Raw genomic sequence first — 72,089 nt, forward strand, 5'->3', positions numbered from 1 at the left:
TAGTCCCTTCTTTAAAAACCAGGTGCTTTCTTCTTTTAACTGGCGGCTCCCCAGCTTCTCCCATCTGGACCCTGCAACAGGGGAGTCACCCTACCTGCAGATACAGCTGAATTTCCTTCTGGTCTGGTAGTCTTCCGATCTCTGGCTCTGTATGGCTAATCCCTCGGACCAAGACTCGGGTGCCCCAGCGACCAGGGTGCTCACGTTGGGGCTTCAACCTCCCAAGCCTCCACAACTCACACTGCCTTTCGCGGAGAGTCGTCCGCAATCCTGGTCACTCCTGCTACTCTGAAAAACTCAGCAGGAGTGACCCAATCCATCCTCCCCCGAGTGCCAGTCAAACATCCTGCTAGGGCTCACTTCCCAGCTACCTGCAACCAGCACCGAGCCTGCTCTTCTTACTTGCTAGCTCACTCACACCTGCACCAGCTCTCACTGTCCAGCTTCCTCTTCTTCTTCCTCTAACTTCCACTCTCTTTTCCATTCTCTCTTTTTTTCCTCTCTGCACTTGCGCTCCTATGATTTATAATGAGGTGGCACAGGTGCGGCGATTAGCAGCTCCCGACATCAGTTAGGGATATGGGTGATCCCACACCAATGCACTTTAGCACGGAAACGCCCAAGCTCGTATTGTGCCCAGGAACCGCTCCAGCCACTCTGCCACACCCCCTTTTTAAAGCGGCGATTATTTATTTAAAAACTGGCCAGTCTTTTCAAGCTGCGGACCTGCTATATCACGGCACCTATCAAAGGAACTGGCCGACAGGTCAGGAATATCTCAGTCAAGTTTCTTCTCCATTATGTCTGCTATGCTGTAAGCTACAAATAACAGACAAGGCACTGCAACAATAAGTTTTTGTTTGGTTAGGTTGTACATACCAAAATAAAAAGGAAATTTGCAGCAGTGTTCTATTCTTCTAACATTACTGGATCGCTTTACTGCTGTCTTATTGCAAAAAGGGCACCTAGCGAGAATGGTGCTGCTTTTGTTAACTGTAAGTAGATACATTCCATTAACAAACAAGTTATCTGTGATGCCAAGAAGACAAACATTGGGGCTCAGTGGCCTGTGTAAACCTATGATTCATTTATGTTAAGGCAAAGTAGTTTGTCAGACAACTTACTCATGGTGCTGTATGTGATGGCTGGTTTGCTGGTTAAGCAATTGGTAGAACCCTCAGTGTTTCATATGGCTTATTCATTATAACAGCAATCATGTCATTACATGTATATCCCAGGTAATAGTGTACACCTGCTCAGAAACTGGCACCTTAAATCATTGTTTGACCAAAGAGCACAGAGGACAGGTACTACTACAATGCCGTGAGGAGCTTGCCATAGAAATCCTCAAATACAATTGCCTTTGTCTGGATGCGTCAGGTGGGAGGCTGCACTCACCATCCAATTAAGGTGTGCTGCATACAAGGTTCATTAGCATAGTCCATATATGGCTGTGTCAGGGTGGAACCAGGCAGGGTTTGAGGTGCATTCACCCATGCATGTTTACAAGATGATTATGGTTTATAAAGGGTAAATTGCTTAGAAATTTTGGGTATGGCAGATTTTGTAAATCACATGTTTTGCACAAACACATTTTCCTGTTTTTTTTGTCATAAGCATATACACACAAAGTTTTATAAGTGAGTTTTATTCTGTGATATATACACAGTGGTTTTATCAGTCATTCATTTTAAATTTTAATTCATTCTTGTAATATAGAGCCAAGGTGATGCAGCTTCCATTCTTTCTTTACTAATTTATGTACTTAACAGCCATCTTTGAGATGAGATGTTTTAAGGAGTAGAAATCTGTTGGCCACTCACTGATTGAACTGCCAACATATCATACTGGGTTAAAAGCCAGAGAGTAAAATTGTGTTTTTAAATAAGATTTAAAGACAGCTAGTGAAGGAGCCTGCCTAACATACAATGGCAAATTGTTTCAGAGTTTTGGCTGCAACTGAAAAAGCCTGATCATGTCGGAGTTTGTATTGTGCCTTGGGAACACATAAAAGAATCTGGTCTGCTGATCTGAGAGAGCAAGACGGTACATATGGGTGCAGCAGTTCTGACAAATACAATGGGGTACAACCATTAAAGGATTTAAAAACAAATACAAGGATCTTAAAATGGATTCGAAAACGAACTAGAAGCCAGTGAAGGGAAGCCAAAATTGGGGTAACATGCTCATGCTGGCTAATTCTAAAAAGAAGTAATCTTGATGAGATGTTATAAAAGCATGGATCACTGTTTCAAAGTTGCATTTAGGCAAAACAGGCTTGATTTTTGACAGCCGCCTAAACTGGAAAAAGCTGTTCACATGGCTATCAAGTTTTAAAGTGGAATCCATTTTCACACCTAAATTTGTGATCATGGATTTCTCAAATTGAGCCACAGTTGAAAGGTTGATGCAGGGGGCCCCGCTGGTGCCACTGGGTCAAAATAACATGACTTCTGTCTTGTTCTCATTAAAATTTAAAAAATTTAATGCCATCCAACTCCTTATGTCAATAAGGTAATCAAGCAGGGGCTGAACAGAACATGGATCATGGCGCTTCAGAGGGAAATAAACCTGACAGTCGTCTGCATAAAAATGAAAGGAGATACTGTGTTTCCAAAAAATAGCACCGAGTGGCAGCAGGTAGAAGAGGTACCAGGATAGAGCCCTGTGGTACCCCCCAGGGGAGGGCAACAGAGCTGGAAGTAAAATCATCAATGCTGACACAAAAACTTCTATCTGAGGGATAGGACCTAAACCCTTGGAGAGCTGAACCCATGATGCCCTCCCACTGCTCTAGCCTGGAGATGAGGATCTCATGGTCTGTCATGTCAAAGGCAGCTGTTAAATCCAGAAGCATAAGTAGTACACAGTCACCAGAGTCCACTGTTAAAAGAATATCATTAAAACCCTTAACAGAGAGGTCTCAGTGCTGTGGTGAGTTTTAGACCCAGACTGGAACACTTCCAGAATTGCATGTTCGTCCAGAAAGGACTTCAGTTGGGTATAGATGACTTTTTCCAAGAATTTGGACAAAAAAGGTAGCTTCGAAATAGGCCTAAAGTTAGACATAACAGAGTGGACCGGACCTGTTTTTTTCAGCAGAGGTTGCACAACAGAATTTTTTAAATTTTTAAGCACCACACTAGAAGTTAAACTACTATTAATAATTTTAAGAACAGAAGGACCCAATTTAGAAAAGACCTCCTTAAGAAGTCGAGAAGGGACAATATCAAGAGGGGAGCCAGATAGCTTCATACTGCTTTAAAAAGGGGAGAGTGACAGGCTCGAAGTGATCAAATACAACCAAAAAGGGTATTAAAATGGATGGATCATGAGAAGGTGATGAAATGAGGGCCCTAGTGCTTACAACTTTGTTAAAAAAAAGTAAAGAAATTTATCGCAAGTTTCCCTAGAAGCTTCCACATAGACTGGTTCATGAACATTAAGAACAGAACTTAATCTGTTAAAAATACACAGGGCTTGTGAGAGTTAGACCCAATAACTTCAGAAACAAATTTTGATCTAACAGCTTTCAAAACTTTCTGATAACACAACCAACTTTCTTTCAAAATTTCAAAAGAAACCTGCAACCTGTCCTTTTTCCACCTCCACTCAGCTCTCCTGCACTCCCGTCTATTGGCACGGGTATTAGCATTTAACCACGGCTCGGATTAAGGCTATAAGACTTTGAGGCTGTTAAGTTAGACATTAAAACCAAATCAAATACTGTTAATTATTAATTTTGAGACCTCTTGTGTCTTGCATCACAATTTATTTGAATTTACAAAACTTATCTCAGTTGATAGCCATCTATGATAGAAAATTTTATATTGACAATGGTATTGAAACTTGGCAAAAGGTGTCTATATGTATTTGATTGTATGTAGTTTATCAAGATTGTTAATTGCTCATATGTGATCATCATCATAGTTTAAATTGTGGTCATGGTTCTGAAATTCAAAATCAATTTCACTTTTCTGTTAATTAGTTGATTTCAGATTATTATTTCATTACTTTAGAATCTATTGCTCTATAAAATAAATAGACAAATCTTGACATAGTAAATTCGTCACTAGATACTGGGGTCTTCCCAGACTGTCTTAAGACTGCTGTAGTTAAACCCCTACTTAAGAAACATAATCTTGACCCCTCGGCTCTTGAAAATTTTAGACCCATCTCTAACTTGCCCTTCTTAAGTAAAGTTCTAGAGAAGGCAGTCATTATGCAGTTAAATGACCACCTAAATAAACATGCTATTCTTGATAAATTTCAGTCAGGTTTTAGAACAAATCACAGCACAGAAACTGCACTCGTTAAAGTAGTAAATGACTTGCGGGTAAATGCAGACAGAGGCCATTTATCTGTTCTCATCCTCTTAGATCTGAGTGCTGCATTTGACACCATTGATCACAACATTCTTAGAAATCGCCTTAGTCAATGGGTGGGCCTCTCTGGCAGTGTCTTAAATTGGTTTGAATCCTAACTGGCAGGTAGAAAATATTTTGTTAGTTGTGGGAATTACAACTCAAAGACACATGATATCTGATATGGTGTTCCACAAGGCTCTATCCTGGGTCCGCTGTTATTCTCAATCTACATGCTTCCGTTAGGTCAGATTATCTCAGGGCACAACGTGAGCTACCACAGCTATGCTGATGACACACAGCTGTACTTATCAATAGCACCTGATGACCCCGATTCTCTTGATTCACTAACAGAATGTCTGACTGGTATCTCAGAATGGATGAATAGTAATTTTCTCAAGTTAAATAAAGAGAAAACTGAAATCTTAGTGATCAGCAATAATGGATACAATGAGGCTATTAGAAATAAACTGGATACATTAGGATTAAAAGTCAAGACGGAGGTAAAAAGCTTAGGGGTGATTGTTGACTGTAATCTGAATTTTAAATCACATATTAATCAGATCATTAGGACAGCATTTTTTCACTTAAGAAACATAAGTAAAGTTAGACCTCTTTTATCACTGAAAGATGCTGAGAAATTAGTTCACGCGTTTGTTTTCAGTCGACTAGATTATTGTAACGCACTCCTCTCAGGACTACCCAAAAAAGATATAAATCGTTTGCAACTAGTGCAGAATGCAGCTGCTAGAATCCTAACTAGGAAAAGAAAATCAGAACACATTACTCCAGTTTTGATGTCACTACACTGGTTACCTGTGTCATTCAGAATTGACTTTAAAATTCTGCTTATGGTTTATAAAGCCTTAAATAATCTCGCCCCATCTTATATATCGGAATGTCTGACACCTTATATTCCAAATCGTAACCTCAGATCCTCAAATGAGTGTCTCCTTAGAATTCCAAGAACAAAACTTAAAAGAAGTGGTGAGGCGGCCTTCTGCTGTTATGCACCTCAAATCTGGAATAGCCTGCCAATAGGAATTCGCCAGGCTGATACAGTAGAGCACTTTAAAACACTGCTGAAAACACATTACTTTAACATGGCCTTTTATAACTTCATTTTAATCGTAATTTAACTTAATCCTGATACTCTGTATGTTCAATTCATCATAACAACTATTCATGGTTGCTCTAAAATCGGTACTGACCCCTACTCTCTTTTCTGTTTCTTTTTCCGGTTTCTATGTGGTGGTGGCCTGCGCCACCTCCACCTACTCAAAGCTTCATGATGCTCCAACAATGATGGACGGATTAAAAGGAAGAAGTCTACGTGACCATCATCATCATCAAGCCCTTCCGTGAGAACCCTAAATCCAAAGAGGACTGTTTCATTTATGTTAGGTAGAATGCCCAGAGGGGACTGGGCGGTATCATGGTCTGGAATCCCTACAGATTTTATTTTTTCTCCAGCCGTCTGGAGTTTTTGTTTTTCTGTCCCCTGGCCATTGAACCTTACTCTTATTCGATGTTAATGTTGATTTATTTTTTATAATTATGTCTTTCATTTTTCTATTCTTTAATATGTAAAGCACTTTGAGCTACTGTTTGTATGAAAATGTGCTATATAAATAAATGTTGTTGTTGTTGTTGTTGTAAATGAATTGATATTATGAAAATTTCAATGTTAAGGTTGGATACTAATAAAAATGTAGCATATCTGATATCTGTGAAAAGCCTTTGAGATAAAACAGCTATTTGTCAAACAAAAGTAATTAAATAAAGAATAAATATCCACTGTCACTTAATGATAATGATAATACACATTTTCTTAGGTTAGAAAGCTAAAAATGCTAACCTGACTGTATCATACAAATTTCATTTGTTAGTATTATTAGATCGAGCTGCCAGATTCCCATTTTAATAGTGCTGTATCAAAGCATTTTTCCTTTGTACTTACCATATTTATAAATGTATTGAATAATAGGAAATTGTATATTTAACTTCTTAGTTGAAACTTACTATATCTTTACTCAGTTTTTACATTTTTTAGCTTTTTTTTTTTTAGCGCAGACCAGACTGACTACAGTAAACTCATATTTCTTGTTCTTCTTTTGGCTGCTCCCGTTAGGGTCGCAACAGGGGATCATCTTGTTCCATATCTTCGTGTCCTCTAAATCTTACTCTGTCACACCCACCACCTGCATGTCCCCGCTCACTACATCCATAAACCTTCTCTTAGGCTTTCCTCTTTTACTCTTTCCTAGCAGCTCTATTTAACATCCTTTTCCCAATATACTCAGCATTTCTCCTTGGCACATAATCTCACCTCTCTGACTTTGTCTCCCAACCATCCAACTTGAGCTGATCCTCTAATGTACTCATTTCTAATCCTGTCCATCCTCTTCACACCCAATGCAAATCTTAGCATCTTTAACTCTGCAACCTCCAGCTCTGTCTCCTGCTTTCTGGTCAGTGCCCCCGTCTCCAACCCATATAACATAGCTGGTCTTACTACCGTCCTGTAGACCTTCCCTTTCACTCTTGCTTATACCCATCAAATTACTCCTGACACTCTTCTCCACCCATTTCACCCTGCCTGCACTCTTTTTCACCTCTCTTCCACAATCCACATTACTCTGTACTGTTGATCCCAAGTATTTAAACTCACCCACCTTCACCAACTCTACTCCCTGCATCCTCACTATTCCACTGACCTCCCTCTCATTTACACACATATGTTCTGTCTTGTTCCTACTGACCTTCATTCCTCTCCTCTCTAGAGCATTTCTCCACCTCTCCAGGGTCTCCTCAACCTGCTCCCTACTTTTGCTAATGATCACAATGTCATCAGCCAGCATCATAGTCCACGGGACTCCTGTCTAATCTCGTCTGTCAACCTGTCCATCACCACTGCAAATAAGAAAGAGCTCAGAGTCGATCCCTGATGTAATCCCACCTCCACTTTGAATGCATCCGTCACTCCTACCGCAGACCTCACCGCAGTCACACTTCTATTGTACATATCCTGTACAACTCTTACAAACTTCTCTGCCACTCCCGACTTCCTCATATAATACCACAGCTCCTCTCGAGGCACCCTGCCATATGCTTTCTCCAGGTCCACAAAGACACAATGCAACTCCTTCTGGCCTTCTCTGTACTTCTCCATCAACACCCTCAGAGCAGACATCACATCTGTGGTGCTCTTTCGTGGCATGAAACCAGTAAACTCATATGTCATTGATTCCACCTCTGTTACTGATAGCCTGTTCGTAAAAAAAAAAAAACATACTTATGCTTAAGCATCCTTAGGAATTTTAAACCAATTTCAAGTCTTACAGAAAATTATGATCAGTAACTCAAATACAGTATTCTCTATCAAAACACAAACTTTAGATGTCATGAGTTTTGAGATCACCAGTTTGACTCCTGGCAAAAGTTTTCATTTCCCTGCAACTTTGGACAATAGGGCATCAAAGTCAGAAACTAATAAAAACATAGTCTTTTAATAATATGTTCTTCAAATTCAGTTAAAATAATTGATTAGCCTAATTCTATACATTTTTCAATTTTTTTTCTGTGTAATTCAACTAATGAAATGTCATGAATAGTCATTGTATCTCTTAGTCTGAGTCAACTTCAAAAAACAGCATGATCATTTCAGAGAGAAGTTTGAAAGTAATTATAATGCATAATTATCTACAGTCCTATTTTTCTGCTTTAATTTTAATAAGCACACATCTTGTAAGTTCATTGCAGCACTTGTGATAACTATCTGATTAGGTTGTAGCCTTTTCGCAAATGCTTCCCCATCAGTAAAGAAATAGCAGAAACAGTTTTAGCTTTGTCTATTAAAAAAGGATTAACCAAGTAGCAGTGAGATTATGGGACTAATCTACCTGCTGTTGCTGTTCTTCTATATTAGCCTTCCTGTTTTTAAACTCTTTAGCAATGTTATTTTGTATGTGATTTAGGTTTTTGTTTTGGTTTGATGAAATTTTGGTTCTGTTTCCTAGATTAAAAAATACTTTGTTTCTTGATTTATGTTTTATCTTCTGGTCCTTGATTCAAATTATGTCTACTAATTTTAGCAGAACACCTGCTGCTGGAGCTCTTTGATATCTTCTGCAGTTATCCCAGGTCTGGTAACAATTGCTGCAATGAGGTAGTAACTTCAAGAAGCTGAATTAGTGAATTGTTTATTTTAGAATGTAGCACTGAAGCCTGAGTAGTTAAGTGTCTTTATCTATAGGCCATTCAAACTACACTGTCTGAACTTGATACCTGACTGAACTCATCTGCCCAGAAATAACAGCCTGAAGTCATCAGGAACACAAAAAAGAAATGCAAATTACTGCAGACTTCTCTTTTTCTGCAAAGATTAGTGTTCTTCACAACACTGAAAAACACAAAATGGGCTCCATTGCAGAGTAGCAAAGAGAAAACTACTGCTACCCAATAAGAATGTAAATGCTTACCTGCCATCTGCCAGGGAGCACCTATATGATCCCCAAGACCACTGGAAGTATGTTCTATGAACAGATGGAACAAAAATTGAAATTTTGGAGGGCTTGGATCTCATTATGTCTGACATGACAGCAAAAGGCAGCATGGGGTGGCTATGCTGCCTCAGGACCTGGAAGACCTGCCATTATTAAAGGAATGACAGTTTCTCCTCTTTATCCGAAAATCCTTAATCAGAATGTCTGGTCATGCATCAGTGAGCTGAAGCTGAAGCTGAAGCATAGTCAATATAAATACTGAATTATCAGAAGCATATGTTTGCAGTAACTGCATCTAAAAAGTACATATGAGGGCAAATATATTTCACACAGTGTCTGTTGGTATTGGGTATTTTTTATCATTCAATAAATGACACAAGTAAAAAAAATATATAAAAACAAAAATAACATTCTATTTAATACATTTTCAATAACAGAGTAAATCATAAGAGGGCCAAATTCTTTTTCACAGCAGAGTAAGTTACTATCTTTGTCAATTTACTCATCTGAATAAAATAATTGCATGTTCAGGATCAGTTTTCATGTGGGGCAGTGTGATTTTTATTAGTATTTTTTGACAGGGAAGGCAAGGAAACAAATATGACCTTAATTTAATTAAATAAAGATTGATGAGCAGAAAAACAAAATACACTTTAAAATTACTAATGTACGTAAACAAAGGAAATTTCATTTATTCATTTCTAAATAGCATCAGTAACCTTTAGCATCCATTTTGTCCTTCAGTAGTGTAAACTGAGATGGAAATGTAGATTTGCTTTTATCCCGTATTGCTGCTCATCTTAATATTTCATGAGATGCCACTAGGATTTTTTTAGAGTGTCAGCAAGGTTAGAGAAACCTCTTGGGAGTTAAATCTCACATGAAGGGCTCACATACACATCCGTCTGACTCATTCACTGCAGTATCAGGCAGGAATACTGCAGAGAAAAATGCTTCCTACAAGAATCCCTTCATTTGTAATTGCCGCTTTGCTGGCGACACATTCAGCATCTCATTTCACAACAGGTAAATGTTAGTGCTTTTTATTATTTTCATTTTATACTCTATAATACAGCAGTGTGATGCTGTAAAGCTGATTTTGAAGTGACCTTGATAGGATCTGCCACGCTGATATAACACTCTCTGCATTAAACTGCCTTCTGAGTAACTTCTTTGAAATACTGTATTGAGTTCAACATTTTCTGGCATGCATGTTTAATGTTAAAGTCATAATTATTTTTAGTAAGTCCAGGTTGCATTTGTATTATCATTTTTAATCTGCTTTATAATTTCATCCTTAATTTTATCATTGTCACATGACTGCTTACCATGCTATTTGCTCTTTAATTATTTAAAAAGACAAACCCCTTTTTACAATTATTAAAAATAAAAGATACTTTTTTATCATTTGTAAATGGCAATTGCAAAGTCATGAAACAATTTTAAAAATCGTGGATTTATAAATAAGTGCTACATGAAACTACAGTTAAATAAGCACTGTTACCGTTTTTTTCATTTAAATTATTATTTATTTCGAAGAATCAAACAGCTTTTGTTAATGATACTGCAGAAAAGGGACATTGCTTATCCTTACCGTTCATCTCAAGGGAACAGGGAATGATATATGGTTCTGTCGTTTATATCATTAGGGTAAACCCAGATGGCTGACCACTTAGCCCATATAAGTAAAGTGCGTTCTGGTAGCACCCCCTCTGTTCATTCCTTCATTGTAATGTAAAAAAATCACATTTTATACCGTCAACATTCGTTTTACTAAACACCAATCTATGTTATTTCAAAATATTCAGTTTAATTCATAAACGGATGTACTTATTGACAAAATTCCATTGAAAAAATTTGAATTACTAAAAGGACTCGCTATGTTGTTTCTGCACTGAACAATATAGAAAAGTATTCAATTTTCATCCACCTTTATTTAATCTGATAAATAAATATTCGTAATTCGCTTCAGGGCACTTTATAAGGGATGTATAGTAGTTTTATAATGTGTACTCTTATTGTCTGTAATTTTTCCACATTTTATCACATAAGGTATTCAGACTTAATTAAACAGAATTTTTGTTCCCTTATTATCCAACCCTGCCTATACAAGCCCATTTGAAGTCACATAAAGTGCCAACCAGTCTCAGAGGGGGCACCAGTCCACCGCAGAATGTTTTATGGGGAGAAGGTACAAACTCCCTACAAAGGGAATCTGGACTGGCATGTGAACCCAATACTGTCAGACACAAACTCCAAAACTCCACAAACTTCAGCTTTCATCTATTAACAATAATCAAAAACAGCATGGTAGCACAGTGGGTAGCTATACTGCGTTACAAATCCAGCTGCCTGGGATCAAATCTTGTTCCCAGTTGTTGTCGGTGTAGAGCTTGTGAGTTCTCCTTGTGCATTAATAGATTTTCTCCAAAGTGCTCTAGTTTTAATGTTCTAATGGAATAAATTATTTGGTATTTTTTGATGGGGTGAATGGCCAGGGGCCTCATGTATAAACGGTGCGTACGCACAGAAATGTTGCGTAAGAACTTTTCCACGTTCAAATCGCGATGTATAAAACCTACACTTGGCGTAAAGCCACGCACTTTTCCACGGTACCTCATGCCTTGTCGTACGCAAGTTCTCCGCTCGGTTTTGCAAACTGGCGGCACCCAGCGTCAAAGCAATGGTACTGTTCTTGTGTGATTACTCATTATTTTCATGACACGGCTCTATAAATACACAGAAACTAACCGCATATTGTTTATTAGTGTAATGCATCTGATTGTAATTAACTCGTAACAATATAATGGTCCAGGGAACAGCCATAGTATTCCAAATACCATAACTGCTTTAGCGTTCTTCTTCTTCTTCTTCTTCTTCTTTCAGCTCCTCCCGTTAGGAGTTGCCACAGCGGATCATCTTTTTCCATATTACTCTCACTGCACGACTCGGAGTATTTATATCACTGTATCTGAGTGTGAATCACAGCAGCAGCTGATCGGAAAGAGAATTATCGGTATACAGCTTTAAGGACACGCTGTCTCAGCCACTGCAAAACGTTTTAAAGCCTTTCCTGTACAGACCTCGCGGTTCAGAAACAGTTTAATCCCAAGAACTTTAAATGCACTCAATCAATTGCTCCTTGTAGAACGGTTTGTACTTATAAGTACAATCACCCCACTGTAAACTTGCACTACAGTTATAATATCTCACAACCTGGGCCACTTTATAAAGCGCGTATTTACATATGATGACGATATCATTTTTAAGGTGAAATGCAGCAAAATATGTTTGTTAAATTATACACATAAAACTTTAACTTCATTTAAATAATCTATATTCTTCACTGGGAGTGTCGTGAAGGATAGAATAATTAAACATGTACTACGAAGATATTTCAATGTTCTTTAAAATCGGCGCTAAGCTTACAGATGGCTTAACTTCTATTACAGAGCTGATTGTGTGGCGATCGGTTACTTGGGGAAAGAAAAGCAAGGACTCTTGGGGCGGCCATGCCAATATATATTGAATATAAAACAGAAAGAGAAAATAACAACACAGCTAAAAACGCAGCGACAAATTTCGACAAAAGATAAATGCTTGTCATGAGCACGAGGCTCATGAAACACATGTTTAATAATGTGCTTTAGCTCCTATCATCATGACATCACGTATCATGACATCACGTATACATCTCAGTATTTTAGTTATTCAGAGAGCTGTAATATCACAAATGTAATGGACTCTGTGTCCAGTTGGAGGAAGAGAGCCAGTTTAAGAAGCAAGTAGTGATTCACACACATAGATCACATACGAGTAGAAGATCAAATACAAAACAAAGCATTTAACGTGCTACTTTAATTACTATGTAATTTTGAGAAACTGGTTAATTAAACAATTTTAAGATGAAGTTTATAATGTTCTACTAAATGACAAAATAAACTACGTGATTAAAGTGGAAATGTCGAGATTGAAGTTGACATTTCGTGCTTTTTCCTCACTGTGTGCCTTTTTTCTCTGTACCCTAATAAGCTTTCACATGACACTTCTTCTTTTCACGGCAACTTTGATATGTGACTTCTTTTTTATTTCCGGCACTGTGCGATTTTGTGAATGTGAGCTTTCAAGTTTCTCCAACACGCTATGTCACTCGATCAACTTCATTTTGTTGATTATACCACGGTTTATTTGAACAAATTGTATGTTTTTCCTTTGCCTCCACTTGGTATTCGCTGAAATTCTTATATTTTCCCCGTGCTTTTCCCATTGTCTTTTCACAGAAGGCTGCACTTAAGAGCGATTTATATTGATTTGCATATTCAAATAGGCGTAATTCTGGGAGGATTTGGGGCGTTACAAAATGCGCGTGCACGAGCGTTAGTTTTCACGCTGATCGGGATTTATGTAACGAAAGAACGTGGAAGTTGGAGTACGCACAGATTCCTGCATCTGGATTTTTCTGTGCATAAGCACATTTCGGCTTTTGTGCTTACGCCATGTTATAGTGCGAGTTCTACGCACGGCATTATACATGAGGCCCCAGGTCTTGTCAAGATTTTACTAATATTCTAATGTTTTTCTGCCACAAGCCAAAAACATAAATGTAATATTCAAAAGTAAAGGCAATTCTAATTTGGCCCCACATGAGTCTGAGGGGTATGTATGTAAGAGTGGGTCCTGCAAATAGCATGGGGTCTCATCCTGAGTTAAATCCTGCTTCACATTGAATTCTGACACACAATCCCCCTGCCAAACCAGAATGGAATTAAGTGGGTTTGAAAATTTTAAAAGGATTAAGTCTAGGGATAACATGTGTAATATGAATTGATAAATACTGTAATTCCCTAACTTAATTGATGAAGATATTCTATGGGTTATTCCAAATATGAAGGAAATGTTTATTTTGTTTGGATGACCAGAGTTTAAATGTGCGGTTCTCTGCTAAAAATGTTGTATTCATGCTCACTAATTTTATACACACGAGTATGTCAGAAATTACTCTAAATATTGTATAAGTCGGGTCTTGAAACCCGAAAAATCGATCATAAAATTGGACCCTGACTTATACGCCCGTTAAAAAATGCGACACTTAACATTTCTTTTTTTTACACCTCCAATCTCGCACCAGTTTCTCAGACGCATCAAATTTTGTTGCAGCAGCGCAGTTACCAATTTCTGTTGCCACTTCAACAACTCTTAATTTAAAACCAGCTTCATATTTTCAACTGATCAAACTCTCCATCGTAGTTAAGGGATGACCAAAGGTGTATGAGGGTGTGAAATACAAAAAACACAAATCAGTGCAAACGTTGCTTCGGAATAGTTCGAGTATTACCATGTGGTTACATAGGCACAATACACTGGAAAAAAAAAAGCAGTGTGCTATGTGTTTACTCTCTCAGGTGGGCGTTAGCGTATCAAAAAAAATAGCGTGTTTTCTGCATTCGACTAAGGGCTCATTTATACTTCACGCAACGCGACGCATGCTGCAGCGGACGCTCCTGCTACGCAAACGTTGAAGTGTTTATACTTACGCGCGTACTTTACGTAAATCTGGAGGAGTCCACCAGGTGGCAGTGTGAGATATTATCACGGTGAGAACATGTTTGGCTTCTCTGTTGTGAATTGCTAAAACGGCTATTAAATTCCGATAACACCTTACCGCAATATCTGTGAAAAGGATGTTTATTGATTAAATCCATCAATCCAGGGATGTGTCCATTCCAACAAGCATTGGGCACGACTGAGAAACAATCCCTGGACGAGGTCTCCGCTCATCGCAAGGTGAATACAAGCACACATACACTAGCGTCATTTTAGTGGCACCAAATCCCCAAATCTGCTTATCTTTGGAAGGAAACCGGAGCACAGTGTGGAATACAAGCAGGAAATACCAGCTACGTAACTCCCTGCGAGACAGCAGTGCTATTGCTCCGCCACCGTGTCACCCCCATGTGTGTAATTATTAACAGTATTCATTATTTAAATGAAATTATATGTAAAATGTAACATACACAATTTAATGCATTTCATCATGAAAGTGATATCTAAAGATTCTAAATGTGCAGAGAGTTGGAATATCATACATTTAATTTGTTCTGTGTGGTGATCTTTTGCTGCTTGCCGCAGCTGTCAGGTCCAAGAAGCTCGTAGCGATTAAAAACTGGGATGAGCGTTCTGACGGTCTGCTTTAATGATAAAGTAAACTACGAGGTTAAAGTGGACAATTCGAGATTAAAGCCGAAATTTCCACTTTAATCACAAAATACACGTTTTCACCGTGTCCTTTATTTTTTTCTCAGTGGTTCAAATATAACGCTATACATTATGTTGCTGTTGTTAAGTTGCGTAAACGTCATCCCAGTTTTTAATCGCTACGAGCTTCTTGGACCTGACAGCAGGTAAAGTAAAAAAATAAAAAATAGACGGCACAAAAGATGGTATGTGAGACTTTTAAAATGTATCATGTCATTACGATCGGGAATATGCGACGCTTGAATATAAAAGCACCACGAATGCAACTGTATGTCAGCATTTTGCTTCAACACTTTGAACCATTCATCAAACAGCAAAGCGCGCACATCGAGCCCCGAAGGATCTCCATAGAGGCTTGCTGTCACATGTAGATAGTAAACAGAGACTCCGACTTTTAGCACACTGCGCCCCCCGACTTTTTGCTGGTACTGCAACTCGCACACGCGTTGCGTAAATTTCTGAGGACCTGCTCAGAGGACACGTAAAAATGAACGCTGGGAACGCGTGGCAGCCATGATGCGGACGCGTACGCGTTCTGAGCGTGAAGTATAAATGAGCCCTTATACGACCGCATTATAAAATACCGGAAATCTATACGGTAAAATCAAGCACTGACTTATCCGCAGGAGAACTTAAATGTGAGTATATACGGTAGTTTTAAATTTGTGTTTACATGCTTTTTCCCTATCTGTAGTCATTTTGTTCATGATTTAGTTTTTTTCTGTAAAAATGTTATTAATTTCAGTATTTTGGAAAAAAATCTTCAACAATGCTTCACTTCCTCATACACATTACATGGATTTATTGTGCTGAATACATTTCTGAGTTAAAACAAACACAATAGCCAGAATATAAAGTAATAAGATAATGTGAAGTGATAGTGTGGTAAGTTTAATGGGATTCTGACAGATTTTGATTGTATTAATGTAAACAAATGTCTTTCAAAGATAACTTTTTTGGTGCTTGAATAAAATATATTCTTCATGTTTAAACAATATAAAACTCATGTACATACAGCCATTAAAATAAAACAGTACATTTTACTGCAATGCATTCGTTTAATCTTATAGCAAAGATTATCAGCCTATAGCAGTTATATCTGGAATCCAAAAATGTGTTTATTTTCCAAAATTGAAACACTTTAACTTGTAGTTTGAGGGTGTGTGTCAAAGTGATATGTATTTCTGTGACAAACTATTGTGGCAGCTGACTTGTAGGCCCATACAACTCATAATGCCAAAAATGAAGTTAGTGTATAGAGGGATATTAGCTGCATAAAATCAATACCTTCACAATGTGAAACAGGAACAAGATTAGCATGCATTTAGAATTGTAAATTGTTTCTAGGCAACACTTGGCTACATTATATGTGATTGGTTACTAGGATGTAATTGGGGGAATGGCCCTTGTTTTCAACCTGCATGGATTCTACCAAGGACTGTGAAGAGTAAGAGAGTCTCCACGTCCTCTTTATGAGGAGCCCTAATCTTAAATGCTGTAACAATGTTGACATGGGACTGTGCATAGAACAGTGCTCTTTAGGAGAGAATGTCCAGGGAGGTGGTATCTCAAGAATGTATTTGAAATTTTTAGCTAAAAGATTATCTTATTAGTTAATCACAGACTGGGGCCAACATAAGACATCGCTCCTTGGAAGTCACCTGCCATTGTAGTTCAAGAACTTTAAAAGTGTTAAATGTCTCATGATGTTTATCCCAGCAGCATTGAGTGCAATCCAGGAAACATTTGTGGATGGGTCACCAGCCCAGCCTTGCACAAACCCGTACTCACAGAAGACAATTTGGAATCTCCATTTAACCTAATCTTCATGTGTTTAGAAATGAGGGAGTAAGTGTAAGACCATGGTACCTAGAGGATAATTTACACAAACATGAGTAGAGCATGCAAACTTCACAAAGACCAGACATAGATTCAAAGCCAGAACACTGCATCCATTAGACTACACTGACCTATTTAAATCTGTGTCAGTATGCTGTGATTTTAGTTTCAGTAAACATAGCTTTTATCGGTTGCTCCTCTACATGATAATCATCTTTTTCAGCCCTCTCAAACCGACACAATATTTAATCTTTGGAAAATGTCCAGGCTTAAAAAACTTAGAGAACCATATACAGATAATGTTTTTGCATCTTATGTACAGTTGCACTTAAAATGTAGCTTCCCAGTAACACAATTGTTCCACTACTTTTAAATCAGAAAGTTTGCTAAAAGAAACCTACCTACATCTCCACACCTCCCACTCCACTTCTATTCCAGAAAAAATACTGATGAGTCTTGAAGACTCAGACAGCATCTCAACTATATATAAAACCATCTCAAAGTCTTTTCTTTTCAAAGATCCTAGGGTATGATGGGGAAAGGGTCTTTCAATTGATATCTCAGAAAAGGAGTGGAAGGCAGCCATGCACAGAATACAATCGAGTGCCATATGCGTAAAGCACTCAATCAATCAATTTAAAATCTTCTATCGAGTGCATTTATCTCATTTAAAACTATCCAAAATGTAGCCTGGGCAAGATTCAACCTGTCAATGTTGCAATCGGGATCCAGTCTCACTCGTCATATGTTTTGGGCATGCACCAAATTAACATAATTTTGGTCAAAAATCTTCGACTGCTTATCTGACAGCCTTGGTGTCACAATCACTCCTAACCCATTAAACAGCTGTGTTTGGTGGAACCCCAGATGGGCTTAAAGTGGAGAAGGACAAATGCCTATGCCACACTAATAGCACATAGACTTATCTTGCTTAAATGCAAGAATTCTGACCCATCTTTTATAAGTTAGTAGATAACTGATATTCTATACTATTCAATATTTTTGAAAAAAAATCTAATTCTCACCTAGAGGATCTATTCATAAGGTTTTAAAAATATGGAAAGATGTAAATAATACAATTTTAAAATAAGCATTAATATTGGAGGGGTGGACAGTTTCTCAGGCAGCTAGAGGGCAGTACATAGTCCCTGTACAAAACGTCTACCTAGCTGACCCGGCTTTTTTAGAAAGGAACATCATTCAGGAGTACAGTAGTTCCGAGGCTGCCAGGGAACTCTCTGTGCTCACATTGGATCTACCTTTCCTAACACTGGTAGAATGATCCCTATTCCCATGGAGACAGCTGACAAAATCTGGATTTTGGATTAGAATTTTGGGTGAAGGCTCACTAGGAAGAAATGGATGACAGGTGAGAGAGAGAATTATTATATGGGGCATGAGAAGTGGCTGGTTGAAGCAGCCAACCCACCTAATAGGCAAGAATAAACAGTATTTAAACAGAAAGGGCAGAAAAAAATTCTCTTCCTTTTGGCTTTGCTCGGATAAATAAATGTATAACTATTACGGCCCAAGTGAAAAAAGGACAGGGAGGATGAGAGAGTTGGGCTGAGCCAAAACAATAATAAAAAAAACCTCAGGAATTGCAACCAAAAGTCAAAGCATCACAGCAACAAAGCCAAAGTGCAAGACACAAATCAGAGTCAAAAAGTACTTAATTTTTCCAAAAATATCTATTCCAAATCACAAAGAAAAATTGCCATAAGTTATATTGTTCCAACACTGTGATGTCAGGCACTGCGTGACGCGAGTCATGTGACCAACAACCATTTCTAGCGATGGTAGTCATAATTGTGGCAGCCATGTAGGAAAGAACCAAAACAGTAGTAATGAAATGAAATTTACAAGAAAAATAATAATTTATAAAAAAAAATTCTTATAAAATGAATGCAAAAATGTCTCAACACATCACATTGCTTTTTATATATCTGCGCTTCGTTACAGTTATTTATGGGTGATGAGAGGCACTCTTCCATTGCAATAGCTACTATCATTAACTTCTTTAACTCTTTAAGTATAATTTTAACATTACCTGTTATAGAAATGCCATGATTTATGTGAGCTCTCATTGACACACCACATTCTCCAGAACAGTCTAGTGAAGGGAACTCACAGTCATATTATATGCATTAATAGATGCAAAGTGAATCTCTGAAGTTTACAAAGGGTATTGTTGGATGCACACTGGTTAGCTGTGCCTTTCAGGAGTACTGTGCACTCGGTATGGTGCTTGGTTTTGGAGGAACAAACGTCAAGTTCCAAGAGGGGACAGTGCAGCAATGCCATCTTATGATTAGTTGGTGGCACAAGATTTCTTGAAAAGGCAGATTTTCATGGATTCTTGCCATTAGCACTGAGTGAGAAGCCATGAGACAGTAGATGCTGAAAAGCAGAAGTTTGGCAAATTAAAAAAATTACCCATAATATTCTCTTTTTGCAAAAGAATTAAATATTCAAATACAGTGTAGAATGAAAAACAAAAATTAGAAGTAGTTTGCTATAAGTAGTTACTTGTGTAGTGTACTATACACAAAATAAGAACTTACAGAGAGGACTATAAATGACAAACTCCACTCTGGCACCTGCAACTTTAATGTTTTTTACTTTAAACTGTGAAAGTATAGTATTTAGCTCCCTGTATTTACATCTGTGTACTTATACCTATTTGGAACTGTGAAACACTGTCATGTCTGAGCACCTGTGTTAATTGTGAAGAGTAAAGATGCAATGAGAAGTCAAGCAAAATGACACCTTTTATTGGCTAACTAAAAATATTACAATATGCAAGCTTTCAAGGCAGTTCAGGTCCCTTCTTCAGGCAAGATCATGAAAGCTTGCATATCTTTTTAGTTAGCCAATAAAATGTGTCATTTTGCTTTTGCCTGATAATGGCTAACATGGTTCAACACTGTACTACTACAGGAATAAAGATGGAAATCCTTATTATGAAGTACCTACTTTTTTTTTATTAGTTTCAGGCAATATAACAACTGATTCTCCAATTGAAAGTGAGGAAATAAGGAATAATACAAGCGAAAGTATCATGAATACAACTATCAAAAATATAGTCATAAAAGGTAAGTACATAATTGACAATTTAATTTATAACTCTAAGGCTGCTGTACAGTAAGCCAAATGGTAACCATAAATGACATCATTTTAATTATGCTTTAAAAGACAATGCTATAGATTATAACAGAAAGAGAGGACAATGATAAGAAGTTGGGTGCCAAGATTGCCATCCAGTACAATTGTATGTTGCGAGATTCAAAAAAGCATGTGATTATAGTGAAGTCATCTCTACAGATGTGAGTTCAAAACAGAACTGCCCCAAGATGGTGGAGCTTCTGGTTTTGGCCCTTCTGACAGGAAGAGGCGGATCCAGGTGGATGCACACCGGAAGTGACATCAGAGGTGTTCTAGCCGTCAGTCAACCGGTCTGCAGAGAAAGAAAGGCAGAGGCATTAGGACACAGCGCCAGCCACTGGAGTGGTGGTGGAATTGCAGTCACTAGGGCCCTTCAGCTATCCACTACATGCACACATGTAACACAATTTAAATTATATTAGATACATCTACTAGGATATTGCTGAGTAAGCTTTATAAAGGAACTCGTATGCTGTTTTTGAGTGGGCAAGTATATATGTATAACAATGGCTACTTAAAAAAAAGAGTCTTAATCTTTTGCCAACCCTGATGTTTCACTATCATAAAGGCTATCCTTATGTGATATCATTAGTTTGTCACTTTCTATTTTTTTAGTAGGTCCTCTATGGCCACACTAACTTACACAGATGACTTCTCTCCTCTGTGCATGCCTCTATGCAACCTTCATTACATCTTTCTATTTTTGCTAGCTGGTAGTTTCCAACCTCCCTCTTCTTGTTTGCTACACTGCAAACAATGTATAGCAAATGTTTTATTCATTTACTTTTTGATGTGGTTGTGTATTTTTTATGGCTGCTGGTACTCCTGTCACTGGAGATTGAGCTTACAATAAAAAAATGGAGCTTATGATAAAAAAATGTGTCCTTGATTTTCTTTTTCTAAGACTGTGTTTTTCATTAAAGAAGAAACAAAACTTGCTAGGCAGGATGTGGTAGTGTAGTAAAGTGTACATATTGAAATTAGAAGATGAATGACTATATTGGTTTGTAAGAAATGCTAACGTGCTTAGATTTTTACTGGATGATAATACCGTCTCACACAAATGCAACCTAGAAGTCTTAGGGTTAGTTTACGGGTTGACACAAGATTTTGTTCTATGCTAGAACCCAAACCAATTGCCTAAAAATGAAGTATGGGAAATACCAATTCTTATATGAATAAGAATTAGTTTCATCTAAATGATTTTTCACATTTCACATAAACTATGTACTGTAGAAAAAAATGTTGCTTTTTGTTCAGCCCTCTATCCATTTGTTTATTGCTAAATATTTTACTGTGTTTATACTATTCATTACAATGAGTAAATAAAAAAAAAATCAGTGAAGATGTACTTTTTGGTTTTCTTTCCACACCCCAAAAGATGTTAATGTTAGGCAATTATATAAAGAATTAATTAATATTTCAGTGGCTTGTATATAATCTAGATTTGGTTTCTGTCTTGTACCTATTAGTGCCAATATAGGCCAATATTTTTGTGAAATATCAAAATGTAGAATCTCTTTAAACATAGATAAGGACTGAGTCATTATATGCAAATAAGCAGACAATCTCAATAGTGATACTTTAAAATGGCTTATTTTGTGTTAGTCCGCCATTAACTTTTGCAGGAAAACTGAAAAAGGTTACATTTGTTGTTATTTTAGTGGGACACAAATTGATATCATTTTAGTGGATCTTAGCAGCTGCACTGGAACTCAGAATTGCTGGATGTCTTATACTTTCAAAGATACAAGGCAATTTTGTTTCCATTTGCCTCGTTTAATCCAAGCTATTTTAGTGGAAGCCTGAACGTTTAAAATTTCCTTCTTGGTTGTGTCACCATCCTCTGACATCTTGGCATATCTTGTTTTCATCCAACATCGATGAAGCATAACCACCTGCTGTGAAGATCTTTCATTGAGTGTCAAAGTCACATTTTTTCAGCATATCTGCATATTGTGCTTTTCACTTATCCTCATATGAAATACATTTTTTGGATGCAGAGTTGTTGTGCTACCTTTTCCATTACATTGATCTAGAAGCCTGTCTTTCAGAGTTTGTCAATATAATTGAGTCCTCTGTACCTTTGTGAATATACCTCATTTCACTGACTTAAAAAATCAGCTCTTGGGAATGTTGAAGATAAAAACTTGTTTTTTTTTACATTTTAATCCAAACACAAATTTGCCAGTATTTTAAGAACTGATATTTCAAAAATCTTTTTTAAAATGCTGATATATAAACACATGATATTGTGAGTAGGCTTTAATTCTATAGTCCAAAAGTAATCATGAGTGATCTAATAAAGGATGATTCAGTCAGGAGGTAGAAAGTCACATTTTTATTATTGCAACAATAATGAAGATCACTATGCATACAGTCAGTTATTTACTAACCTGCTTTGTCCTGAACAGGGTCGTGGGGGTCTGTTTGATCCTATCCCAGCTAGCATAGGGCACAAGGCAGGAAAAAACCCTGGGCAGGGTGCCAGTCCATTGCAGGGTGAACACACACAAACATACAATGCAGCCACACACTAGAGCCAATTTAGGGTCACCAATTCACAAGACCTGCATGTCTTTGGACTGTGGGAGGAAACTGAAGCACCGTGTCGCCCACTATGCATACATTCAAAGGTTAATGCAAAGGAATAATCTTCTCTATATTTAAAACAACAACACATCCAGCGTCCAGAATCTATACCCCAGTGTAATGTCACCTGGCATTCCACAAGAAGCCCAAAGGCAACAAGAAACATGAAGAAAGAGGGATGTATGGTATGTCATATCAGGTAAACAGAGGTTCCCAAATTTATGGCGTGATCAAAACAAACTGACCACATTATACAATTTTTAATGCAAATGTACAAATTTTAATAAATGGCTGTTTCGCTATACTAATATAAATAATAAAACACACAAGAACAATGGGCCTCATAATTTTGACCTTTTTATCTAGACTAGATGGTGGATCAGTTTCACAGTTTTGAAAACACTAGGATACTTTCCTTTCTTTCATTCAGACTACAGACGGAATAGTGGCTCTGTGGCTAAATGAGCTGGGCTGGTAACTTGAAAGTTCCTCATTCGATTCCTGGCATTGAGAGAAGGAATGCTACTCTGCTGGGACCTTGAGCAAAGGCCCTTAACCTGCAATTGCTCCAGAGGCACTGTACAAAGAGCTGACCCTGTGCTCTGACCACAAAAAAACTCTCTAGAGAGTGAGTTGGCAGTAAATGAAAACAGACAAATTCCTAATACCAAGTTTCAGTTGGCCTAAGACAATGAACATTTCCTTGAACTTACTACCCTAAAATAGGATATATAGGTTTGTTATATGTATATCATGATAATAAGACGCCAAAGACATCATAAAGGTTTGGGCTAGCCACCCATATATTGTTTTTTCCCAGCTGCAAAAGGGTTTGTTGTATAAGAAATACAATGTGCATCTCACAGAGTCCAAACTAGAACTGGCCATAGTAGCCCAAGATGGAGGCTTTAAAGGCCTGGAGGGGAAATGATGTCATCAAAATGGCTGTAACCAGAAGTGATGTCAGCAAAGGGGCAGGCTTCGGAAGTGACGTCTTCTGAGGCACCGGAACCTTGCAAGATTTCCCAGGAAAGGTCTGTAGGGAACTGAGAAAGACAGTCAGCACACTCCGCCCCCTGGCCAGATGTTTCATTACACTAATTTAGGCCCTTTAGCTGCCTCCTACTCGCACGTGTGTGACTATATATATATATAATATATATATATATATAAATATATACATATATATATAAATATATATATATATATAGTATATATAAATATATATATAGATATACATCAGGAGGAACCCAAAAATAAAGAGAATTATTTTTTAAAACTCGTATATTTCTCAGAACAATTCCAAAATTTTATCACCCTCTAAATATTCTCCCTGAGATACAATATACTTGTCCCACCACTTTTTCCATTGTTCGAAACTGTTCTGAAACTCTTGCAAAGTGATAGCCTTGGAGTGATGGAGTGCCTCTACATCTACATCCTGAAAATGCTTTCCTTTAAGGTCCCTCTTCATTGTTGGAAATAAGAAAAAATCACAGGGTGCAAGGTCCAGGGAGTAATGGGGGGGATTGGGTTGTAGTGTTATCCCGTTTTTCATGAGAAACTGCCACACACTCAATCCTGCATGGGCGGGAGCATTGTCGTGATGCAGAAGCCACTCACCTGATCTCTGCAATTCTGCTCGTTTTCTCCGTACTGCATCACGCAAATGCTTGGGCACTTCAAGGTAAAAATTCTTGCCTGGCTCAAAACATCTTCTTTGAAAGCCTCTCGAAGCATTGTGACAACTTCTGCTGCTGTTTTTCCCAAAAGGAAACAGAACACATTATTCTTTCAAGTATGCTAAGTTATTTTTGGGTCCCTCCTTATATATATATTGTGACAGACAACTGGGGAAGCTCCCTGACCAGGGCGCCCCAAAAACAGAAGGACTGGGGAAGATGATATATTAGGGAAAAAACTTCCCCCCGAACACAAGAGGACAAACCCCCTGCAATATGTTGGGATGCCTGGTCACTTCAGGAGTCCTGAACAGAAAAAGGCCCAAAGGCGCCTGGAGTTCTTCTGCATGTCCATGCAGCACTTCTGCCACAATCAGGAATGCTGCCGGAAATTAATTGTAAAGAACCTGGAATACTTCCGGGTGGGATATAAAAGAGGCCGCCTCACTCCATTCGGGAAGCTGGAGTCGGGAGGTGGAGGACAAAGCTTATGGGAGAAGAGTGGCGGCAGAAGAAAGGAAAGACAGAAAAAGAGAAAGAGAGAAAAGGAAAAGAAGGGACTGAACAATATTATACTGATCTGTGCACTGGGTGCTGTAAAAGAAAGAGAAGAAAATGAAAGTGTGTGTGCTTGGACTTATGTCACTGCGCTTGTCTGTGTCAGGGCTCATTTTCCACAATATATAAAACATATATGTATATATCTTCAGTCCTCTATATGCACACATACACATACAGTTCCATGCCACCAACACATTTTCTTTAATTATCTGTGCACTGAAATTACACTTCTAGGATGTTTTGGTCAGTGAAAAAATGATATGCTAATGTTATCCAAATGCTTACAATTATTAAGAAAATTTTACAATTGTAAAATATTTTAAAGAAATTATTATTACAATACATGTCTTGTTCATTTAATGAAAACCATCTTATATTGTTAATGGTTCCTGCTACACACCAATCATTCTTAGAAATATGGGCACTTGCTCGTATGTAATGAATATATAGTGATGCAGTCTATAGGAAGGGCTATTGGGAAGAGAGTTTAAGCAAAGCATGACTTGTATGAATTTATCTTTCCTTGTCTATAGCTATAAATATAAACACTATAAAGTAAATTTGGGTATAGTTAATGTTTATATAAGTAATTTGTTTTTTTATCATTTAACTGCAAACAATTATTTTCACTTTTTTACATGGCAGTTACTTAAAAACCTCTTTTAGTTTGTTTGTAATTTGGGTGTTCTGGGATTATTTTTAAATGGCTTGAAATGATACCTGCAGATTTTGCTAACATGAAATGTTTTCTGTTTGAAGCATCAAGAGACCTGTATTTAAAATTAACAAACAATTGGATATGTGTTTCAGGATACACCAACCCTTGGATAAAAGAAAACCTAGAGTTAACACATCAGACCATTTTAGATTTATCATGTACCTTGACCAGCCTCCCAGACTTGCCGGCGTCAGTCACGGGCTACTGGAAGAAAGATGGTAAAGAAATTCCTGGATCTCAAACTGTCATAGAGAAGAAAGACGATCAGTTTCATTTTCAGAACAAGCAAGTATCAGTATAATAAACTGCTGATCTTTACAGTAGCATTCTGTTCATATTGCACTGCATGACAATTGGTACTGTATAGGAATACGGACTCAATATATTCGTCTTTTATGCTGAATGTGTGTTTAGTTTTCATAAATAAGAATAATGTTGATATCAATTAGAAATTAAGAGATGTGAACTTTAAGTGGACTTAATATTTAATTAAAGTGACAGAGTAAGAGTGTTTCATATGAGAGCTTGTTGTGATGCAGTGATGGCAATCAGCACATGCTAGTACAGGACTTCTTCTTTAACTCATCATGTTAGGTTGATTATGTTTCACTCCAGTGTTCACTCCAGAGTGGGGAGCAAGATATAGCAAACACTAAGGATGACCTTGATCTCAAATATGACAATTTCACACAATGCAATATTTACTATCAACAAGTTATAGGTGAAATACTAAAGACAGTTTTGTAAAGCCACCATTTTAAATTTTTACCCATTTAAGGCCAAGAAACAAATATGGCAAAGTGTCTCAATATATTATAAATAGATTTTTGGTAAATATCCATCCATCCATTATCCAACCCGCTATATTCTAACTACAGGGTCACGTGAGCAGGGCACCAGCCCACCGAAGGGCACACACACACACACTCCAAGCACACACTAGGGACAATTTAGAATCACCAATGCACCCAACCTGCATCTTTGGACTGTGGGATTTTGGTAAATATATTAAAGTGAAATATACTGTAGTATTTGAGAAAGTTAAAGAAAAAACTTTTATTTTTAATTCGATTAACTACTATTTATTTCACGTAATGTGAAATGCTAAGAACAACAAAATAATCAGCCTAGACTTTCATAATTTAGTAAGACTACACTTTATTGTGCAGAAAAATAATATTTGATGTTCCTTCAGGTGCTTTTTTGCATCCTTCTGTAAAATTAAAACAATATTAAGACTTTTAGATTGTTAAAAATATATGACCTGGCACAGTCAATGCAAGTCACTTTATTCCCTTCCCATGTTTGTCTTCTGCCCGATATAATCGTTAAACTTTATTTCATTTTTCTGTCATATTAACTTCAAACTTTAATGTCAATTCAAGCTAGTAAAATATTCTTAGACATTTTTTTTGTGAATCTTCTAGTTTAGTGGTAATTCCAGTATAAATGATGTATAAGGTGTATTGTAAATTTGTAAGGTGTGGATTAAACTCTTTGATTGTATTTGTTTGGCCTGTTCATCTTTTCTGACTTCTATGGGGGTCAATGTGCCCGATCAACCTTCTCTATGCAGCTCAGTCCTGCACCTCCTTCCTAGTCAGACCCTTTCCTTTCAGATCTTCTTTTACTTTAACATCAACCTCTGCTTCTGTCTCCCTCACTTTCTCTTCCCCTGTACTTCCATTTCCATCACTCTTTATCCACATATTTATTGTCTCTCTTCATCACGTCCATACCACTTCAACCTACATTCCTGTACTTTCTTAGACATCTCTCCCACTTTTGTTGTACCTCTGTTTGTCTCATTTATTATTCTGTCCTTTTTTTGTAACTTCACAAATCCATTTCAATGTTATTATTTCTGCCACATAAACTTCTCCTGCACTTCCTTTACTCCCCATGACTCAGTTCAACATATCAATGCTGATCTTCCCACTGTCGTAAAAACCTTACCTTTAGCCTTCACCTTAATTCTTCAATGACACAATACTCCTAATATCTTCTTCCAATTGTTCCATCCACACTACACTTTATGGGTTATCTCTGCATTTAATTTTCTATCTTGGGCTACCACTGATTCTAGATATTTCATTTTATCCACTCTTTTCAATAGCTCTCCTTCAGGCTAACTTCTGAATTCTGATCACCATTAAACATAGAATATTTGCCTTCAATCATCTGTCTTCTAAAGGCCTTCTCCATTTTTCCAACTACCTCTCCACTTTTGGTGCTATACAACACAAAGCCAACAGCAAAAGCATGCAGCAGGGGAATGGTCTTCCACCCACAACTCAACACATCCATAACCAAATCAAAGAGATAAGGACTTAGAGAAGATCCCTGGTGCAGACCTACTCTAACTGAGATCTTGTCTGTTACACCAGTATTGCTTTTAACAAGAGTCCTCAAACCCTCATACATATCCTGGACAATCCACACATACTTCTCTGGTACCCTATTCTCTTTCATGCACCTCTGGATCTCATTTGACATGGCACTCATCATAGGCTTTGTCCAAATTAATAAGCACCATATGCAAACCTTCCAGTTTTACTCAATGCTTTTCTATGAGCCGTCTCAATGCAAAGAGTGCATCAGTTGTTCCTCTCCCTCGCATAAAACCAAACTGCTCCTCCTCTATGGCGGTCTCTTCCCTTTGCCTTCTTTCTATAACCCTTTCCTTTTGGAAATTTAATGGCAAAATAAAATGTCCAGTATCTATGTGTTTTGTTTTTTCTTTCAGGTATGAGATGTAGAAACTTCTCAACATTCAGTTTAGATGAGTCTCACTAGATGACAGGAGACATTTTGGATTGCCATCACTAGCACTGAGTATGATGCATAACGGTTACAGTGACTGTGGCTTCTTCTATTACGAAATAATATATTGTGCAGCAGACTACAAACAAAGTGACACTTTGAGTATCAAAGATGTAATAAAGATTTAGAAAACTGACCAGCTGTTTCAGGAAACACAGATCAAAAATAAGTGTGTGTCTTCTGATGATTTAAGCAAATAGTGCAGGTACAAACTGAGTATTTGAGCAGGTTACAATACTCTGTAGTCTTATCTGTACAAGACAGAAATAATCAACATTAGTTTAAAACGTTTTGTTTCTAGGGAGTTCATGTTCTGAAAACATTTTGAAGAATCATCATGTTCATGAAAAAGCCTGTCAACCTTCAGCTGCTTTCCTGCTTATTAAAGAAAAACGTACAAACCCTACTGTTCTGTAATCATTATAATCGTGTCCAGGGATGTTTATCAAATGAAAGTACTTAAAGTTTGTTTATTTATGTATTCATTTATTTTACTGCAAGGAGAGCATTAGGTTAAGATAGGATTATAAATAAATCTCTGGCTTCTTTACTTTCCACCAGTTTATTTCTAGGACTACGTTGCAGTACTGCGCTAATCGTCCACTTTGCTTTGCTTACTTAGTTTCTCTCATTGGAAATGCTGTGGTTAGTGCTGCTGACTCACAGCTTTAGGTGACTGGGCTTGTTATATGTAATTTGCACACATTCTCTGCATTTCTGTAGCTTTTACTCCAGCCACTCCAGTTTTAATTTGAAACATCAAGGACATTAATATTGAACTGACATGAAGATGTATACAGGCGTTAAAAGAATTGGTGCCTCACCTTTTGTATCCTGCAGGTAAAACCTGTGTTGTGATACAGCAACACCAAAACAGCAAAATGTCAATTTATTTTTATAGCAACTTTAAATAACCAGAATTAACCAAAGTGTTGTACAGCATAATAAAATATACAAATCTATAACTACAATTAGTTGCAAATAATTGTAAAATAATAATGCAAACACATTAATTAATAAAATAGAGTGCAAGAACCCAGAATAGCCCTGGAAAACAATTAGATCTGCCTTAAAAGGCACTAACACAAGAACCAGTACTGATAAACAGAGGTAGACCGTTACTGAAAAGGCTTGGTCTCCATTCGGTTTCAAATGAGAGCGGGAAATAGTCAGAAGAGGATGTCTTGAAGACCGTAAAAATCTAGAGGCTGATGCTGGTCAGATTACCTATGTGAGATAACAGGCAACCAGACTATGTAGACTGTTGTAAACCATGAGCAAAATATTGAATAGAATTCTGTAACTCATAGGAAGGCACTGGAACTTTTGCCCAGAGGGGACTGGGCGGTCTCATGGTCTGGAATCCCTACAGATTTTATTTTTTCTCCAGCCGTCTGGAGTTTTTTTGTTTTTTCTGTCCCCCCTGGCCATTGAACCTTACTCTTATTCGATGTTAATGTTGATTTATTTTGTTTTATAATTGTGTCTTTCATTTTTCTATTCTTTAATATGTAAAGCACTTTGAGCTACTGTTTGTATGAAAATGTGCTATATAAATAAATGTTGTTGTTGTTGTTGTTGGAACTTGGTGACATATAGTGCCTCTTGTTAGTACCAGTGAGCATCCTAGCAGTTGCATTGTGCACTATGTGTTGCCAGGATAGCGCAGACTGATTAACACCCAAGTAAAGTGCATTGCAGTAATCCAGTCAGAAGGCAACAAAGGCTTGAGCATGGAAATTAGTTTTTGATAATAAAAATGGTCCTGACAACTGAATTAATCTGACAAATTTAAACTCTGAATCCAAAAATAAAACCACTGTTAGATAGATAGATAGATAGATAGATAGATAGATAGATAGATAGATACTTTATTAATCCCAAGAAATTCACATACTCCAGCAGCAGCATACTGATAAAAAACAATATTAAATTAAAGAGTGATAAAAATGCAGGTAAAATAGACAATATCTTTGTATAATGTTAACTTTTACCCCCCAGGTGGAATTGTAGATTTGCATAGTGTGGGGTAGGAATGATCTCCTCAGTCTGTCAGTGGAGCAGGATAGTGACAACAGTCAGTTGACTAGTTGTATATGTTGAGTAGAATAGTTCCAAAGCCTAAATTCAAATTTAAATTCTTGACTTAATTAAAATTGCCAAAAATAATCAGCTCACTTTTGTTTTCATTAAGCTAACTGCCATCCAGGCTTTGATCTTATTAAAACACTCAGTAAGAGACTCAATTTGTTGAGTATCCTCAGAAGTAAGAAAAAGACAAATTTGAACATTGTCTGCATAGCAGACCATAATGTTGTACTTCTGCAAGGGGAAAAAGGGATGCTGGCCTCAAAATATCACATAACCAGACCAAGACTTCACTTAGAAACAGACCTTGCCCCAGGCAGCCTAGCCCCAAACTCAAAAGGCAGACTTTCTTCTCTGCATGGGCCCAAAATGGGGCTCAAGTTCAAAAAATACAAAAACCTTTAAAAACATAAAAATGTCTTTTGGGAAGGAAATCATAAATCTTTGCCCTTTCAAACAAAAATAAAACAATGCTCCATAATTTCAAAGATGTACTAAAAAAAAGAAAAGAAAGAACAAAAACTGAATAATCATGGAAAAGAAAGCACAAATAAAACAAAAATGGTTTGCTTAAAATAAGAAGGCCAAAGCAAACAAGTCCAATCAGAGATACTGGAGACAGAGCAAAAAAAAAACAGAAAATAGACATTCAAATAATACTTAAAATAAATATCCTTTCTCCTCAACCGCTATTGACTCTCACCGGACATCTGCCCTTAGCCAGGCAGATCTTCAGTAATGAAATCACAGTTAATCCACATCTTGGTGTTACACCCACAGAACAAAGGGGCCATTTCCATGAAATATATACAACACTACATAAATTATTAAATAATATTTAAACAAAACAATATTACATACAAACATTTTTAAAAATGACAAAAACACATATAAAATAATAGTTTAAACAAAAGAAAAACATAAGCCAGCAATCGGACCTTTGCTGAAAAAATAACCTCCAGCATTGGTTCTGGTTTCAAAACTGAGCAGTTTAGAAATTACGTATATGGAGAGAGAATGGACTCAGTCCTATGAGAGATTGTTAGTTTTGTTTGCGTATTTTATTCCTCGCATTTAGATTGTACGGGTGTAATAAACTATGCAGATGCTCTCAAAGTATGGGCTACAATTAAATTTCATAGCAACTTTGTACATTACTGTTAGGTGCCATGTGGTTTTCTGTTACTTGTGAACAATTTGTAACCATTCATACTATATTAACATACACTTTGTAAATATGTATGCCTCTTATTCTATACCTTTATAGTGTAGTCATGGCTTTAAACTAATGTATGTGTGCATTCTTTCAGGTTCCCAATTACAGACAGTAGCCATCTTGGAAATTACAGTTGTGTGTTGGATTTGAGACCCGAGGCAGAAGCTAGATTTATTGTGACAGGTGAGATTGCTTTGCATGCAAAAATGGAAAGTGTGTGGTAATCTAAAACAAAAATAGGTTAATGAAGTTTTGAATTTTTTTCTAACCATTAAAATACTTTCATTTATTTAATTGCCTCAAATTGTAAAATGAATATTAAGAATGATCAAGTAAATGGACATCTGATCATATTGTTTGTATTTCATCTATATTTTGCAGCTACCAGTTGTACCATTCTGATTAAGACTGATATACTGTATAAAGTGCAATCTTTGAGATAAAGTTTATAATAAAATGTCCTGGTTTTAACAAAGTTATAGCAGCAAAGGTAAAGTTAAGTACTTCGAATGCAAGGCAGGATTTCTTACAAGTGTTAATCATTTATTATTAGATTTTGAAATTATGAAGTTAATAGACCTGACAGTAAGATGATATATACCCTGAGGGGCAGATGCTTTTCTTCTTATTCATGCTGTGTATCATAAGGACATTTATTCTGTAATTGCATTTTCTTCAGGAGGAAGTTTTATTTCCTAATTGCCTAAACTTTAGTATTTTCCAAGTTGAAGTTATTTCTTCAAAATCATAGTATATACTAATTAGATACTGAAAACTATTCTAAAGTGAACCATTTTTTATAAATTTTAAAAATACCCTCCCGGGTCTTGCAGTTTACAGTGGGTACCAGGGTCCATTGGTGAGTGAAAAAGCCTTAAAGCTTAACAAATGTGTCACCTCTGAAGCAGCAAAGATTTCAATTTAAGAAAACATGCCTTCCATATTTATGATGAATCCTTGTGATAATGAAAGGAAACCAGAAATAATTATTTTTAACACACTGTACTAAGGAACTATTTTTCTTGAGGTAAGAATACATTTCCTGTTTACTTGTCTGTTCACAGGTCATTGCAGATGGAGTTTAGACTTAAATAAGGAGGATGATAAGCACAAAACCAAACATGTTTGAAGCTATTTAGAATAATTTTTTCTTTCAAGTAAATGGTTTGAAAATGTGCACATCCAAGTTATAAAGACAAAGTTAAAACAAAACATTTATGGTTTCTGTTAACTTCCATGTGGTAATCATGATACGTTAAAGTTATGACTTGTAGCGCTTAGGTTTTATGTAATCATTCGAATGGAAGTCCTACTGAAAGCAGATCTGTGAGTTTATATCGCTCAATTCCTTGTGGATGACTTCTTGCAGCTGAAGATGAAAAGAAAAATGTAGTTCCTGATCAAACATTATTGAAGCCAACTGAAGTTCCAAACTTATTTAAGGTTAGTCAGTTGAAAGTGAAGCAGCCTGAAATGTAGAGCTGCAGAATATTAATAATCGAATTTATGTTTACTAGTATAGTGAATAAAATATAGATGAGTAGATTTTATGTAGAGCGGCAAGGTGGAACCATTGTTTGTGGTGCTGCTTCATGGATATGACGTCACGCGCACCTGCTCATTGTATATGTGAAGTATCCACATTCTGTCTGATTTAGCATAATGTTAAATAATACACATACAAATTCATAATGATAATTTGAAATGATGATTCCAGGTTAGCATGAATGGGATTGTGCGTAGGTGTGTGCATATCAGTTCCTGTGATCTGCTGGTGCCCATTTTTTGCCTTCCACACAGTCCAATCTTCGTGATGTGGTGCAGAGCCAGTTGTCTTTTAAAATTGCCAAATCTCACAAATACTTTGCTTTTTTTATTCCTTTCTAAAATAATGTGGATGCACTAATTTACAAAATTTATGCAATCTGAAAATGTGAATAAATATCTAATAACATTTGTGCTTTGAAAAACAGACATATTTGGTAAGTGTAACCCTGTTTTCATATTTGGACCCTGGTACACTTCAGCCCTATTGTAAACTACAAGATGCTCAAGGTATTTTTCAAATTAATAAAAATGCTTCACTTTATAACACAATTGAATGTGGCAAATTAATATATATCATGGTGCTAGAAGAAATAACTTTAACTTAATTTCCGTTTGGCTAATAAACATCAGTAGGATGATAAGGTTTCCATGTAGCTGAATACAATACGAGAGCTGTAGTAATGTTCAAATGTTACATTTAGGCCCAGATATTATCATTGGATTGTATTTGTTTTCTTTTTTTCTATAGTTCCTCACACTGAGGGAAGGGAAAAACCTCTAATTAGCTATGAAGGGGATGCTATTGTGATGGTCTGTAAAGCGCATTCACACCTGCCCAATGGATGGACATGGTACAGACTTAATGGCACAGAGAGGGTAATGATATTGTAGATAAGCTTATTTGTTTCATTCTTAAGTTGTTTGCAATCAATAACAGGTATTTTTGCTATTTAGAGTATGTAAGTCTACCAGATAAAATCAATGTTTAATTTACCTTGTAGTTATTATATCTTTACATAGTTCTTTAAAACTTGAAATTCTACTGCATTTTCTAAAATGAAAATCTGACCATTATTATTATTATTATGAGATTTGTCACACTTGTAAAGCAAGTGTATACTTGCTTGGGAAGACTGTGTATGTTTTGGTCTAGGAATATATGTATTCATGAAAAGCAATCAGGCTATAAAAGGAGTGCAGTGAATTAATATTCAGTGTGAAAAAGGCATACGGTTTAGGCTAATGGGTATTAAACTCAAACTTCAAGAAAAGTTTAAATAATTTTTAATTCTCCTCTTCATCAGGAGGGGTGATCCAGTTCTATTTATGATATCCTTGCTAAATTTTGAAATTAAAATATTTAAATCACAAACATAATGTTCTTTTACCTGTTTGCAAGAATAACTGAAAGTTTGCTTATTTGCCCTATTATCTTATTTTGCAATAAGCAGCACACTGCAGAAAACTGAGAATAGTTAGTAAGGAAAAATACCCCAAAAGATCATTTTTAAAAAGCCAAAAGTTACACTTTATGCCTTGGCTTCGCTATTTTCATAGGACAGGTGTTTTTTAAACTTTTATTCTTGTGACCTAATTTTATCTTTTGTGTATCTTTGTGACCCACGGAGAATCGTTTAGATGATCCAAACCCCTCCTAGATTCACCACAAACTGTTGTTCTGGATGGTGGGGGTGACCCCCTTGTAGAATTGCCGGTGACCATCACCCCATGTGACCCAGGGTGAATCTCCAATCATCTTGTTGTCCTGGAGGGTTTCCAATTGCCTGGACTAACCTAACATAAGGTTTCACACAAATCTTTAGCGGCCCTTTCTCATTCAGTACTACTGTATTTCACAGATCAGTGCAACCCAAGTTCAGACATCAAGTAACATATTTTAGGTTAAGAAACACTGGAGTAGGATTTACAAAAAAAAAGTGTTAGTAGCTCCATTTTAATTCACCATCATAACTAGAAAAATCGGGAGTGGTCTCCCCTAGACTTTCTCGTGTACTCAGATATGGTGATGGATATTTGAGGAGTAAACTACAAGACAATGATTATATTTTTATATTATGTACATTAAAGAACCATTAACAATGAATCAAATCAAATTAATAAAATATTAAACAATTATTATAAACGTAAAGTTGAATAAATCAGACCGTGCAGCAGCATGAATAAAGGGTAAAGTACCACTTCTGGTTAGCGGAAAGAGCCCAAAAGTTGATATAAATCTAAGGTTTGTACCTAATACTTGTATGCAAAATTTGGTTGACCTAAGTGAAAGCATACTCAAGTTATCATGTTAACATACACACACACACAGACATAATTCCAAAAATGGTATTTTCAGATTCATCAAAATCTTGAAATGGAATTTTTGGATGATACCAATACTTTCCTTATACTTCGTAAACGAGAAAATCAGGGAGGTCTAAAATGTTGAGATTCATCAAAATCTCGACATTGAATTTTCGGATAATTACAATACTTTCCCTATACACCATATACTAGAAAGTAAAAAGGAACATCTTTGGAAAATTAAACCATGAATGTGAAAACAGTACTTATCAATGCATGCATTCAATCTTAGTTGCTGAATTCAGTTGAAAGTTTAAATAGGGCCTATCCCAGTATCTTCCAGGACAAGGCAAATGCCATCACTGGATCAGGTGGTGCTTTATCACAGGGCACATTCATGTACTCCCTTTCTTACTTATATTAGATCAATTTTTATATTCGCTCACTTTCTGACTCACTTGTCCATTTCAGAGGTGCAAGGAGGTGGTGCCTATCAAAGGACCATTTGGTGCAAGGTGACAGAGCATCAGACACTGACACTAAAATTGGAGGAATGGCAGACACAAAGGAGGCAGAAGAAATGGTTCAAATAGACTTGGACAAGCTTCAGAACTGGGCTAACACTTGGAAAAATACAGAAAAGTGCTACACATGCCATAGGGAATGTCAATTACAAATACAAGATGGGAAACAATGAATGACAGGAAGCAATCTCTGAAAATAATTTGGGAGTTTATGATGACACATCAGTTTCATCATGTAAGCAATGTGCAGACACTAATAAAAAGGCAAATAAAATGTTAAAACTGTTGAATATAAATCGAGGGACATTATGCTTAAACTATGTAATACACTAATCAGTCCAGTTCTAGATAATTGTGTGCAGCTCAGGTCACCACGCTACATAGCAGCACTTGAAGCTGTGTAGAGGAAGACACATGCATCCCAGGATTTAAGGACATGTTCTACTGTTCTGCTATAAGGCAGATTGTAAAGATAGGACCATTAAGAAAGATACGAAAAAGCTTGTAAAGTGTTAAAACAGAGAAAGCTATTATGAAGGCAACTAAAACCAAAAGTAAGTCAAAAAACAAGGGCAAGAGATCAAAAGCTGAGAAATCAAAAGTAAAATACTGTAACAAAGTTTTTAGAGTAATCCAAATAATCTTGGATGTACTTTCTAATTACAAGTAGGCTTTTATAACTTTGTGCTAGTGATGTGACTTTAAAACCACACCGCTAGCGACTACCATAAAAACAGTAGCACAATATTGCAGTGCCCATGACAAAACAAGGTGGTGTTGCTGTAAAGTATAAATAGTTTCATCCTACCTTAAAACTTATCAAGGAGTGATTTTACCATAAAGACTGCTGTTTTCATGGCTAAAAACTCTCAGGACCATCTATAAAAGTCTGAGGAAAAATTTACTTTATTAGAAACACATTTCTAAAATAAGATCTCAAAACACTTACTCTGACAGACTCAGAGAATTAAACCTGTTTAGTCTCGAGCAGAGGAGACAGGGACTTCACAGTTCAGGTCTTCAGAATTCTGAAAGGCATTGATAAAGTCAATCCAGTAGAATTCATTCAACGTAATGATGACTCACATACTGAAAGACACAAGGGGAAATTTAGGGAATTTTAAATTTAGGACATGTATGAAATTTAGGGCACTTAAGACTGAAGTGAGGAAGCACTTCTTAGTGCAAAAAGTTCTGGGAATATGGAACAAACTACCGAGACATGTTTCGTATATACTCGTGTATAAGTCAGGTCTTGAAACCCGAAAAATCAATCATGAAATCAGACCCTGGCTTATATGCCCGTTCAAAAATACGACACTTAATTTTTTTTTTACATATTCTTCCAATCTAACACCAGTTTTTCAGACACATTGAATTTTGTTGCAGCAGTGCATTTATCAATTTCTTTCGCCACTTCAATGACTTTTAATTTAAAACCAGCTTCATATTTTCCTCTGATCGAATGTTCCATTGTAAATAAGGGATGCTCTTATGATAAAGGTGTATGATGGTCTGAGATACAAAAAACACAAAACAATCCAAACGTCGCTTCAGAATAGTTTGGGTATTACTGTGTGGTCAAGTAGGTGCAATACATAGAAAAAAGGGCAGCTTGCTTATATACTCTTTTAGGTGGGCATTAGCATATCATAATCTCTTCGACCAATAGCATGAGTTTTCCACATTCGACTTATATGACTGACATTATAAAATATCGGAAATTATACGGTAAATTCAAGCCCTGACTTATGCTCGGGAGAACTTAAACATGAGTACAGTATATATGGTATAGGTAAAAAGAAACCGTGACCTTAAGAAGTATCTGGATGAGATATTGGGACAGCTTAGCTATTAGTTAAATAAACAAGCCTGATGAACTGAATGGTCTCTCGTTTGTCAGATTTCTCATATTCGTATGAGTCTTTGTGCACACTCAAACACATACTAACATCCACTCACAGCAGGCTGTTTTAAAGTTTCCAATTAACCTTTACTTTGTAATATATTTTTGTGCAAAATGAATTGTCATTTTTTGCTCTTGAGTTAGTTTAACAGTATTTTGGTGAGGTATTGCATTCCTGTTTTTTCATATTTGTTTTTTCACATATGCTGGCATTTTTTATTTCTGCATTTCATGAGTACAACTATTTTGTGTTTATAATCATTGTGATGGTTGCTAGGCACTTGATGCATATGATCTAAATAAAATATTAAAAAATTAATTTTGTTCCAAGAATTGAGTAGCACTGACTATGAGGCAGTAGCAGTACTGAAGCAGCAATTATAAAAAATTCAGTTTGTTCATTTGATATGAATAAGCCAAATGCATTTTAAAATATTTAGATTTGTCTTAAGTCAGTTGTACTGTAGGCATGTTACAAGAAAAGATTCTGTGTCTCCCTACATTAAAGGTTATTAAATCTACATGCTTCTGTGCTTTATATAAACCTGCATGACCAAGACTGCTGGCCACACATGCTGACCAGACTGAACACTTGTCTCCTCCTGTCTTTCAAGGATCTTGATAGCAGACAACATGTCAGACGAGTAGTGTATCATTTCACAACTAACCATACACAGTAGGTAGGATTAGAGAAACAACCTCCTCCGAGTTGTTTAAACAGACTGTTCTTTTCATACGCTAACATGATAAATGTTACTTGGAACAGAAAGCAAATGTGAGCATTAAAAATGATCTACTTGATTCTAGAAGCTGATTATAAATAATTGCTGGGTTTCAGGGAGATTAGTTAAACCATTGAGACAAAGTTATTTTTTAAACCTGGCAGAAGAAAAAAAAAAATAAATAAATTAAACCCACCATAAAAACAATAGGAGTTCAGCATTTCAAGTATTACTACTGCGCACACACACATTAACTTTTAAAGACAGCAGAAGAAAAAATAAGGAACTAAATTAAACACTCTGTTAAAATGATTAGAGTTCTGTACTACATGCGTAGTCCCCTTATAGATATAAAGTGTATTCAACATATCAGTTAAATGCAGAAGAGCCGTGCACAATTCCCATTGTTTACTACCTACTTTTTTATGAAAGTTATTATATTCCTGATAAGTCATATCATTTTAAAATATGTAAAGTACAGTCACAAAACTAGAGCGTACACACACCCAAAAGCCTCAAAGAAAAAAATGGGGAATGAATGTCAAAGGGAAAAGTTAGTCTTGGAAAAATGTGAATCTGAAGCAAGAAAAAATATATAATTGATATGATGTGATGTGATGTGCAGATACATCTGAATGTTACACTGGGACACATCATCTGTGATGTGTTCTTGGGTCATTAGGTGTTTCGGTAGCCAAGACCACCCAGTCATGGGTGATCAGTCCCAAACTTGCATCCCAAAAGCTGTGGTCCACAGATCACCCATCTTTATGCAGAGCCATCTGGAGGCTATTTCTATGGTTTGACTCTGAAACCCTTGTGATGCTGAGCAGAGCAAATGCACTATAGAGTTTGTGGCCAGCACAACCCCAGCAACGCACTTCCACAGGCAGGCAACAAGTTTACCATTCTTGTCCCCAGCAGTGCTCCAGAAGTAACTGGTACTTTGGTTACTTCGTGTCATACACCTCCTCCATGTCAACCACCCAGGGAACTGTCAGTTCTGTCATAACTAGTTGTTTAGCGGCTTCTGACAGAACAACTATATCTGGACGCAACAACGTTAGTACAATGTGTGCTGCTGCCAGTCTTGTGTAGTGCAAAGTAGACCTGCGTGTGATTTAGGCTGTGGTCATGGCTGCACTCCTACCCTCACAAAGGCAAGGTTCTTCCTTAGGAGGGTGATGGAACTTGTTGGTGAGGATGGCTGAAGTTATGATGTTTGCCACTTTCTTTAACACATTTAAGTAAAATAGAAAACTGAAATATTACATGTATGCCCAAAAGTTACAATCAAAAGAGGAGAGGATTCCAACTTCAAAGAATGTAGGCTGTCCATATTTTCCTTAGACTTTAAGAATGATGTTTATGCGCAAAGCATGAAGTGTTTCAAGTCCATGGTAATGACTTTTTAAACCATGACCCTGAACTAAATTAAGTGGGTTTGAGAATATTATGTTATGTTGGTATCAATGTGAAAACTATTTTTTTGCTTATATGCACTAGAATATCACTTTTAGGTTATGACAGAATTCACATTGTTTAATATTACCCCGGGCGGCATGGTGGTAGCACTGTTGACACGCAGTAAGGGGACTGGGATTCACATCCCAGGACCTCCATGTATGGAGTCTGCATGTTCTTCCCTTGTCTGCATGGGCCTCCCCAAGCTGCTCTGGTTTCCTTCCACTGTCCAATGACATGCAGATTAGGAGAATCTGCAAAACTAAATCGGCCCCAGTGTGTGTGTTTGGTGTGTGGGTGTGTGTGTTTTCACCTTGCCATGGACTGGTGCCCTGTCCAAGGACAGTTCCTGCCTTGCATACAATGCTAGCTGGAATGGGCTCTGCCACCCATCAACCACCCAATCATGTGACCCTAGTCTGGATTAAGGGGGTTCCAAAATTATATGACGTGAAATAACCTGTTGGACGAAAAGAGGTGAGTGAGAACAATTTTAGTTGTCATGCAGTTATTCCAAATCATAGGTTTATTTGCAGAATTAAATCTGTGATTTGAAATTGTTCAGGTAAGGAAGACATAAGTTTCGCTGTAAGGTTGTTACACTCACTAATCATGGTGAAGGAATGAGGAAACATGTTATATGTTGATTAGAATATGCAAATAAGAATTTCACTGTGCTCTGCACATCTAACAGTCTCGACTGGTCTTGATACTGTTCAATTATTTTGCAACTTTGGTACCTAGGAAAATTTTAGTAGATTAAATTGTGTAGTGTTGTTACTTATCATCAACATCTGTATTTACTTTCTTATATAAATAATATAGAGAAAGTATAGGAATCGTGAAAAAAATTCAGCCTCAAGATTTTGAAAATCTTGCCGTTTTAGACCTTCCTGAATCCAAAAATACCATTTTTGAAATTATGTCTGTCTGTGTGTAAACATTAAAATTCAAAAATGGTTTGACCTAGGGGCGGCATGGTGGCGCAGTGGTAGCGCTGCTGCCTCGCAGTTAGGAGACCCGGGTTCGCTTTCCAGGTCCTCCCTGCATGGAGTTTGCATGTTCTCCACGTGTCTGCGTGGGTTTCCTCCGGGCGCTCCGGTTTCCTCCCACAATCCAAAGACATGCAGGTTAGGTGGATTGCCGATTCTAAATTGGCCCTAGTGTGTGCCTGGTGTGTGGGTGTATTTGTGTGTGTCCTGCGGTGGGTTGGCACCCTGCCCAGGATTGGTTCCTGCCTTGTGCCCTGTGTTGGCTGGGATTGGCTCCAGCAGACCCCCATGGCCCTGTATTCAGATTCAGTGGGTTGGAAAATGGATGGATGGATGGGTTTGACCTAGGTTAACGAGATTTTGTACACCTGCTTTATACCAAAAATAAGGAATCCTATCAACTTTTGAGTCACTTCTGAAAACCGGAAGTGATACTTTCGTGGATTTTCAAGTAAACTAAGGTTTTAAATTTTGTATACATATAAAAGCAAACAGATGAAATTTGAGAAGAACAACCATCTGAATTTTTTGTATCATGGAAATATAAATGTGTACATGATATTAAAAATTGTATTCAATCTAACGCATATTCTTTCAATAACTATTATTAATTTGAATTTAACGTATACATCATTAGTTTAACAATGACGTGCAAACATTGAACATGCCATGTAATTATAAACATGTAATGGGAACAATAAGCTGCTACGTGCCTGTCGTGTTCCTGGTAATACATTTAACTTTCTGATTTTTTTTTTTATTTCTGCCATCATTATCATAATAATAGCTAAATACAGTTTTAACCTACTGCAATTTATTGTAACAAATATTATATAAGAGTAGCAATTTTTCTGTTTTTAGGTGACTAAAACTCTTCTTACTTTGCACGTAATCTAGGTAATGTATATGTAATCATGAAAAAATTCCACCACCATTTTTGACCTCCCCAAGTGTGAAAATATCATTTTAATATAAAGTTTGATTACAAACAAAGATAAATGTGTATCATTATTATCAATTTGTTATGATGAGAAACAAAGACATATGATAATTGAGAAATATTGTGCAACTGGAAGTGGTTCTGATGACCTTTTCCTCTATCTCACAATACGAGAAAGTCAAGGACAGCACACTCCTAATTTTTTTATAATAAGTAGAAAAAACACAGATCTCCGTTCCTGCAAAGATCAAGGTCCCAGCTCCAGTGGTTCACAAGTACCAGCAGAATGTGCGTAGGAAATACCAGGGCTGTGATTCTTCTTCTTCTTCCTAGCATGTAACTGACTTCTGCAATTTGCTTCACACTCAGCAGATGTCACTGCTCTCCTTTTTTTCTCCACCATGTTGCCGTCTTTGTCAGTTTACTGTAAGAAATATGTGAATCCTGGTAACTTCATAGAGGTTGCCACTGTCATATCACGACCAAGATAAAGCTTCTAGCCCCAGTGGTTTGTGAGTAATTATGTGACAGACAGAATAACCCTTAGCATTTTATTTGTATTCTTTTGGTGTTTTTTCAGCATATCATCAATGCAACACTAAATCCAGACAAATTCAAAACTGCAGTGGAAAAAGGGAAAAAAGCATCTCTTAAAATAATGGGATTAACACAAGAAGATTCTGGCATTTTCTGGTGCAGCGCCATTTATGATATTGGATCAAGTGAAGGCCGTATTCATCTCAAAGTTCTCAGTTACACTGTCCCCCTGAAACCCTTCCTGGCTATTGCTGTAGAAGTTTTAATTCTTGTTTCTTTGATTCTGATTTATGAGCACCAAACTAAGAAGAAACAAACAATTACAGGTTATTTTTTAATATATTCATAATAGCTTGCATGGTTGCATGAAAAGGGGAGGCAAGCTATGTTTGGGCTTGAATGGTCTATTTTTATAAAACTACTTTAAAATTAGAGGGTCCGGGTGTTATTGGTGATGTTATAATTATAGTATACAGTGTTTTTTTAAATATACAAAATTCAGTAAATCAAGTGATGTATTATTATGGGATAAAGAAGTGTATTGTAATTAAAAATTTAGGACATGCTAACATTCATTCAAAAACTATTGTCTTATTTTTCCCACAGCATTACTATTTTGATTGACAACACACATAATATTGATATCTTTTTTTTACAGAAAATGGCAAAGACAGTGAACATACTGAAAAGTTGTAAGTATTCTAACAGTGTGTGCCTATCTACACCATATGACCAAATGTATGTGGACACCCCTCCAAATTAATGAGTTCAAGTGTTTCAGCCCCACTCATAAAATCAAACAGACAGCCATGCGACCTCCCTTGACAAACATTGCTGGTAGAGTGGGTCGTACTGAAGAGTTCATTGACCTCAAACGTGGCACTGATATAAGTTGCCTCTTTCGCTACCAGTCAGTATATGAAATTTCTGCTCTGCTAGATCTGTCCTGCTTAGCTGTTAGTGCTGTCATTGTGAAAGCAACAACTGCTCCACAATTAAGTGGTAGACCATGCAACCTCACAAAGTGAACTGGGAAGTGCTGAAACACATAGTGCATAAAAAAATCGCCCATCCTCTGTTCCGTCATTCACCACAAAATATCAAACAGCCTCTGGATGCAACATCAGCATAAGAACTGTGAGTCAGGGGCTTCATGAATTGGATTTTCATGGCTGAGCTGCTGCACACAAGCCTAAGATCACTATGAGCAATGACAAGTGCAGGCTAGAGTTGTGTAAAGCATTGGACTCGAATATGATCAATTACATTTCACTACCTGGCAGTTTAATGGATGAATCTATGTTTGGCAGATGCTAGGAGAACCTTTCCTTCCAGACTGCATGGTGCCTACTGTAAATGTTGGTGGTGGAAGGATAACAGTCTGACTGTTCTTCAGTGTTTAGGCTAGACCCCATGGTTCCAGTGAGGGGGACTGTTAATGTTACAGCATACAAAGACACTTTGACAGTTGTGTGCTTCCAAATTTGTCCCTGTCTTTTCCAGTATGACCTTACCCATGTGCATAAAGCCAGGATCATAAAGACATGATTTGAAAAGTTTGGTGTGCAGGAACTCAAGTGGCTAGCATAGAGCCCTGGAGAATTGGAATGGTGATTGTGATCCAGCTCTTCTTGTCCAGCATCAGATGCTCTTTGTGGCAAGCCTTCCCAGAATAGTGGAGCCTGTTACAGCCACAAAAAGGGGTGGTGAGGGGATGGAGGATTATAGAATGGGATTTCCAAAAAGCTTATGATGATGTGATCAGCATTTATTCACAGACTTTTGGTCATATGGTATACACATCTATAGTTGTATAATACTGTTTAATTCAGCCTCCCCTATGGGTAAAACACAAGTAATGAATGGACAAAGGACAAAAACATACAAAAAATACCAAATACAAATGAATATTTAAAATGGCCTCCCACAATTAGTTAAATAGTCAAATCCATCCATCCATCCGTTTTCCAACCCGCTGAATCCTAACTACAAGGTCACAGGGGCCCACTGGAGCCAATCCCAGGCAGGGTGCCAACCCACCGCAGGACACACACACACACCAAGCACACACTAGGGATGATTTAGGAACGCCAATGCAATTAACCTGCAGGTCTTTGTGCCCTAGAATGACTGTGGGAGGGAACCGGAGCACCCGGAGAAAACCCACGCAGACACGGGGAGAACATGCAAACTCCACACAGGGAGGACCCGGGAAGCGAACGTGGGTCTCCTAACTGCGAGGCAGCAGCGCTACCCACCGCGCCACCGTGCCGCCCAATAGTCAAATCATTTAATCAAATTATGATTGTGTGTGTAACAGTCATTTAATTCTCACCAATGTGCTAAAATTAGATAAATCTAATCTCAGGTGATAAACAACACATTTACATATTTTCCTTTTCATTATTTATTTGCCACAAACATTCAGAAGCTATTGAAGAAAACGTATGTATGATCTATTATTTGGTAACTTGTAGAACCATCTTTATCAACACCTTTACCCATCTCCTACATTGTATTGATGGGAGATAAATAAACTATATTTAAAATAATAGAACTGAAAGAGGTTGTACTTACTTTTTGTATGACTGTATTTCCACCATGAAATGAACTGATAAGGACACATGGTCAGCAGGCCGAGACGTAATTCTAGTATTGAGTGGATAAAAAAAAAAAACGCCACAAGGCAAGAGAAATATGAGGACAGGGAAGAGAGAGATTGTTGAAAACTGGGCTGCATCATATAGAGTGCCACATAAAACTGATGAAATTATGACAGGGACACACCTAGCATCTGCTCTGAGTGTTGGGAGCAGACACATTCAGAGTTGTCGAGTGAGAGAGAAGATGACTAGTATCTGGCACACTACGACTGTCTCATACTACTCTGTTTGTTTATCTACTTGAGTATTTGTTTTTATTCTCCCTTTTGATTCAACAGTTATTTTGTTGAAGCAATAACTGAGAGTTCAGATCATGTGGAGTGACCTTTAGGAGGCACTTCGTCTGCAGTATATAATGATTCTTTTGTCTTCAATAACCAAATTTTATCTCTTTAAATGGCTTAAATCCTCATTTAAAATTTTTGGAATGAAATCTGGCCATCATTTCAACTTTAGAGCAATCCAATACAAGAAAGCTTTAAAAACATATGAAGAAGATGACAGATATAATATGCTTAATTCTTAACAATTTCTAAAACACACCATATACTTTATATTTTTACTGTATGCATTTGCATGTATTTTTTTCATAATAAAAACAGGAATTCTTCCCGGGTCCTCCCTGCATGGAGTTTGCATGTTCTCTTCGTGTCTGCGTGGGTTTTCTCCGGGTGCTCCGGTTCCCTCCCACAGTCATTCTAGGTCACAAAGACCTGCAGGTTAATTGCATTGGCGATCCTAAATCATCCCTAGTGTGTGCTTGGTGTGTGTGTACCCTGCCCGGGGTTTGTTTCCTGCCTTGCGCCCTGTGTTGGCTGGGATTGGCTCCAGCAGACCCCCCCCCGTGACCCTGTAATTAGGATATAGCGGGTTGGATAATGGATAGAAAACAGGAATTTTTTTTTTTTCCAAATGTTAAGTTCAGCGAATGTACTAAATTGATAATGTGCTTTCTTTGGAATTTACTTAAACGTTTCTGTCACCTACTGCATAGTTTAAAAGAATTAAATCAGCATGGGTGCACTTACTTTGGTGCAATCCTACGTAAATATGAACAAAATATAAATATAACTTTTTTTGTACTGTAGAACAAGTGATGGGAGCAATGGACTGAGAGACGGCACTGCAAGACATCGAAATGTGTAAAATTTTCTGTGTAAAAGGTAAGTTATTTTTTTTTTATGAAGTACTGTTATTTTAGATAGAAAATTCATATTTACTAAAATAAATAGCAAATGTAAAGACTCCTGTAAAAATGCATAAAACAATTTCATTCACTTTGCTGCTCCAACAGAGTATAGGGTGGTCCAGATCCAATTATGCAATTTTCATTACGCTATAACCTATTAAGTTTATTACATAGAAAATCACCCAAAAAATCTCGGACCATCAAAAAGTGTGCGAACTGACGACATGAAGAAAGTCTGTGCTGAACTGGAATCATCTCCTTATAAATCAAAGCCATCCAGACGATCTGGATCTGCATAATTAGATCTGGACCACCCTGTACATTGCACTGAATAGTGTATGACTCCTAGTGAAGGAGAAATGTGGATCATTTGAATTTGTCCTTATGATTGTTTTGAAAGTTTAAATATATTACCTATTTTATTTTTCATTATTCAGTGAGCATTCTATTACTTTGGTATCTTTTTCTCTTACTGACTTCAAGCAATAATTTCATTATGCTCTTTCCATTTCCATAGACTATTGCTGGTTTATGATTTTTGTAAAACTTTACTTTTCAATAAATTCTTCAGAGGAAAATAAGCAATCCTGAGTCATGACTATATTATAAATCATTTGTAACGTATTTAAAGTACAGCTGTTAAATAACTTTCAAATAAATTGAGACAAATTGGCTAGTTGGTTGAGACATACAGTTGAATATTAGTTTTGAAAAGAAGCTTATGGTTTAGTTAAATACCTTTGAGACCAATTCACCAGAAAACTATATATTAATACTATAAAACTATTTATTAATGTGCATTTTTTACTCCTTTATTCCAGCATTTTTTCCCATAAGATGGAAAGCAGCCAACATCTGTACAAATCACTGCAAGTCATTATTGAAGAGCTCTGTGTTGCTGTTGTGTATTATCAATAAACCTGAAAAGCTATGTTATTTGAAATAATTAAGGCTTCAAATACTTCTGGTTATTAACATTAAACAAGTGTCTCTTTACTAGTTTTATAATAGATTTCTGTATGGAAGAATCCATACTTTATGAATCTTTAACAATGAATGTATACTATAAGGGTCCAAATATACTAGAATAAGATTATTCTAAATGTTTGTTTTTTCTTTTGCAGACAATCAGTTTTAATGTTTTAGCATATTTCCTTCAATAATGCTATACTCAAAGAACTGTACTGAAAGATGCAGGTAGAATTAGTAATATGCGTCCATTAACACTGAATATCGATCCCCAAACAGAAATGCTCGTTTCAAATTCATTTTAAAGCTACATTGGCACCAAGAAATCACAGGAAAATGTGAGCAATGAAATAACAGAAATATTCAGTGACACATATTCACAGCAATACCATCATTTAACACTGATTTGGCTAAATACTTGGCTCCGAGATGTTTTATCAGTATACATTTGACACATTTAATTTTGCATTCAATTTGTGCACCATTCAGTGTAAAAGTATTTACCACAGTTTTTGGAAAAGGCCAAGTAAAAATCACAGTTTGCATTATGTGCAAGATTTGTACAATATGAATTACATTTACTGTACAAGACAGAGTAATTTTGAGAAATAATACCTTACAAAAACCCACAATACACAGGCAGCAGTACAATAAGACTTATAGCATTAAATTAACATGTTGTGCTACGTGGCACATAACAATATGTGGATGTGAAGAATATTAATCTGCAGCTTTCAGCATACTATGTAAAAGATGTGTAGAGTGGCTGTACCACTTTGAAACACGAGGGCAGCCATTTAATCTTTTAAGTTAAGACTTATATGTAATGTCATTGTAACTAGACATTACTACATTCCTCTTACCTTACAGTACTGTCATATCAAAGCTGGCTCTATACTTTCACTAGTTTACCTTCCACTTACTTCTCATTGACAGCCCCTTTGTGGGAGAGGAGTCTCACACACGGATGGAGGGCTTGCTTGTGTCTAGTTGAGTTACAGCAGCACCTAATATGGCTAATGCATAGCTTCAAAAGTATGAGAACATTAGCACCTTTATTAGGAGGTTAAGTCACAGAAAACCAAAGAGGACACATAAATTTCCTTTTAAAAGGTAATAGTAGTCGATCTACAGACAGAGGGACAGATACACAGTGTTCACATAAAGTCAACAACACCTTACTGGAAAAGACACAAAGGTAAGACAGAGACAAATATTCAAAGATCAAGATTTCAAATGCTCACAAAAGATTAAAGAAACAGTGACTAAGGCTTATGGGATGGCATACAACTGCTTATAAGCTGCCCTTATGATGTGACTGTCTAATAGGATATCAGACAGCTTATTCAGAGGGACAGAACCGATGGAGCCTAGGAAGGATCAAGTGCAGGGAGCCTTTGGAAACAAGGGCACAAGTGGAGAAACAGGTGTGACTAGAGATAGTGTTGAGTACACAATAAGGTCTGAAGTATAGTGAAGAACTACTATGCGACCACATACCTTTCAACATAATTGCTTTGTAGTAATGAATGTTTATCTATCAAGTTGTGCATGTCGATGCCACAGGATTTAATGGTGTCTATGAACACTTAGCCTCTTTACTTTTTCAAGGAATGCAAACACAGTTATACAGTATATATATTTGTAAAATACTGAAGTGAGTATCTGTATATATAGACTTCTATCCATATAAGCAAACATTGTTTATGATGTCATATGCAATTCCAGCAACTTGTTTTTTAATTTTTGCACTGGCACAAAATACCAAAGGTTTCTTTAATACTGGAATGTACTGTATTAATGAAATATGAAGGCTAGCGAATTGCAACATTTAAGTGTTTGAATGCTAGTATATGCTAATGATGCCAATTTGCTTTCTATTAAACTCTGACATAATGTTAGCAGTAGTTTAATTAATGTACTATTGAAACAAATTTGTACTGTATGAAATAACTGATACATTTGTTCAAATATTTGAATCTGCATTTTCAAACTGAAACCTAGCAAAATGCTGCAATACTGTTACCTTTTATTGCAATGGGAATGAGGAACGATACATTCTCCCAAATGTCTGAATAGTCACTCGCTCCTTCACTCACTGTGCTCCATTTGTCCTGACCAGTGTGTCAGACCGATGGTGTCACCTTATACTTATACAAAGTCTCTATGTAACTCTGTGGAAACTCACAGATGAGATATAATCTGCATGACCTGGATTAAGATTGTGTGAGAGTGTTGCACCAAAAACACACTATAGGGACAATTTAAAATCACCAATCCACCTAATATTATAATAAACAAAACTAATATTTTGGTCACTATGAGAGTTACTTATCATGGGTAAGTATGTCAATGTAAACTGACAAGCAAATTTGATAGTTTTGGTTAAAGATTACCAAAAACGTTTATTATAATGCCTGCAGAATAGCCACCACTGCTACTGATCAGTGGTTAATCTCACAAATACTGCTAACCTAAGTATTAAATTAAGGCCTTAAACCCAATAGCACCTCATTTTGCATGTTCTGCTCATAACTTGTAGGTATATTACTTATTCTTGTGGAAAGACTTCCTTTGGAATAGTGGTATGGGGTAGATCAAACAAAGAATGATCCAAAATTATAGCCTATACGGTGAATTTAATAAAAACATAGCAAACCTCAGACAGACCACTCTTTAAAGAATGTACTCTTGGTGTCATACCTGTCTGTGATACTCATCTGCTTATGCCTGGTACCAGAGGACCCACGTAGATCTAGCAGGCTCAGCATAAAAACCAGCATGAAGCTGTCATGTGGGCTTCCCCCAACACAACGCCAGACAGGCATGTAACTGCAGAAAATATTATGTAACATTTGAAAATTTTCTGTAGTGTTTTGGAGTTCACTAAATTTAAAAGTTCTTAAATAAAAGAAAAGAATACAATAATAGAAGTGTCATGAATCACACAGATCAGCACAGAAACAATGAGTCTTTGTAATGCCTTCATACTGCACATTTCACATTCTTAAGAAATGTGTGGTAATGAGTATTCATTAATCAAGGCTCTATTATCTCTTAAAAATGTATTTAACTATTTCGTTTGCTTTGTTTAGGATATATCTCCATATTGCATGTGTCTTTTTGGGTCTATATTGTCAAGTTTAGTACTTCAGAAATGTCCTTTAGAATACCCTCTCTTGTTTTTGGACCTCATCTTATAAAGTTTCTGTGATAAGCTCGAGTAAACTTTTGGTGGGCTGACTTTATCAATTCTTCTGAAATGGTCAGCTTTGTGTACAAGTATTGCAAGTATTGCACAGTAAGAATGAATCACATATATATTTCACTGCAAAAAGATCTTTTTACTATATATAAATAACGTCAGCTACCAAAAATGTATGAGATTATTGTATGTTAAGCCAATGCTAAACAAGAAAAATAATAGATCTCTCAAAGGACAAATGTGTGTATGTTAAATAATCTAAACACATTTCACAGTCTCTGTGGTTTTTTTAAAGTGTATTTTAACTGGTCCTGTTATAAATTGCAACTTCAAGAACAATGCATATTGTAACAGTTCTTTATTTTTTCTCTACTGGATTACATTTCAAAACATTTATGTAGCTGTTATTATCAATGAAATCTGATTGAAAAATTATATTTGAGGTATTGTGCTTTATTTTTGGAAACTGCATCATCTCCTTTGGTTTCAGTAGGTTTTGTCCAGCCACTTTGTTTTCTTCCTGCACCCAAGAATTACTTATAAATCGGCCATAAATGCAAAATCTCTTTTGTACCCTAAAATCAGTGCATCTGTGAACTCTTTTTTTGTGTATTTTTTAAGGAAAACACTTTAATTGTCATACTATTCTGACTGGGATTGGGAGAGCAAGAAAAAAATGCATTAATTCTATGTTTTAATCCTGCTGATAATGGAATTAAAATATCGCAACCTTCCAGATATCATGTTAGAAAGCTGTAGGATTCACAACCATTTCACTTAAAGTAACCGCTACTTTGGTTGTCTACACAAAATTCAATTTTCAGGACTATTAAATGCACGTTACCTCATACTAAGCAGACGTAGCAGGTAAAGGGACATATTGTACATACATCATTAACTCTCAATTTCTTATACATGAGTTTTTCTGAATACATTAATTAAAATATCCATAAATACTAAACTGGTTGACTATTATACTTGAACAGAATGATATGACTTATTAAAAATATTTTGTTTTTACATTTGAAAGTGTTCAAATGGTAAATGGCAAAGACAAAAGAAAGAAAATTTGTAGAAATGTGTTAGCTTATCATTATCAAGAATTAAAAATTTTATAGCAAAGAAAACATAAAAATTAAATTAAATATTAATTAACCACCAATGTTTATTTATGACTGTTAATCCATGACCTGGTGAATAGTCTGCTACTCTGGTGTTATCTAAATATTACCATGACTTATCAAGCAATGTGTCTAATTCTGCACAAAAAGCCTTTATGTTTATAGCAAACGCCATTTGTACAGACACACTGTACCCTATTTGTATTTACTTATTCATTTTTTTTTTAGGTGAAAGCCAGGAAGATTAAATCACTTGCTCAGAGTTATACATTGGTTTAGACTGGAGGTGGAAAGTTAACCAGCCACCTTGTGGTTTAGAATCCAGGGCCAGAGCTAATACATCCCACTTCCCAGCAAATACTCAACATTCTGTACTTAATAATAAATCTACACAGACATACATGTACCAATAAAATCTATTTATGCATAGAACTAACCATCCTCTGATTTAGTTTTGGGAAATCACAATCATTTTGCAAGTTTTATAAACATATCCATAAATGTTTGTTCATGATTAAGTTAATGAGAAAATAGACAGAAGAGTAAATTCATATAACTGAAGAGTCGATACTAGTTTCACATTGTCTTTCAGAACAAAAAAGTAAATCATTCACTTAGCAACTCTGTACCATATGTTATATTTTAGTGAATTTAAAATGTCTTGGTTTAATCAAGGCAAAATTGCATGATAAGCACGAGCTGGCCTTGTCAGGACTGTATGAATTATGATCCTGCTGTCGTTTAGTGCTAAAGTAAACATTTGTTGAAGAAAAATTATGCCCATATACAGTATAGCTTCTATTGTAATGTAGTTATGATACTCTGTAGTCAAATTCCATTTCATACTTTGTTTATTCAGTGACCTTTTTGTATGAAACTAAATTATTTACATACCTACGTGATACACTCAGTTCCCCTAAACTACTGGGTTACAATCTATCACATTCTACAGATTTATAACTTACTTTCTTAATACTGTATATATTATTGTTTGCACTATAATTAAGATTTACAACCTGTTTTTTAAAAAATATAAAGCCTTTGTGTAACATTAAGCTAATATATTGTTTGTTACCAACATATTATGATGGCTGAAAATGCAGTAAAGTATTATAAAAACTTAATTCCCGGAAAATAATGTTAGTGATATGTTTAACTAAATAAGTTACTACTTTTTTCTTTCAGGTTATGAATACAAATGTAATCGAATTTTTTTCACATAAATGATGTTTCTGTAACTAGTGGTGCAGTAATAATGGTTCCGAGTTCTAAGAATTTTGTTAAGCTGTTAGACTTCATACAAAATCATCAACGTAACACAGCCCTTCTCTTCCTCTGTATCTCTCAAAATTATTTGGTTGTTTTGTTAATGAGGCTACTTTGTTGAAGAAGCTCAATAATTCTACCAAATTTAATTTTAAATTACATACAGAACTAGGTGATTTTTTTTTCCAGGAAAGGGAAACTATAGGGACATCCTGACAACAATGAGAGTACACTGAACCTCTATTAAGGATAAAAGATCCTCCAGTGGTGGTGAAGGATACAGCAGACAGAATTCCTGAAATGCAAACTGAGGAGAGGGAAAGTTAAACCAAGGTTACATTTAATTGTTTAATCAATTCACGATTGGCTGTGCTCTGATGCTACCATTAATTTCCTTAACTAAAAACTTGTTCATAATTTGGCTACCCCAAAAAAAGATTAATAGGAAATTGGACCAGGCATTTAGTAGAGACTTGTCTTCCACTAACAGGTTACTGTCATTTTCCCATATCATTAAAGCTACCGCAGAACACCCTATCTAGAACTTAGAGGCATTGTGATCAGTGTTCTGTCCCCAATACCTGTGCGTCAGTAGCATTAGGCAATGCAGCACTATTCCACTTGTTCTATAATATCCTTAAGTAATCAGCATAATATTCAGAAACTCTGAGACATGTTTCCATTACAGGCGATACAAACAAAATGGGAGCAAATGGGAAAGCTAGCTTCTAACAATCATCCAAAAAGTGAGTCAATAGCTATTCTTTAAAATTCAATTAAAAAAAACGCTAACTCAAAGATGAGTATTTCTGTGACAAAAGAAAGATAAACACATGTAAAAAAACACTATGACATCTCATATTTCAGAAAGGTGAGGAAGATAAAGAATCACAGTTCATGAACAGCTTACATATGTTAATTGGTGACAGATAAGCTTACAAAACGTTGAGGATTTCCAACTGTTGTGTAGCAGTGGGTTAATAACAGTTCAACCCTCTAAATTATAAAAGGAGCCATAGACACATTGAATAAATTACCAACAGTATGGTACACATCAGAACTATAAGGACGTTCAAATCTCGACTTATTGTTATTATGGAGAATCTAGGGTGAAGAACAGGTGTGTTCTTGTCAAAGGTTCTAATATTCTCTTGCTCTAAAATCATGTCTCAGTTAGTCTTATGCAAAGAATTTTCCAAACAGACTAACAATCTATTGACAGTCATCGAAAGCGTTAATCAAAATGAAAAACAAAAAAATTGAAAAATGTCGAATAGAGTAATGTTTACTGACAGAAAATGTAACATGCCCAGAAAAGAGACAAAGGGAAATATGTTTACAAAAATTCAGATTTTTTTTTGGTTTCCTCTTACATGGAATATTATAGTGAAAATGCAAATACTTCAGATTTATTTGTTGTCATTATAGCTATCAATACCACGAAAAGTAAAGTTACCAGTCTCAATAATACTGTATAGTCTCACATTATAGCACACAGTACAACAACAAAGCAGACACAAATTGGTATACAAAGCATGGCAATAAAAACAAATATATTTCACTTAATATGCAACCATGGTAAATTAAAAATAAATAAGAGATAAAAACATTCAATGTGTATCAGAACAGATAAGTAACAATCTTACAATACAAGTAATAGAGCCAGGGCATTCAGTAAAATTGAACTGTTGATGAAAGCTGATTGAAATTGCAGGTACCTACATAATGGAGTGTTGGTCACACATCAATCCAACGACTTTGTGTGATATAATACTTAAATGGACTGAATGAAAAAACTATTAGCAACTTGGCTACTATAGCATCAAAAGCTATGAAAATTATAAATCATATAAGGAATTAAAAGCTGAAAAAATCCTGCTAAGAAAAGCCCAGTTTTATAAGCAAATTGGCAAGCACTTATTTTTTGATACATTTCATATACTCAATTCAGTATGCTTATCTACCTTCAGACCTATGAATATTTTGGAAAAACAATTGATCAGACTGCCACTGATTATGGTAGCAAATCAAGTATAGTAAACCCAACATCCCCAAAAAAGAAACTGAGGAGCTAAAATGGCAAACAAAAATAAAAAACATTTAAAATCCTAAGGGGACTCAAGGATAAGCATATCAATTTACTGCCAATAGACACCAAGGATATGAAAGATGAGTGCTATAATTAGTATTATAACTGAACAGGAAGAAAAACAATGCAAATAGGCAGATACATTATTTTATTGTGATTAGTAGTTTCTTTGGATCTCAAACCAAATGGGCTCTGAGCAAGTCATACTATCTGAACCACAAAATTATGAAACTATAAGGAAAGCAACAAGTGAATCATACAGTAAAAGTGAATGAAACTTGTACACCCAGAAAAGAATGACCAATATACAGTAGTAAGGAGATACAAATGCTACTGGAAGAAAATCCTGAATCTTTAATAAGAAATGTAAGAAGAGGAGAATAATGTTGAAAATTGCAATAAATTAACATTAAGGCAAATAAGTTATATTATAATATGTCTCAATAAAACTGTAAAATAGCAGAATTTAATAAAAACTGAATAGGGAAATTGTTATTGCAATATGTCATATTATAGAAGGCATAAAAGAACTGCATCAGACAATCAGTTCTAAATAACAGGAAGCTTTGCTATTCAGAAGACAATAAAATTAACTGCCATCATTCCTTTGCACTTATGTTTTATATTGCCTTGTATTATTTAGCGAAATTGTATAAAGAAGGCAAAAAGTGCAAAGCTACTAGTTTAGAGCTGAAAAATGTCTCACTTAATTATGAAACATAACTCCAGCTTCAACTTAACCAGAAACCTGGGAACAAGCAGATAATGGAACCCAAGAGAAAACAGGGGAAAGAATGCTGAATCCAAATGAAAAAATTACTTAATAAAAATGATATTATAGCAAGCAGCAATCTTAATCTGTCGCAGTGAAGGAAAATGGTTTCATTAAAACAAACAAAGTATAAAGTGCAAAATAAGAAAATAAAATGATTGGCCTGAAAGTGACCTCAGCTGACTCACTGGGTCTGAATTCCTGAAAATGAAAAAAAATTGGTAACTGTTGTGGCATATGGCCGGTCGTTTATCCCAGCCAATACCCCCAGGCCACCAGATGGAGCACTCCCTGAAGCATGGAGGTGTCCTGAAGACCAGCAGGGAATCCTGGACTATGGAGGTTTCATCCACAGTCCTACTGGATACCACAGAGACCGCTAGATGGAGCTGCAGGGAGGAGCAAAGAATATTATTTGCCCTACGCCCCGGAAGTACGTCCAAGTCACATGGACAAGGGGAATGACGTGCTTCCGGGGTGAAGAAAAAGGATTTTTATCTGACCTGGAAGTGTTCCTAGTCACGTGGACAGACACTTCCGGGTAGAGGACTAAAAAGGACTGTGGGAAATCCCCAGATGTTGAGCTGAGCTGGGTGGCAACGCGTCTGGGAATGTGGAGGATTGGTTTATTGTGTATTTGATAGTGTTTAATGAGCATTGTGGAGAGGAGGGTGCTTTGTGCCCTGTTGAATAATAATAAAGTCAACATTTGGATTTTTACCTCATTTCTGGCGTCTTGGACAAGGGTTCAAGGGAGCGATAGTGCCCCCTATCTGTCACACTGTATGACCAGGTGAGCTCCGATATTGCGAATTCACTCCATCACAAGCAGTTCAAAGTGGCCTGAATTACAGAAAAGGCAAGGAAGGATAAATGAGTTGGCAATGTAAGACCTGAGCAAGACCTCAGAAAAAGGTTAATTTTTTGTAAATGAAGAATTTATTATATAATGAAAAAAGAACAGAAAAAAGGATATGCCTGAAAAGGTAATTCAAAGACAAACAAACCGCAATACATAATCCAGTAAACAGCAGTCCCAAAACAGAAGTAACAATTCCAGACACTAGAATGAAATAATGAGAATTGCGATACCCACAATAACTCCTTCACAAACTCAATGATCTACTGCTGATTTCCTCTCTCTATCCAAATATAAAATCAGATTTAGGATCTACAGTAGCAGCAGTGATGTCATGTTAGCCCTGCTTTCTGGGGCTCCACCTACAAACTACATCAAATGGTGTCACATGTAAACACACCATATATAAATATTAAATAATAAACACGCATAACACAAATTACACAAAAATATGAAAGACAATTAAAAAATAACATAAAGCACAATTAAATAAAATGAATACACAGAAGGGAAAAAATACTGGCTGTAACACATCATTGGTTCTCATTAAAAACAGGACGGCATGGTAAATACTATAAATGATATAAAATAAATAATTCCAAAAATGATAAAGTATTTTACAAAGATATTATTAGAATCAAAACATAAGATAGAACATCAAGTAACACGTGAGAATTTGTAAAGCTTATGAAGAAACTATTGTAAAAAACAACAGGAATCTCATCTCCAGCACTATATTGAAAATCCCAAAGGTGGTTTCTTTCCAGATGCATACAATGTCATTGAGCCGATAACATTACCTGATAAACAGCTGTATGAAAACAGTGGCAGACCTACAGGGAGCAGCACTCAACTGACTGTGCATTGGACATGTGTCTCTTGTTTAGATGTCACACACCATATGCTTGTTATTGAAACTCAAGTGAATAGAACAGGTGTTAAGTGGGAGCAATATTTAAATTAGTTGCGGAATTCTTGATAACATATTGAAGGAAAATAAGTGAGACATGAATTTCGAAACTCAAAATCAGGATTTTTGTTTTGAAACTATCTTAAGAACAGCAGACGGCTAAATGGCAGTTTGTTTTTTTTTATGACCTGAGGTGGAAGCCATAGTGTGGCATTAAAATTGTTTCAAAGATTATGTATCATGTTTTTCACAATATATATATATATATATATATACAGTATATATTGTAACAGATTAAGATGCTTGCTCGCACCCTTGCACCCTCAGACACCACGTCAGACACTAGGTAAAAGTCCAATAATGATATTTATTATATCAATAATGTGCACAAAGCACCCTCCACTCCCAAATACTCCAATAATAATAATAATAACAATAATAATAATCCTCCACTCTCCCAGACGCTTAGCCACCCTGCCTCCCAACTCAGCTCATCGTCTGGGAGCTCCCACAGTCCTTTTATATTCCCTGACCCGGAGGTGTTCCTTCCCAACAGTCCACAAGTCCTTATTCCTTCCGGGTCAGGGTAAATGATGTTTTTTCTCACCCCGGAAGCCCGTCGCTCTTCCTATGACGAACTTCCGGGTCATAGGGCATGAAGAACTCTTCGGTCCTCCCTGCAGCTCCCTCTCGTGGCCCCCATGGCATCCAGCAGGGCGGTGCATAAAAACTACATGGTCCATAATGCCCTGCTGGTCTTCTGGGGACCTCCATGCTGCAAGGAGGGCTCCACCTGGCGGCTTGGGGGTATTGGCCGGGGTACATGGCCGGCCATATCTTACAATATATATATAGTTTTAGAAACTTCTGTAGTCTTTAGTAAATTATACACGCTGAAATATACTTAAAGAACACTAAAAAAAGTCTACAAATATTTCCATAGGTGTTTTTCAGTAATTAGCACAATGTGGACATTCAATAGCACAATACTGCCAGGAGTAAATGTGAAATGAGAGTGAGAATTAAATTTCCTCTGGGAATTTGTTTTATTGGCAAAAGAACAGGGAAACTGACTGCAACTATTTGACAATTCATGTTAATACCTGAGAGAATATAGATTTTTTAACACAATTTTCTAAATGACAATTTCAATACATTTGTGATGGCAGAAATCAGAAATGGTTTTAAGCATTTTATATATAATGCACTTACTGTGAACATCTAAATAGCGTATGGCAAAGAGAATACATAGTTTACTAAAAGGTGGATCAATATGAATGGTTTGTATGTTTAAATTTTAAAATGAACCAAGCAATGGGAATAATTATAATATTAATGCGAATAACTGTGATACCTGTCAGTTTCATACAATATAGAAATATTTCTTGTTACACAGTTAATCATATTGCAAAAGTAAAATGTGGAGAACTACTATAGAATAGAAACACTGATTTCTTATTAGCTTAATTAAATAATGTTCATTAGGTGCTGCCCTTCATAATCTTTTAATTGTTGGGTGAAATAGCCAGCTTGCACTTAGAGCTCTCTTAGTTTTCTGATTTAAACCCATGAAAAAATAATGTCATACAGTAAATTAAATTGTAACAGCTCCTGATCAGTTTAGCATAAAAATGAAACTTTCCTCATCACTGTTATAACAGAAAATGTTTATAACAAAAAACATTATTTTTTTAAATTCAAGTATAGGGCTTCTGTGCATAATGTAAAATCATATTTCGGGGCTTTCCGTATGGGTGTGAAATTATATTTGTGATTTATCCATATGCAATTACATTTTTATGTGCATCATTATGTTTATTATTTTGTTAGCAAATATTTCATATCTGTCCACTAGGGGGGATCATTAGCCATATGGAAAGTGTAAGAGATGGGTCATGTCCAGATGAGCTTTTTGTCATTTACCCATTTTGTATTGGTGGAGTAATTTTCATATTGCAGGAATTATTTCCCGTATGAGGCTAAGGACCTGTGATGGTATGTTGGGGGTTGCTGGTTCAAATCCTGTTACTGCCAGAAGGGATCCTACTCTGTTCGGCCCTTGAGTAAGGCCCTTAGCCTGAAAATTGCTCAAGGAGATTTGTGCAATGGCTGACCCTGCACTCTGACACCCAAAAGGTCATGCGAAAAGATGATATGACTGATTACCCAGAATAAGATGTGTCAATTTAATAATTTCTGTTGTTTTGGAAAGGGTTGGTTGGCGAAAGCAAATAAATAGCTGACCCCCTGTTAGTGACTACTTATGATCTTGAAAAGCAAACCCCCAATGTCTTAGTAGATTCCAATTCAGGTTTCTCAGTTTTATAAATAGTAAATCATTTGATACAAGGTAATACAGAGCTGATGGAATGCGATTAATTTCATTTATCTTCATAAGCTTTCTAAACTTCTTGGAAACCAAACTGAAGATCTTGTGCTTAGCTTGTGAATGGTAGATATTGACGCCATTAACTGTTTATACTTTGGGTCATTTTGACAACAATAGCAAGTTGTTTTGCACGTTCAAAATAAGTACATTGTCAGGCATTTTCTTGGCTAAACACATAGATTTAGTGTCCTAAGCTTACATACCTGACTGTTCGTATATATGCAGTGTTTTTTAGATTTTGTTAAAATACTTCAATATTTGTGTGAACAGCAGTTTTATATAACTGAATGCTAAACTATTTAAGTTGGCCCTTTCCTCTGGATGACTATGAAATGTTTCATTTTAAGCAGAGCTCCAGTGGCTGCAGTTTTTTTGTTTTTGTTCCTGTCAGTTTTTATTTAGAAGTGGAGCATTGCTGCTAATGGAGAATTTGTATCTTAATTTGTGTTTAAAACCCTTTAACCAATTCTTTTCATCTTAAAGCACAGTTTATAAAATAAAAAACAAATCATTACCACTATTATTAAAAGGTCACTTAAAGGGTAAATTGACACATTTTGCACTGATGACATGTGTATTTCAAATCAAAGTTAAGCATTACAGCTGACATCATTTCAATTTGCTTTATTCCAAGAACGTTTACAGATAGAGTTTTTATAGGTAACAGCATTATATTTTGGCAAATATTTCATTAAATCAGAGTGATTATTTATTATCAATCATTTACAAGAAGAAAATAGATGTAAAGCAAATACTTCAAGTGTAGGCATCTGTGAAGGATACTAACTATAATATGAAGATCAGAAACCACAATGAAATTAATAAAATATTTCATTCATTTTGTTGTCAACAATGGCAGCCCCCTCAGTGATGAATCTCACATTTCATATTAAACAGCCCACTTGTCAAGTCACTGAGAGCATAACTATATGCACAGAATTAAAATGAATAAATTAAGAGGCTAAATGGAATTTTCAGATGAGTGCATTAAAGCAACGTGAAATATTAGTGGTGAAGCTAAGATAATTAATTGTTTATGAAGTGAAACAACAGATGCAGATTCAAATTAAACTCAGTCAGCAAATTTAGAAAAATAATTATGGAATTGTTTATCTTAAAACAAGATCAACAACAACAAAAACTTAACTAATTGCTGGTGAGTCAGCATTATTCAAGTATATTTGCTTAATGTTAAAAAACTGAATGAGCAGTAAAGCCTTGTGCTTAAATGTATAAAAACGTGGAAACTTTGTTATTACTGCATTTCTCCTCTCCATATAGAATATTCAGTATATGAATTAAATTATTTCAGAATATAATATATATTCACAGGTCTGCAAAACTAAACTCATAGAAAACTGTTATTTTTATTTGCATTCATGGCACGATTAAAAAATATAATTACCATGCTCCTATCCTATGTCCTATGAAAATAACAAATTACATAATTTATTTATACATATTTGTTCTACTGTAAAACAATTTAACATGAAAACATTTATTCAGTCTAATATTCTAAACATATGTAAAGAAAGCAATGATAGATATTCATTGACTTGCATATAATGTCTTTAGTTTTTTATCACTTTTTGGACTTCATTTGTTGGCATGTCTTTTGTCCTCACTTCCTGGTGTGTCCCTTAGAGTAATCTAGCAGTTGTCTGCCATCATTACTGACATGAATCTGGTACCTTCTTTCCATGTCTTTGATATCCTGATGGAATCTTTCATCCTCCTCTTTATTCAATGCTTCAAGATTTTCAGAGAAAAATTCAAATCCAAAAAGTAAACTTTGAGACTCATGTTGTAACCAAATTCCTTAAACCCAACTAATACAATTTTCACAATTTTTTAAAAATTATTTTATTTCTATTAGAATCATGACTGTCTGGTGGAGTATCGATTGGAACATCAGGTCCATGTGGCACAACGTTGTACAGGTTTTATTGCAGATAGCAAGTTAGGATAAACAATTTCTTTCTGATTCTTTTTGTTATATCCTTGAATTTTGCAGAAACAGGAATAACAAAAGTCAGTAAGATTCTTGGGTTCCATCCATATCACTGGGGTTTCTTAAGCATGCAACCGTCTTCTTACCTTTTGTCCATTATCTTAGTTCCTCAGCACAAATAGAGGAGAGGGCCGCCATTTGTTCTGTTCACCAAGTTTTACTGCATATTAAGCTTCTTTCAAAAATTTGCTATGTTCGGTCTGTTTTTTTTACTACAAGCTTTCCACAAAACTAGCAAACATCAGGACTATTCACATAACCGATAATATGAATTAACAATACGACAAAAAAAAAAAAAAATTCTGTACAGATCATTTACAAGTGCACTGCTCAACGGACTGAGTCACACTGATGTATGTTAGCTACACTCCAGTGAAGTGCATCATTGGTGGGTGAAGGACAGGTCCTTCCGATCACAACATCAAACAGTTGTTTTGCTTTAAACATAAATGTCACTGTTATAAAATGTTGAATTCAAACAAGTTATCATAAACCCTCATGTTACAGGTTAATTTGACCCATTTATATTCTGGAGTTGTCAAAATACAGATTTATTGTCAGTTTTATTTTCTCCCTGACTTTTCATCATTAAGGGTTATATTCTTACATGAAAATGTGGTCACCCTAACACACTGGAGGAAAGTCTATACAGAGTTTTATACAAAGGTTTTGTATAAGTCGTATTATGTGATATCATCTACTGTTAAATTCTACTCCGTAATTTTTATTTTTATACTGTATTGAGAATTACTTGTGTTCTGTTCTGTGTATTGTATTGTATTGACCCCTTTCTTTTTGACACCCACTGCACCCCAACCTACCTGGAAAAGGGTCTCTCTTTGAACTGCCTTTACCAAAGTTTCTTCCATTTTTTCCCTTCAAAGGTTTTTTTGGGAGTTTTTTTTTTTTGTCTTCTTAGAGAGTCAAGGATGAGGGGGGCTGTCAAGAGGCAGGGCCTGTTAAAGCCCATTGTGGTACTTCTTGTGTAATTTTGGGTTATACAAAAAATAAATTGTATTGTATTTTGATGAGTGTCATTTTGACCTGGATAGTATAAGGTACAGAGGAAGGCACCCAGATCCATAGTAAAAACATCTGCCTGCATTGTTGAGGGTAGTATGCTGATATCTGATTTCATATGAAAAGAAGTATAAATTCTTTTTAATGAGTAGGGAAAAAGCTGATTAGACTGAATTGTATGTTGTCGACATAATCCACTCCCTCAATTTAGAGATGTGTATTTTCCCCATTGCACTAATCACCTTTAGTTAAAATATAATGCTTATAATACAATGTACCCCTAATAATCAAAAACAATTCACATTTCTTTTCTTGTGAGCCAGACAGCCATGTGCAATTTTCATTGAGTGTCAATGGCTTGGACAGCCTGACCAACCCTGGAGAAACCAGCTGAGATTTCATATGCCATTGGATTCTCCACCTGATTTTTAGAACTAAGGAAGTCTCTTGGATGACTGAGGACTTCCATAGTCATAATACAAATGAGCTCCAAAAGATTAACTAGTCCAAGAAGTACTAACACAGATTTGGAACTGTGACAGTGAAATGAAGGCTTTTGATGCTTGAGGTGCAAAAGACAATATACTTGAAGATCTGTATTTTGAGGATTCAGAGGATGAGTCTGCCATAGTCTACACTCCAGTAGATGGAAACAATGGAAAAGAGCTACTATCAAGAGGAGTCGGGCCATGGAAGTTTAAAGATGGTATTACAGAATGGTCACCTCTTCTCCACTGTCACGAAAAAACAGACTTTCAACTTCTAATGTAAAAAAAATAGTTCCAGGGCCTACATAATTTATAAGCTGATGGCATACAAGCAGTTATAAAGTGATTGCACCTGTTTGACTTTTTGTAAACTGTGTGTATCATATTGACCCATATCCTAAATGTGTCCTTTTTTCAACATAATAGGAAGGTTAAATTAAGATATTGATATGGTTGAATGTACTTCTTACATTTATTTTCATTTATTTATTTACTTATCGGTTGATTGATTGGCTGCATTATCCGTCCTGTGAGTCTGTATCCTTGTTTTTTATGTTTGTGCTGCTGTATGCATCTGAACTTCCACATGGGATTAGTAAATTTTACCTAACCTAATCTGCTTAATGTGAAAGACAATTAAAAAACAATAACTGACAGCTAAAAATGTGCTTTGTGAAAAAATGTTACATGATGGAGAAGAATGGTTTTCATTTATCAACTCAGTGCCCAAAGAAAGAGATATAAAGAGCACATAAAATTATCAAAACATTTTTTCAGAATATGCCTTTCTGTTTTAAGCAGCTATCAAATTTATTTTCTTTAATTCTTCATTCGGGTGTTGGACAGCAAATATCACTTCATTTTTATTTTAGCGTTTTTTCTGCCTACATTTACCTTTGTTGGAGAAATACATATTTTCAAGGTATTTTTTTTTTGTTTAAGCTACTGCTACTATTATAAAGGATGCCTGTGAAATAATTATTTTCAGATATTGTTTCCAAGAATAGAGTTTAATGGCCCTTATTTTTTGTATACTACTGATTATATCTTAGTAGCTAATGGAAATGTGGTGTATTTTTTTCAACCCTGTTACTGAAAGGCTTGTCTTTATCAGCTTTATCATACTTAAGTGCTTCTTTCAATTTTTCTTCTCATCTATACTGCCATACGGTGCCTCTTACTGCCACAATGGCAAATAACCTTGCACTCTTCTGAGCAACTTGTAATTAGGTCAGGTTCCTATAATTAACATCTCACATAGATCATAGTGTCTGCAATATTTAGAACTGTCAGAAAAGGTTTGTCTTTTATTGTTTCTCGTTCATAGGTTACATTTAATATGAAGAATAGAATGGTTGAATTCAGTTCAAAATCAACTTATGTTTGTTTGCTTTTTTTATGTTTGCTATGCTTATGTTTCTTCCTTTTGGCCAGAATTATTGAGCTACTGACACATTAACAATTTGATCATTTATTTCTCTACTCACAAATAACAGAGGGTAAACAACTTAGCTTTTATAGATGCAGCAAGTGGACAGTGACATTGTGGTTAGATCTGCTGCTGGGTTCTTGGGCAATTTCCAATGTTGTTATTGACCTTCTTTTCATGTATTTTTAAAATACTCTGATTTCCCCCTACATACCAAAGATATGAATTGATAACTGTACAAGTGAGCCTGGGTGTGTGTTTCAATTTTATTGTTTGGTGTTCGGTTAGTTTCTGGCTTGTACTCAGTATTGCTTTGGTAGGCAAAAAGTTCAAGGATCGATGTTTTTTATTTAACAATGTCTATACGAGAAAACATGAAATTTGCCCTCTGAGTTGCATTCAATAACAGACAGGAATTAAATAGTTTGATAACAGAGTTTACCTAACATGTTTGCATGATACATAAAAAAACTCTACACTTCTGGAAATTTTGTATTACTTCTGATATTCCTTATTAAAAAAGACGTGTGGGACTGGGAAAAATGAATTATTGGAGAGGTGTGTGTGGGTCTTTAAAACAATTGTCCTCCCTGATTTACTGACTTAAGTTCTGCGTGCAATGGGTGTCTGTCATCAGGAGAGATGATTTCCGTTTTTTTAACATTGCCCTCTGACACAATCTTACCAAATCAACTACCTCAGCCCCCAATAATGTCAGCTGCCTGTTTGGTAATCTGCTGGAGCTTTTTCAAATTTTTGTTTGTCAGATTACTAAACCAGGCAATGAAGCTGAAAATGATGATGGACTGGATGACCTTTGATATAGGACAACATGAGGTCCTTGTCCACTTTAAATAGTCTGAGTGTATCGAGGAGAAGTGCTGGTCGCATTTAGGGAATGTTTTTTGTATGAGAAAGGAAAATGCACTACATAAATAAAATGCACTAATATTATTATGTATATTCCTATTAAGATTATTATCAAGGTGTGATAAAACAAAAGCACAGAGACACAGATTAACTGTTGGGGAGCCTCCCTGTATACTGGCTGTAGGTTCCAGTTCAGTCAAATGGTCAAAATAAATCACAGAATCGACAAAATAGCATGAATTCTCAGAGCTTTTATTTTGTCGATATGGGAAGTACAGTTAACGGGGAGGAAGTGACATCAATAGCGGGGTGTCGTAGAATGCAGTGGCCACATATGACGTCAGAAGCAGAGGAATAGAACTGAGGTCATCAGAAGGAGACCGGAAATGAGGTAATTCTATACAGCTGGAAGAGAAGTCTTTTATACAGTCGGAATGGAGGTGAATACTTGGATTGTTATGTCTGGTAGGAACATTTTATTCGGGTGTTTTTCTGTTGATGAAAGGAAAGAAAAGTATTAGAGCCTCGTTCCAGTTCCCCTTCTCTTGTTCTTTCATGTGCCATCGAGCCTTTTCACTGTCCCCTAATCGCGCGTGTGTGACACAAGGGTAGCTCCTAAGTATTTATAATCAGTTACTATTTCTACCTCCTCCCACCAGAACAATAATGGGTGAACATGAAGATTTTTTGTCTCTTGACGTCAAATATGATTTCTTTGTTCTTTTTGACATTCAGAGTAAGATAGTTTTTGTTGCACCAGTTCACCAAACAGTGGACTTCCAAATGATGGCTTACATCCTCCGCTGAGATGCATCCTATCGCCATGGTGTCATCAGTATACTTTATAACAGAACAGTGGTCATTGCTTTGTCTCAGATCACATGTGTACAGCGTAAGTAGCAAAGGTGTCAAAACACATCCTTGAGGAATCCCTGTATTTGAGTAAATTACTTTTAAAAAAGTGCCCATAAATTATGCAAATAAATCCTAAATACATAAATTAAAAAGTAGGTTAACATTCATACCATTTCCAAATTTGTGAATCAGTATGTGAACACTGAAGAAAAAAACATACGACATATGAACCACACTTATCGAGAAAAGTGTAGATTTGATATAGGAAAACCAGGAGAGCATCTTCCACACTTCTGTTTGCACAGCAGGCAAAGTGGTGGTTATCCTAAAATGACTTCATCTCTATCATTTAAATGTTTTTACCAAGTGCTCAAAGCAGTTCATTGAAATGGAGGTGAGTGACACTGGCCTATAATCATAAGACTACCTGGTCTGGAGATCTTAGGAACTGGGGTAATAATTGGCTGTTTTGACAGCTACACTCAGTGACCAGTTAAAAAGCAAATGAAAAATTGGAGAGGGCTGCTTGAAACAGGAGCCAACCTGATATGCCTTCTGGACCCACTACCATGTTGGTTTTTATCTACCTCAGTTATACTTAGCTCCATCCTAGCAGTATTTCAGATATTTTAACAAAACATCACCCTTACTTGTACATTTTGGGTTCTGAAATCATTGGTTTCAAACTGTTATTAGATAAGGTTCAATAAATGGATGGATATGTAATATCACCGGTTCACTAGAACTCTTGAATTTTGTAGATTTTGTCTTGCCAGTTATTTTCTAGATTAATAAATTGTGCGGTTCAATGTAAAAAAATATATTTCATCCCTAGTCTGCAAGTCTTCCATGTTTATATACTGAATTAATGTTTTATGGCTCTGTTCTTCTGAAAATCAAGTCTCCATTATTTAAATCCTTTGTTTTCACATATTCAGGAATCTCTTTTTTTAGTCCATTTAGTGGCATGAAGATGAAACTATGATCATGTGGCAGTCTTGCTTGATTAATAGACATCACTGGATGTATAAAGCTATCTAAAATGACAAGACAGTCATTTTATTAATAAATTACAAAGCAAGGTAACACGGAGTAGTAAGCATAAAAGTTTAAAGTGAAAAGTAATTAGAGAGATTTTGGTATTTGAAGGAGTCCTGAGCTCATAGTGGGAAATAAGGAAATAACGGTGTCAGTGCTCTTGACATGCTGATTCAGATGCGGAAATCTCAATTGAAAGGGAGTTTATGCACTACACAAGGGCAAAGGGAATGTTAATTATAAATACAAGGTGAGAGATGCTGCTGTACAGAAAGCAACCTTTGATTTAGGGATTTACATTGACACAACGTTGTCATCCCCTAAGCAATGAGCAGCAGCAAGCAAAAAGGTGTTGTGGAGGTTGTTTTTTATGCTGTGCAATAAAGTTGAAATTTTGACTGCCTTTCTGAAGACTGCTTGTTTTTTTCTGAAGATTTCTCCACAACAAAGGCAAATAAAATGTTAGATTTCAGTACTTTTTAAAAACTAATGTAAATTGATAGACATCTTACTTAAAATATTTAATGCACTAGTGAGACCATATCTGGAATAAGGTGTTCAGTTCTGGTCAACATGTTACAAAAAAGATATAACAGAGGAGAGCAACCAGGTCATCACAGAACTTAAGGATATGTTCTACTCTGACAGACTCAGAGAATGAAACTTGTTTGTCTTGAGCAGAGGAGACTGCGTGTGTGGACCTAATCCAGATCTAAACAGGAAGTCACGTACTGGAGGTTAAAAGTGAAAATTAAGGCAAAGTTGCGTTTAAGACAGAAGATAGGAAGCACTGCTTTACCAAAGACTTATAGGAATCTAGAACAAACAATTGAGTTGTGTTGTTGAAGCAGAAACCTTGACAACCATTAAGAAGTATCTGGATGAGATATTGGGACAGTTTGGCTAAACAAATGAGTTCAATGGACTGAACGGTTCCCTCTCGTATTGCCAAATGTGTTATGATTTTATGTCAATCTAGTTTTCATTTGAAGATGGGTGCTGTCTGCTGACTAAGACAACATAACATAAAGGCAAAAACCTCACTTCAAGAAACATGACAGTGAGAAGCTACAACCTTTTATTATGTCATAGAAATGAATCCAAGACATTATAAAGGTTTGGGGCAGCCACCCGTATATTTTTTTTCCCAGCTGCAAAAAGGTTTTCTGAATCAAATACATGATGTGCATATCACAGAGTCCAAAACAGAACTGGCTATAGTAGTCTAAGATGGAGACTTTAAAGGTCTTGAGAGGAACTGATGTCATCAAAGGGGCCAGATCCAGAAGTGACATCATTAAAGGGGCTGCCTTCGGAAGTGACATCATCAAAGGGGCTGGCTTCGGAAGTGATGTCTTCAGAGGTGCCGGAACTTTGCAGGATTTCCCAGGTAAGGTCTGTAGGGAACTGAGAAAGACAGTCAGCGGACTCCGCCGCCCCTTGGTCGGATGTTTTATTGCAATTACTCAAGCCCTTTAGCTGCCTCCTACTCGCACATGTGTGACAATTACTAAATGAAGTATGCCACTAACATTAACGAACGTGGACTCATGACCATGATGCAGACTAGTATGGGAATGTAATATATTTGTTATGCAATGTATATACAATATGAATTGACCTTTTACTTGTGCAAATAGACATAACTCTGATGTTTTAATTGACAGGACTCTTCTTGGATATTACTTATTCCAAAGTGGTAATCTCCAGGGGCTTCATGTATAAACGGTGCATACGCACAAAAATGTTACGTACGAATGTTTCCACGCTTAAATTGCAATGTATAAAATGTAAACTTGGTGTAAAGCCACGCACATTTCCGAGGTAGCTCATTCCCAGGCATATGCAAGTTCTGCACTCGGTTTTGCAGACTGGCGGAACCCATCGTCAAAGCAGTACTACTGTTCCAGTGTGGTTTCCTTTTCTTTTTTAGATCCACATCCCTGACGTGGCTTTATAAATACACTGAAATTAACTGCATATTGTTTGTTAGTTTAATGCATCTGATTGTAATTAACCTGTAATAATATAATGGTCCATGGAATGGTCAAACTATTCTAAATACAATAGCTGCTTTAGTGTTGTTACTCTCACTCCACCTTCTTCTTCTACTTTCAGCTGCTCCCATTAGGGGTTGCCACAGTGGATCATCTTTTTCCATATTACTCTCACTGCACCACTTGGAGTATTTATATCACTGTATCTGAGTGGGGAATCACAGCTGTACAGCAGCTGATTGGAAAGTGAATTATCGGTATACAGCATCAAGCACATGCTGCCTCAGCCATGCTGTCTATTGAACTTCTTTCACACGGCAAACGCTTCAGAGCCTTTCCTCACAGTTCAGAAACAGTTTCATCCCAAGAACTCTAAACATAATCAATCAGTCCATCAATTGCTCCTTGTAGAACTGTTTGTACTTATAAGTACAATTACCTCACTGTGAACTTGCAATACAGTTATAATATTGCACAACCTGAGCCACTTTATAAAGCGCATATTTACATATGATGACGATATCATTTTTAAGATGAAATGCAGCAAAATAAAACTTTAAATAATCTGTATTGTTAATAAATAAGCATGTGAGGACACGGTGTCGCAGCGCTAGCAAGGAGCTGGCGCTCCGTTCACGAACTGTTCTTGCCTCGCACTGTATTCTTGCTGGGTCTGGCGCAACACTGGATGGATAGAATAATTTAACACGTACTACGAAAATATTTCAATGTTCCTTCAAAGTTTTGAAGAATCTGCGTTCTAAGCTTACAGATAGCTTAACATCTATTACAGAGCTGATTGTGTGGCGATTGGGTATTTGGAGAAAGAAAAGTAAGGACAGGAATTATGGGTTAGTATGTTTGAAAGAGACAGTATTGTTGCAATAAATTATTTCATCGAAGGTAGCACACAGCGCAGCAAGCATCTTGCGTGAGGCATGAACAATCACATGCTCCACCGTGTTCCCATGTCCACCGTGTTCCCATGTTTAATAACATGCTTTAACTCCCATCACCATGAAAATGATATCAAGTTTACATCTCAGTATTTTAATTATTTAGAGAGCTGTAATATCGCAAATGTAATGGATTCTGTGTCCTGTCGGATGACGAGAAAGCCAGTTTAAGTGATCCACACACATAGAGGACATAGAAAATCAAATACAAAACAAGGCATTTAACATGCTACTTTAGTTACGATGGGATTTGAGAAAATAGTAAATTAAACGATTTTAAGATGAAGTTTTTGAAGTTCTACTTTAATGACAAAATAAACTACGTGATTAAAGTGGAAATTAAGAGATTAAAATTGACATTTCGTGATTTTTTCCCCACTGTGTCCCTATTTTTTTTTTTTTCTCTGTACCCTAAGCTTTCTGAACTTCAGCTTTCAAGTTTCTCCAACACTATGTCACTCAATCAACTTCCTTTTGTTGTTTATACCACTGTTTTAACCAACAAATAGTAAGTTTTTCCTTGCCTCCACTTGGTATTCGCTGAAATTCTTCTATTTCCCCCTGTGCTTTTGCCATTGCCTTTTCACAGAATGCTGAGCTTAAGGGCTATTTATATTGATTTGCATATTTAAAGAGGTATAATTCTGGGAGGAGATGGGGTGGGACAGCAGGCACGTGCATGTGCGTTACTTTTCACGCTGGCCGGGATTTATGTAGTGGAAGAACGTGGAAGTTGCCGTTCGCACAGATTTATGCATCTGGATTTTTTTGTGCGTAAGCACATTTCCGCTTTTGTCCTTACGCCATGTTAGAGTGTGAATTCTACGCATGGTGTTATGTATGAGGCCCCAGGTGTGGTTGGAAGTGGTAGTTCTGGTAATAAAAAAGGAATGAGATTAATTGTAATGGCCAGGATCTAGATGGAGCAGGCTGGTGCAAACAAATACTTTTTTACGGTGCTTATTTGCCTGCCTTCATTTTTGGAGAACAGATAATTGGACTTTCTAAATCTTTCTAATGGTTTTACTATGCAAAATCTTGATTGTTACATATTAAGGACTTAAACTCTTATCTAAAACCCCCACCTTATTATCTCTTATATAGGGACACATGCACATGAAAAACTACACTCATTCTTATTACAAGATGTTTAAAGTAAAACCTCTCATCAAAGCTGTTAAGTGAAGAGCTACACTGGGAAGATTGCCAAGGGTAATAACTAACCTAAAGTGTGAATAATTGTGGGCG

At 36.3% G+C, this 72,089-nt stretch overlaps 1 protein-coding gene across 2 annotated transcripts; it reads left to right on the top strand.

Moving 5' to 3' along the window:
• The first annotated feature begins 9,753 nt into the window (after window positions 1-9,753).
• On the top strand, window positions 9,754-51,206 carry emb (embigin). 2 transcript variants are annotated; one of them, XM_039750497.1, is made up of 9 exons: window positions 9,754-9,901; window positions 19,954-20,058; window positions 25,774-25,966; window positions 31,903-31,991; window positions 34,105-34,232; window positions 42,789-43,071; window positions 43,404-43,437; window positions 46,497-46,571; window positions 47,419-51,206. In XM_039750497.1, exons 1-8 carry the CDS (start codon window positions 9,820-9,822, stop codon window positions 46,552-46,554), a joined length of 972 nt encoding a protein of 323 aa, XP_039606431.1. In that variant the 5' UTR covers window positions 9,754-9,819; the 3' UTR covers window positions 46,555-46,571; window positions 47,419-51,206. The 2 variants fall into 2 exon arrangements, with proteins under 2 accessions (XP_039606431.1, XP_039606432.1); XM_039750498.1 differs by having other exon boundaries at window positions 9,755-9,895.
• The last annotated feature ends 20,883 nt before the right edge of the window (window positions 51,207-72,089 follow it).

The sequence above is a fragment of the Polypterus senegalus genome, chromosome 4 (genome assembly GCF_016835505.1).
Source record: "Polypterus senegalus isolate Bchr_013 chromosome 4, ASM1683550v1, whole genome shotgun sequence".
NCBI classification, from domain to species: domain Eukaryota; kingdom Metazoa; phylum Chordata; class Cladistia; order Polypteriformes; family Polypteridae; genus Polypterus; species Polypterus senegalus.

Coding starts and splice junctions, on each gene's coding strand:
- emb (XM_039750497.1), top strand. CDS start 9,820: ATGCTTCCTACAAGAATCCCTTCATTTGTAATTGCCGCTTTGCTGGCG. Junction 25,967..31,902: donor CAGTTTCATTTTCAGAACAA/GCAAGTATCAGT, acceptor GCATTCTTTCAG/GTTCCCAATTACAGACAGTA. Junction 31,992..34,104: donor AGCTAGATTTATTGTGACAG/GTGAGATTGCTT, acceptor TTTTTTCTATAG/TTCCTCACACTGAGGGAAGG.